At 44.4% G+C, this 72089-nt stretch overlaps 1 protein-coding gene across 1 annotated transcript; it reads left to right on the top strand.

Annotated features, from left to right (window-relative positions):
• The first annotated feature begins 13349 nt into the window (after window positions 1-13349).
• On the top strand, window positions 13350-43487 carry LOC123774868 (galactose-specific lectin nattectin). The gene is made up of 3 exons (XM_069316481.1): window positions 13350-14765; window positions 15884-15973; window positions 43185-43487. The coding sequence occupies exons 1-3, from the start codon at window positions 14561-14563 to the stop codon at window positions 43337-43339; spliced, it is 450 nt and encodes a 149-aa protein (XP_069172582.1). The 5' UTR covers window positions 13350-14560; the 3' UTR covers window positions 43340-43487.
• The last annotated feature ends 28602 nt before the right edge of the window (window positions 43488-72089 follow it).

Below are 72089 nucleotides of genomic sequence, written 5' to 3'. Positions count from 1 at the left end.
GGAGCCGAATTTGCTCCCGTGTGAGCCTCTGGTCTCAATATAAACAACAATGGCTGCCCCTTCCTCCTCACTCTGACGCCTGGCTTACATTGTCCACATTTCAGAAAGTGATAGAAGGGTCACATTTACTCTACTTTAATATTGATAATTAAGTTAATTTATATAAGATGTTTTTATGATGGTAAAGTCGAAAGACTAATGTATTTAAGAATAATTCCCACCATAATAGGTGGTGAATTATAATAGTGTGTGGTGATGATATCCCGTTTTCTTTAGACGGTAATTCCACTACAAGTTACGTTTTCTATGGTTAACTTGTTTATACAACACAGCTATTATCTGTATGATATATTAAATGGTGTCGGATTTTCCGACAACAGAAAATAATATGGTGTTTAACGAAGATAAGTTCCAGCTCATGCGCTATGGAAAAAATGAAAATATAAAAACGGAAACCATGTACAAAACTCAGGCAAATCATAATATAGAACGAAAAGGCAATGTAAAGGATCTGGGTGTACTCATGTCGGAAGACCTTACCTTTAAAGAACACAATAAAGTAGCCAACACAACTGCAATCAAAATGACAGGTTGGATATCAAGAACTTTTCACACTAGAGATGCTATACCGATGATGATACTTTTCAAAACGCTTGTGCTCTCTAGAGTGGAGTACTGCTGCACAATGACAGCCCCTTTCAAAGCTGGAGAAATTGCTGACCTGGAGAGCGTGCAGAGATCCTTTACTGCTAGAATCCACTCAGTAAAACATCTAAATTACTGGGACCGACTAAAGAGCCTAAAACTGTACTCCCTTGAGCGCAGGCGGGAGAGGTACATAATAATTTACACGTGGAAAATATTAGAGGGGCTGGTCCCAAACCTGCACACAGAAATAACAGCACATGAGACCAGAAGACATGGCAGGATGTGCAGAATACCCCCGTTGAAAAGCAGAGGTGCAACAGGTACTCTGAGAGAGAACTCTATCAACATCAGAGGCCCGAGACTGTTCAACACGCTTCCACTACACATAAGGGGCTTAACTGGTCGACCCCTCACAGTGTTCAAGACAGAACTGGATAAGCACCTCCAAAGGATACCTGATCAACCAGGCTGTGACTCATACGATAGGCTGCGAGCAGCCGCGTCCAACAGCCTGGTTGATCAGTCCGGCAATAAGGAGGCCTGGTCGACGACCGGGCCGCGGAGACGCTAAGCCCCGGAAGCACCTCAAGGTAACCTCAAGGTAACCTCAAGGTAACCTCCCTCCCCACACACACTCTTTCGTTCGTGCCACAATAAATAGTAATTCAATTGGGAGTTTGGCTGTTTAATTTGAATTATTTCAGTTTTTGAATTAAATATATTAAGTTGTATAATATATGGTATGTTGAATTTCATCTCCGCACTTTAATTCATTAACAAGGCTTAAGAAAAGTCGTTTAGTTACTCAATCTTCGCGGTGAGGCGGACCTGGTTGACGTCACAAAATATTGAGCCTGCCCAATAATAATATTATTATAATTTCATATTTAATAACAGGAATAACCCTCAAAATAACTCAATTTAAGTATTTGTAATTAAAGACAAATCTTATTAACGTAACAGAGGACGAAATCTCACAGATGTGTATTACTTTTTATAAATTCTATCTAATAAATAGAAATTTATTAGGCAGTTTTTTTATATTTATTGGTGGGAAATATTTCCCATATACGCCTCAAACATAAGCTTCCGGTGCTTTGGAATCGCCAGTACACCACAACAGATCACCAAAAAACACTGTTATCGGCTTCGGCAATGCTACAAACTTTCAACGTGCAAGCCGCCAACTTCCCGGAGCTTCCGAGTGGGGAAGGATCTTCTGCACTGCCTTTTGAACTTCTGAACCAATTATCGACTCAGCCTCAACCTCTCTCTGGCCAATTGTTACGAACCCGACATCCTCATTGGAACAGGGAGTACTGACTTCAGCGCCATCTGTGAGTCTGCTCGCTAATCCCCACTGGACGTCATATGGACGACGCCTTCTAGTGGTGACAGCCTGATTACTGCAAAATGGCTCAAGATTCCTTGTCTTAGTCAACCAGTGAGGTCGTAGTGAGTGATCTCTGGTGAGGTGGCTATTCAAGACCAGCGCCATCTGTTGTTACTACGAGCAGAATGTCAATGTCCGAGTTAGTTAGTGTTGCTTCTTACCCTATAACTGATGACTTACCCACAGAGGTGATGTTGGGCAGCAGTGGTACTGAGGAAAGCAGTCTACCTTGGGCAGCCTAAACTCTTCCCACTTAGTCCTGCCTGATGACTAAATGAGCTGCCGCTGTTCAGGAGAAGTGTTGTTTCTGCTAGTGGAGTAGCAGTGGAAGAATTCGGCGTATCCCGGGACTGGCGAAGGGCAGAGAAGACCGACAGTAAAGTGCCTGTTAATGAGCGTTTCTAGCCCGTCGCTAGAGGCTCCTGCCAGGGGTGCGACACCTCTGTACTTGTCCGTATAGTGGCCCAAATCAGCGCATGGCTGAGGTTCTCTGCTAGCACTTTGCTGGAGAGTGGTTGTGGGTCAGAGAGGCACTTCGTGATACTGTCGGTAGGCTGGCCCACGGCAGAAGTAGACTCGTGGGTATTTCCTGGTGCTGTGGCCAGTAAGGTCGGGAGCGGTACTGTGTGGTGGGAAACCCGAACATTGAGGAAGGCTACATTATATTAGCGTCATGGAGTGTTCGGTGTCCTAGGTGAGAGCGACACATGTAAATATCCACATGTAGTAATAAAATTTCATTTTATATTTTATGATGATGGGAATATATTGAGAAAATAATAAATGTTTTGTTCAGCCCCCCACCCCCTTTTTATTTATTGCACTACCTAGTCAACTCCTTGAAAGCCACTACCGACTTGGGGTCATCGATCAAGAACCAGGTTGCGACCCATAGTGGCCGTAACACACTCAGGCCAGCCTTCACCACACCAGCTGCTGGCCCCAACACCAGTCACAGTACCATCTTTGGACTAATATGCCTGGCTGAATTGATAGCAGGCACTAAATAAAAGGAATACGTGTGACGCTTCTAAAACATACTATACACTGCCAATGGTCTACCAACATTTAATGTTCCTGCAGAATTTTTCACGACTATAACTTCAGCCACTGCCGGTACTACAACTTCAGCTACTAATACTACTTAAACCTCCGACACCATCATCTCTCCAGTTGCACTTGCAGATCTGTCTGTTGATACCCACCCTCTGCAACCTGCTACAGTTTCTGCTACAGCTCCTGCATCACCTCTGCACACTGCCACTCCACTCCACATACTACTCCAGTTCTACCTGCGACTACATCACTTGCATTGGCACCAATATCAGTTGCTCCTGCAGACCTCCACCTGTCACCCAGCAATCACAATAGCGTGATGCATCAAATGATGAAATCCACAAGGGCCGTGACGAGGATTCGAACCTACGTCCGGGAGCATCCCAGACACCGCCTTAATCGACTGAGCTACAACATGGTCAAAAGAGTTGAAAACGAAGTTCTACTGAACTTACTGGGTCCTGCAGCCTCTCAGAGACACAAACCAGGGTTTTACACAACTCCACCATGCACTCGACCTATGTCATTAGGCCGTTCTCCCTCTTCGCTCTTTCTTCATTACACTCGGCTCGGTCGATTAAGGCAGCGTGTGGGATACTCCTGGATGTAGGTTCGAATCCTCGTCACGGCCCTTGTGGATTTGTTCCTCCACCTGTCTTCCGATGACTCTACTGCCTCTGACATTGAAGCATACTCACCTCCCCCAAGCTTGGTGTATACTACGACGGATGACTCTCCAGCAGTCATTGAATTATATCGACACTGTCACAATGCAACAATTGGATCTCCTGAGTTCAGACGGCTCAACAGCCGTATATATAACACTAGCTATGAAAAACACTTGCAGAGTGATCCAGGAGCTAACAAGGTGTACATAGTTGATTCCAAAGTCATCCTCTCGGAATGCGACGAATCCACACTGGACCCCCAAACTTTTCCCCAAGGACTAGGCTGAATACAAGAACAATTGTCAAATGATTACAAGAAGAAGTAGAAGAAACAAGAATGAACAAAGAAGACTCGAGAAGATATAAGAAATAACAAAGAAGACTTGAGTAAGAAGATACAAGAAAGACACCACCAGAAGAAAGACTGTCACCACCTAGAATGAAGAAGCACAGCCATGCCGCCCTGTCCCGACTCGACTCATAGCCTAGCCAGTTATGGGGGTTGTTCCAGCATGCCCTGGCTCTTGGCTGCAACCCATCCTCCGAATTGACATTACATTTCAATATTAAATAAATTTCCTGACTGCCATACATAGTACATAATTACACTTATGGGGCAGTAACATTTACCTCCCCATTTATTCTCTTTGTTTTCTGTTAAGACACGCAGAATTTAGGGATGGAGTTTTATAGTTTAATTACTATACACAAGTTTTAAATATGAGGAATATCTTTCAGTTTTATTAAACAATAGAGATTTTATACAAAACTTGAAAATATCCAGAGTTATTTTACTATTTAGTAAAAAATTTAAGAAGCAATAAAATGCTTGTCTTCAAAAACTAAAACCGGTTAGGTTAGGTCATGGTTTTCTATTCGGCTTTTCAGGTAAACTCAAATATTCTCAATATATTGACAGTACGGTTTAATACTTAGTGAAAGAAAGTAAAATTTTTGACCGCCATACATAGTACATAATTGCACTTATGGGGGCTGTTATATTTACCTCACCATATTTGGAGGACGGGCTGCTTTCTCTACAACTTTAGCAGTTCCTCTCACTGACTTCTCTTCAGCTGTCCCTACTTCAAGTCTCGCCCTAATGGGTATCTTATCCTGTATATATTCGTATTCATAAACATAAGAAGCGAGCATGATTTCTGATTGGTCAGAAAGATATTGTAGTGGTCTTACACCAGGAAGCGTAACCTGCTTCTCAGTGTAGGTCGTTCTGATAGTTCACTTTTGTCCTGAACTATGTTCATGATGGAAGTACTCTTGATGGTTCATCAATAAGCTGTTGTGGTGGCTTTAATAGCTCTGACAGGTCTTAAGACGAACATCAATCGAACGAAAAGTTAGAACATAATCACCCCCTCCCCGCTCAGCTCGTTGACGCCGTGTGGGGGCTTCGTGGGCGGCTGCCGGAGTGTGATGCTCCTTCGGACAGTCCTCTGTCCTTTTCTAGCCTTGTGCTCCTGCTGCCGTCCTCTCCAATTCTGCTGGGCACCTTTTCCTTTTCCTTCTGTTTCGTTTTTCTCCCCCCTCTTCTCCTATCTGCTTGCCGTTTCCTGCCGACCTTTTGCTCGTTCTGGTTCTTCCATGGACTTCTTCTATTTTGACGCCCGGGTGCTTGAGGAGGCATACTCATGCACCCGTAGAACTGCAGTACCCGACGTCGAGAGCGAGGGGAACCTTTTATTGTCAATCCCCACTTCGTCACTGAACCCGATCTCGACGGACTGTCGGTTTCTTAAGGTGGCGTTTGTGGGGCGTATACTCACGACGCACCCCTAGGAGGCCCCGACAAGATCGGCGATAGCTTCTTGTTGGGTGTCCTGCCTCTAATTGTGGCTCCATGGTGGGTGTGGGGGCACATTCGTGAGTGAATTTTTCTTTTCGTCACGATGAAAACCCCTGTTTCGGCTGCTTCTGGCTTCCCTTCTTAGGCTCGTGGGGTGGGCGACCAAGCCCCCGAGTCGGTCCGTATTGGAAGACCGGGCTCTGTAGCCTCCGCTGCATTGGGCCCCGACCTTGCTCCTCCTTTGGCCTCTCTGACTCCTTCCCCTGGCTCCCTTCCCTCCTCTGTGGTTGGGTCGAGCCCCAAGCCCCCAGTGGTGACTACCTCGTCCCCTGGCGCGGCTCCTTCTCTAGTTGTAACTACTGCGCCTTTTAACCCCTCTCTCTCTGGGGGTTCTCACCGCCGTCCTCGTCACGGCCGCCCTCGCTCGATTCCTTCCAGTTCTGCTACCTATCAAGCCTTGTTTGGTCCTGCTTCGTGGGCCAAATATTTTGATCTCCTCCCTCTTGATTCTGCGCCTCCTGACGATTTCTCCCTTCATCGACATCTCATTGATTCCGTGGATGCCTCCATTACTTTCAACCCCACTCGTCTCGGTACACGTGTCGTTGCTGCTCCTTCTCAGGATGCTGCTTCCCGCTTGGCTGCCTTGTCCTGCCTTGGCGAGACCCCCGTTCGGGTCTCGAAAAACGCTCAGTTGAATGCCAGTGTTGGCACTATTTTGCTCCCGCCCCATGTTGCAACCGGTGTTCGGGACCTGCGCGACTGCCACGACGATATTCGACATATCCTCGCTGCCCAGGGCCATTCTATTCTCCAGGTGGACACGTTTACTCGTCCCCCTCGTGGTAGTCGCCGTCAACCCCTCCGGGTTGTGAAGATTACCTTTGATGGTAGGACCCTTCCACCCTCTGTCATTCTTGCTGGTGCCAGGTGCTCTGTCCAGGAGTACATTCCTTCTCCTCGGCTCTGCAACAAGTGCTGGAGGTTTGGGCATGGTGCCCTCCGCTGCTCCGGGACTGTCTCTCTCTGTCCTTTGTGTGGTGGCGAAGGTCACTCTAAGTCGGAGTGCACTTCTCCCCAGGCTCGTTGCCTCAACTGCGGTGAGGCCCATCCTACCTTCTCCCGTGCGTGTGTCCATTACAAGCTTGAGGCAGCCGTCCTCAACCTGAAGCACCGGGAGCGTTTATCTTTTCCTGAGGCGAGGCGCCAGGTTCGCCGGCTCCCGCCTTATGCTAATATCTCTTATGCTCGCGTGTTGCGCTCTTCCTCTACTCGTCCTTCCCGCCTTCCTCAGACTCACAACCGTTTCCGGGCCTTGGACCCTGATGCGCCCACTGCCCCCTCCTCTGTTCCTTCGGGTTCTCTCCCGAAGGATCCTCCTCCTGGTCCTCTGTCTGGGGTTCCCCTTCCTTCTACCCGGTCTGTCGTGTCTTCTGTGTCTTCTTCCTCGTCCCCCTCCGGTCCTCCTTCCCATCCTCTTCCTCCATCTATCAGCTCTCCCCACCGCCTGTCGGTGCGGGCGGATGTCCATCGCTCTCCTACCGGCCGTCGTGTGTGCTCTCGTTCGGCTTCTCCGGTTGAGACACTGGAATCCGTTGCCCGGTACGTAGTTGCTGGGACACCGGTCTCTTTAAGTCAAAAGCGTAAGCCTGGCTCCTCTCCTTCCTCTTCCCCGGCGGGTAAGAAAGCTTCGCTTTCTTCCTCAGCTCCTCCTTCTGGCTCTGTTGCTCCTTCCCCTCCCGTTTCAGTGCTTGCGCCCCCTGTTCCTGCTATGGAGGTTTCTTTGGACCCTGCTTCCCTTTCGGTTGCTGCTCTTGCTGGGGTGCGCTCCCCTCTTTCTACTCCCCCTCCTCCTGCTGCTGTCCTTGACGGATCCTCTCCGTTGTCTCCTCCTCTTCCTCCTCCTCCTCCTCCTCCTCCTCCTCCTCCGGACCCTGCCCGCCCACCTCTGATCTGTTCTCCCGTTTCCTTCCCTCCGTCTTTGCTCAGTTTACCCATGCCCCCTAACCCTGACTTTGCTGACCCTGATCCCGACCCTGATATTCTTTAACGTGCTCTGTTGCTCTTTCGCCTTTGTTTCTTCCTTGTTCTCTGTTTTTGTCCTTTCTCTTCTCGTCGTTGTCCATTCTTCAATGGAACGTTCGAGGTTATTACGCCAATTTCCTCGAACTCCAACTTCTGGTTTCGCGGTTTTCGCCCCTTTGTGTCTGTCTCCAGGAGCCGATGCTTGGTGCTCGTACTGGTCGTTTTCGTGGCTATTCCTTTCTCTCCCCCCCCCCCCCCAGCCATTGCTGGGGCTTTTAATTCTTCTGCTCTCTTGATTCGGGCTGATGTTCCCTTCGTTCCTTTACTTTTTCCTTCGCCTCTCCATTGTTCTGCTGCTCGTATCTTTGTGGGGAAATGGTACACAGTTTGTTCCATTTATCTCCCCCCGAGTGTCCCGCTCTCTCTTCCTGATTTGAAACACCTCCTAGACTCCTTGCCGGAGCCTGTGCTCCTGCTGGGTGACTTCAATTGTCGTCATTCTCTTTGGGGTGACGTTCTGACGAATACCCGGGGTCGCCTCCTTGAGCCGTTTCTCCTCTCTTCTTCCCTGTCTCTTCTGAATTCTGGTGAGCCCACTCATTTGGACTCTCGAACTCGCACCCTTTCTTGTCTTGATCTTTCTCTCTGCTCTTCTTCTCTTTACTTAGATTTCACGTGGCAGGTTCTTGATGACCTCCATGGAAATGATCATTTCCCCATCCTTGTTTCCTTTTTCTCTTTTCGCCCTTCCCTCTCTTTCCCTAGGTGGCAGTTTGCTAAGGCGGACTGGACCCTATTTTCCCTCAGTGCTACTCTCTCTGACCTCTCCCTTCTGCCCCTCTCTCGCGCTCTCCTCCTTTTTCATGACACTGTCTTCGACGCTGCCCTCCGCTCTATTCCTCGCTCTTCCTCTCGGGGTCCACGGAAGTGCGTTCCCTGGTGGAATGCGGACTGTGCTCGGGCTGTCCGCTGTAAGCGTGCAGCCTGGAAGAAGCACCGCCGTAGGCAGACGACCGATTCTTTTCTTTTCTTTCGGAAAGCGAGTGCGGTGGCCCGTAGGGCCATCCGTACGGCTAAACGTGAATGTTGGGCATCTTATGTCTCGACAATTACGTCCGAAACCCCTCTGGCCCAGATCTGGAAGCGTATCCGCAAGATAGCGGGTAAGTTCGTTCCCGATGTTTCACCGGTCCTTCGCCTCCATGATACTCTTGTGGCGGACCCGTTGCAGGTCGCTTCCGAACTGGGTTCCCACTTTTCTTCTGTTAGCTCTGGTCTTCATCTTCCCCAATCTTTCCTTCTTCGTAAACCTGTCCTTGAGTCTCGTCCTTTAGATTTCTGCACTCATCTTCAGCTTCCCTATAATGATCCCTTCTCTCTCTCTGAACTTCGTTCTGCCCTGGCCCTCTGCGGTTCTACGGCGGCGGGCTCCGATGGTATTCATTATGAGATGCTTCGCCATCTCCCTCCGAGCACGTCTCAGTATTTACTGAGTCTGTATAATCGGATCTGGGAGTCGTCGTCAGTCCCTGAGGACTGGCTCGATGCCGTTGTCCTCCCTGTTCGCAAACCGGGGTCTCTGGGTACTTCCCCTAAGGACTTTCGCCCTATTGCTCTCACAAGTTGTGTCTGCAAACTCTTTGAACGTATGGTTAACGTTCGTCTGATGTGGTTCCTGGAACACCATCACCTCCTCTCCTCTTCTCAATTTGGTTTCCGCAAGTGCCGCAGCACGACAGATGTCCTGGTGAACTTGGAGGTCTATATTCGTACTGCTTTTGCTGCGAAGACCTCCGTTGTTGCCGTCCTTTTTGACCTAGAAAAGGCTTACGACACCACTTGGCGTTATCATATCCTATCTCAACTTCATTCTTTTGGCCTTCGTGGTCATCTCCCTCTCTTTCTCCGCAGCTTCCTCTCTCGTCGTTCCTTTCGGGTGCGCCTTGGTACCGCTCAGTCTCCCTCTTTTCAGCAATACGAAGGTGTGCCCCAGGGTAGTGTTCTGAGCACTACTCTTTTTCTGGTTGCCCTCAATGGTCTTCTTTCCTCTCTTCCTTCTGGTGTCTTCTCCGCTCTCTATGTCGATGATCTTACCCTTTGTTGTCAGGGTGATGATTCGCCTCTCCTTCAACGCCGGCTTCAACTTGCAATTGATGCCGTGTCGTCTTGGGCCACAGGTCATGGCTTCAAGTTCTCTACTTCTAAGACTTGTGCCATGACTTTTACGCGGAAACGGGTTGTTCTTCGTCCCTCTTTGTCACTTTATGGTCATCCCCTTGAATACAAAGATTCCGCGAAGCTTTTGGGGTTATTCCTTGACACTCGTTTGTCTTGGTCTCCCCATATCTCTTACCTCCGTGTTGAGTGCTCTAAGGCCCTTACCCTCCTTCGGGTCTTGTCCCATACTTCTTGGGGGGCAGATAGGCGCGCTCTCCTTGCTTTACATTCCTCTCTCGTCCTGTCTAAGCTCGATTATGGTTGCCCTGCTTACTCGTCTGCTTCTCCTTCTACTCTTCGCCGTCTTGATGCTTTGCACCATACTGGGTTGCGCCTCAGTTCTGGTGCCTTTCGTTCGACTCCCGTCCTTAGCTTGTATGTTGACACTGGCTTCCTGTCTCTCCAGGACCGCCGTGATCGCTACTGTCTTCGCTATCTTGCGCGGTCCTTGCAACATCCTTCCTCTCGCCTCTGTCGTGCTTTAACTTTTACCCCTCCTGCGGTTCCTGTTCCTCTTCACCACCTCCCTCTTTCTGTCCGGTTATCTCGCCTACAGGATTCTCTTTCCGTTCGTATTTCTGGTGTTTCTCCTCGTGTTGTTCCTTCTTTGCCCCCGTGGAGGGTCCCTCTTCCGCGGTTTTGTACATCCTTGACTCGTGTCACTAAAGCTTTTACCCCTCCTACGGTTCTAAAACGCCTTTTCCTTGAGCACTTTTCTTCTCACTCCCGCTCCGTTTCTGTCTTCACCGATGGGTCTAAGTCAGCGGACGGTGTTGGCTACTCTGTTGTTTTTCCTGATCGCACTTATATGTGTCGCTTGCCTCCGGAGACTAGCATCTTTACAGCGGAACTTTATGCTATTCTCTATGCTCTTCGTCTCCTGCTTTCTCGTTGTCAGTCTTCCTTTGTGGTTGTTGTTGACTCTCGTAGTGCCCTCATGGCTCTCGGGTGCTTTAATCCAGTTCATCCAGTAGTTGTCGAGATCCAGCATTGGCTGTTTCTCGTTCACAGTAAATTTAAGTCGATTGAGTTTTGTTGGGTTCCCAGCCATATTGGCGTGTCTTTAAATGAGCGTGCGGATGCTGCCGCTAAGGAAGCTGTCCGCTCTTGTCCCATCTCTCGTAAAGGCATTCCGTATTCCGACTTTTACCCGGTTATCCATTCCTCAGTCCTTACCCGTTGGCAGGCTTCTTGGTTGTCTGTTACTGGTAACAAGCTACGTACTCTTAAATGTTGTGTTTCCTCGTGGCCGTCCTCCTTCCACCGTAACCGGCGGTGGGAAACAGCTCTGGCGAAGTTGCGTATTGGCCATACTCGCTTAACCCATGGTCACTTGATGGAGCGCCGCCCTGCTCCTTATTGTCCTAGTTGCATTGTCCCTCTTACGGTCGTGCATGTCCTTCTTGAATGTCCTGACTTCCAGGACGAGCGTGTGTCTTGCTTTCCGACCGCCCCTCGCGGTCACCTGTCCCTCGATAGAATTCTTGGTGACTCGGATACTTTTGATATCGTTCGCCTTATGCGTTTTTGTTCTCGTATTGGCATCCTTGGTGATATTTAGCGCCCTCTGATTATTTTGCGTATTTGATGGTGCTACATAGCCTTCCCGGTTTGGTGCCTTCTTTTGATAATTACTTACTTACTAGAACATAATCAGTTCTAAGTCAAGCATTGGTGAGAAAATATAACCTGACGGAGGTTACTATGCATACTTGTGAAGTGGGAGAATTTACACCTAATGATATGAAAAAAGCACATTTCCAGCATCACAATATTTTTAGGTTTTAATCTGGTTGAAGTTGAAACGCACTCGAGCAGCAGTGATGAGCGCGCTGACTGTTCCTACCTGCAGTTGGGAGACCAGTGTCTGCTGTTCGTTAACTTCCAGAATGACACCCGTGATGTTGCCCAGGCACTATGTCAAGGTTTTGGGGGGAACTTGGCCATTATCAAGACTGCCACGTAACTGAAAGCCATCATGGACTATCTATATACTGATGGTAGGTGAACTGTTTTAATCCTTCCTTCGTGGCCTCTACCTCTTGTAAGAAGTTTTCTTGACAAAATTTTCGTTTCTATTGAATGATAAAGAAAATACTGTAGAGTTCCAGAAATGTAAACCAGGAATTATAGGGGGTATATAGTTTATAGGTTTGTATAATTTATAGTTTGGTAGAGCCCTTAAATAGTAGATAATTTCTTTAGAATATCAGAATATAGACAACAATAATATTACGTTCAAACGATTCTGTGGTCATATTGTGAGTGTAGGTGCCTCTATATAGAGTTTTACCCCATAGATCCCGACGAAATAATAATAATTCCAATGGAAAGCAAACAAAGCTATAAGAAACCATATAGAAAATACGTGGTAACATACAAATACAATTTTTTTCTAACTTTAGATTTATCAATTCTGTGTGGGGCCCATGGGGGAATTTATCAATTCCCCCAATCCCAATCTAACCAAGAAGAAATTACATAATTATATCTGTATTATTCATATGAGGCTATAGTATGCAGAATATTCGATAATTACCAGTAATAATCTTACTTTATCTAATGTTCGGCAAAGAGTGCCGACCTCACAGCGGAGGTCGGGTCAGACCAGGACACTCCACACGAGTGTAGTCCGCATCACAATGGTCACTAAGCGACACCTTCAAATATCAGACCAAAAACCGTGATTTAATTTGTTTTGAAATTTGATTAGCTAAATTAGATAAAGTATATGGAATTTACCTCTCATGGTGTTCATGAGAGAACTCGACAAACACCTCCAAAGGATACTTGATCAGCCATGCTGGTATTCATATGTCAGGCTGCGAGCAGCTGTGTCCATCAGCCTGGTTGACAAACGACCAACCAGGAGGCCTAGTCAGAAACCGGGCCGCAGGGACATATATCCTCGGAATCACCACAATTAAGATACATGACAAATGTTTTGTTAGAAATTAGAAACGATTTTTGCTTCTTGATTTTTAAATTAACCTAATTTGCTGCAGTTAAATACCCATAAAGTATTGAAAATGAATATCAAAATATAAAATAAGTAAATATTTACAGATAAATTATCACAACAATAGTTAAATAAAGACTTAACAGAAACCCAAAATACTTTTCTAATATTCCTCAACGCTCAGAGTTCTATCATCTAATATTTTCACATTTTAATATAACACTTTCTAATATTACATTTATATGTTAATACTTCGATTCAGGATTTTTCAATTTATTAGAAGGCAGATAATATGAACGAGATCTTGGATGAAGTTATACCATGTAATGAGAATATTGTTGAACAACCATAGTTGGCAGACAGGTTTAACACCTATAGTGGGCGCCAACAAGTGTGTTGATGTCATGGCCTGTAAGCATGATCTCACATTAAGAGTCTTTCAAATAATTAATCCCAGAACCTACTCTCACCACATATTGCTACTCAATGTTTCCTTTTACATATTGGAGGAATGTGCGAGAAATTAGTAAGGAGTTTGATATGCTTTACTTATGTCCTATAAATAACAATATGATCTTCTGCAGGAGACATCTCAAACTCCTACTGGATTGATGGCATGTTGGACAACAACCTGGGCAGCTTCACCTATTCATCAGGGGAGTTAGTGCCCATGGGCACGCCGTTCTGGCGGGCATTGACCACCTCTTTCGAACCTACTGGTGACGGCCCTTGCATTGTTCTATACTATTTTGGGCATAACTACCTGAATGACATATCTTGTGATCGCCTCTTTTTCCCTCTATGTGACTTTCCTTTCTCGTCAGCAAATGAAGGTATGTGATGTCTCAAACAGTGTCCTCAGTATAATGTTACATATCTTGTCACTCAGCAGCATAGATTAAATGTTCTTACTCGTGATATTTTTACCAAATTTTAAGATTGTCAGTAAAAATATATAATTTTACTTTAGTAAGCGAAAAAATGTTGCTACTTTCTAATCATTACGAGAGCAAAAATAATGTTGAAAAACGTGTTTGAAACTATAGCACCTTAGACATAACTGGAATCAAACGTAATTAAAGAAATACAACAATAAGTTAAGCAAATTCCTAAAATATTTTTTTTTAAGACAATTTACAACTACAGCGTAAGCGACAAAATTAAAAATGTTCAAGCATTACATAATTCATGAAAGTGAGTGGTGAGGGAGCAAGGCGCTTCACTTAAGCCCCATTCCAGATTACCACACAGCCTGGTACGGCTGTGTGGTGCATGCATGCCGCTACAGCACTCGGTATGCTTTAGCGGCTTGCATGCACCACCATACAGCCGTGCGCCAGGCCTTGGGAACCTGGAATGGGGCTTAAGTGAAGTACTGGACTAAATGAGCCAATAGGACTTCATTAACTAAATTTAGTTCTTATAGTTCTAGTGTAATTGTCATTTCTTTAAATTTTTGAAGACTTTAAACAGATTCAGGTCTTGTAGTTCCAAGATTTTTGTTGGAATCTATAACGTGCCTACTTCTATAACCTATAGCATTCACTGATATTTACTTCAAAACAAGATTATACATATTTGAATAAAAATAGTCCCAGAAAAGATACCTTGTCACACCACAGTGACAGAAACGTTACCTCCTTAAAATTATGTTTCCTTTACATTTTTCAACGATGTCCAAATTCAGTTCAGTATTGCCACAAATAACAGGCTTCATTGCATCAGTTTCATTCATATTTTGTTAATAACACAAGCATAACTGGAATACTATATTGTAATAATTATCTTGCATGAAAGAGTCAGAGGAGGCGGTGCAGGAGGTGGCGTGCGAGGCACCGTTCACTGCCGTGGGAGACATGTGTCTCACCTTTCTCACCCAGGAACACATGTCCTGGGAGGAGGCTGTGGGCACCTGCCGCCTGCTGGGGGGACACTTGGCCATGTTTGATGATATTGAGATGCTCAGAAGCATTTACTTACATATACACGACCAAGGTAAGCATTCAACAGCGTAAACAGTAATCTCCCTCTCTTAGATTTAATTTGGATGTCTAGCTTCTTATTCGATCTTTTTTTCCAAAAAATATGAAATAATTAATTATAATAAATTCAAAGAAATGGTGAAATTAAAAAATACTATAAATACAAAATTTCAGGTGGTATAGGTTGCCATCCAACCTTAACAATTTTGTTATCATTCCCAAAAATATGGAGATTACATAAAAATAATGTTGCGAAATTAGATGAAATTTGTGCCTTCAAATTTATTGAGAAACGCAAGAGGTTTACCAGAAAATAGACAAAATTTATAGTGGCCAAGCTCAAGGTATGACAATCTAAAGAAAAATTGTAACTACATCTCACAGTTCCCAAATATATATTAACAAAAATTTAATAAATGTTTCATTAAAGTTGTTGATCAAACCGCACATTAGAAAGTGTAGGGACGTTGACGTTTCGGTCCGTCCTGGACCATTCTCGTGTCAATTTCATTAAAGTTCGTAAATTAAAAACATGTGATATGATAAGAAAATATTACACAAACTTGAGTTGCCATACTCTTGGTCCAAAAAGTTGCCATACTTTTGGTCTAAAAGATGATGAACTATTATCACGATGGACGTGATGAGCCCCAGCTGTGTTGATATATGGACTCCCTCCCTCCCTCCCCCCCACCCTCTCTTACACCAGTATGACCCTGTGCCACACTCCCTCCCTCCCTCACACCAGTTAGACCCCGTGCCACACTCCCTCCCTCCCTCACACCAGTATGACCCTGTGCCACACTCCCTCCCTCCCTCACACCAGTATGACCCTGTGCCACACTCCCTCCCTCCCTCACACCAGTATGACCCTGTGCCACACTCCCTCCCTCCCTCACACCAGTTAGACCCCGTGCCACACTCTCCTCCCTCCCTCCCTTACCACAATATTACTTTGCGCCACACTTCGTGTCACTAATATGACCTTGCTCCTTCTCTCCTCCGCCATCTCCAATTGTTCTGTCCACGTTGCTAATTGTTTAATCAATACAGTTATCCCATTTCCAGTTTAGTGAATAAGGGTTAAGCAGACATCTGTATTGATGCTCATAAACTGTTTCTTTATTCCAGCAATAGAGAGCAAATCATTCTGGCTGGCGGGCTCGGATATGATTACGGAAGGAACCTGGCTCTGGACCAATGGAAACCCCGTTCCTATGGGTATGTTGTCTCTGACATACTTAGGAAGGTTCTGCGCGGGGACACTTCACACTCTTATTTTTGTGATATACAAGATATACTCAAGCCGTGTCACAGTGAAAAGTTGTAACAAATGAGTAAATTAGAGGCAAACGGAAAGAAACAAAATAAATAATGCGCAATGTAGGATATAAATATTTGATAAAGTGGGTTAAAGAGGCAAATGGGGTAATGTGGCAGAAATAGAGGAGGGAGAAGGAGATGAAGACTAGAGGGATTTATATCAAAGACAGTAACTCCTTGTGGCAATTATTAAAATGAAAAAGAGGGTGTGAAAAAATATTTCAGAGAAAGAAATGGCCATAGTCAGCACAACTTACCTGAGTAAATGGCCATAGTCAGCATGAAAACATACCTTCCTGAGGTCATCTTGAGATGACGTCGGGGCTTAGTGTCCCCGTGGCCCGATCCTCGACCAGGCCTCCTTTTTGTTACTCAAGGAAGCAGCCCGTACCAGCTGTCTAACTCCCAGGTACTTATTTACTGCTAGGTAACAGGGGCATCAAAGTGAAAGAAACTTTTTGACCATTTGTCTCCGCCTCCACCGGGGATTGAACCCGTAACCTCAGGACTACGAATACAGAGCGCTATCCACTCAGCTGTCAGGGGCCCTCAGCTTACCGGAGTAAAAATAAAAAACTCCAAGCAGACATCAAGGCTAACGTAGCAGAAACAAATAAAAATTACTCATTGTAAGGAGGTTTGTAAACTAGAAGTAGTAAAGGAACAAGCTGCAAAGGATGCAAGAAAATGAACAGAACAAAAATGAGATTTAAAATATGACAGAAAAATTAGGTCAAGAACAAGAAAAAACATTTTCAGGAGTAGCCAGAGGGTATGAGGCAGAGGTAGAAGTCAAAGGTAACAGTGATAGAGTTTTAACAAAGTAGGCAGTTGGCTGCAGCAAGCAAGAAATGGAAAGTAAATAATCAGGGATTATAAACAGCCTGATAGACCCCAAAGGAAGCAACGTGGGAGGAAGAGTCGGAGACGGAGAGGAGTTGAAAGGCATCCTTTCAGATGAACGGCGGGCTTGTGGTTAAGCCCACGTATCAAAATTTTGTTAGACGTCAAAAACTTCTAAAGAAGTTATCCCAGTGACGTATATACTGGCACAGTAAAGAAGGTTGGGAGATGGGTAGATGTACCTGAAGGGGGCATGGTAACCGAAAATCCGATGAAAAATGGAATATTTACGAAAAATTACGAAAAATACTACAACGTTCTGGCAACACTGTGGTCCAAACCGTTTAATGATATCTTGAAAAATAACGTAATTAGAGTCAAATTTCCCGCTGCAACTTTCGTGAATCTGGTCCTTGCGCCGTGAGTACGCCGCGGGGTATTGTATCTTACGTTGTAGATGTCTTATTTTTCGTAATAGTGTTGAAAATAACATGTTATGCATAAAATGAATATAAACTAACACATATGGCAACACTAATTGTCTGACACGAGGGTGGTGCAGTCAGTGACTGCGTGTCTCTCATGGAGAGAGGACGTATGCTGACGCGCTCACACAATATCTCCCAGAACATGCTATTTTTGCTATTTTTAGCTATTTGTACTGCAATATGACTTACCAAACGAACAAGAGAAAAGCATTGACAGCTAGATGCATGCGAGCTCTCCATACGAGCTGGCCGCAATGCGTAAATCACCAGTCACAAGTGACCGCAGGTTGAGTAAACTTTGAGAGCGCGCTACGCAACTCCAACTTTTACAACTAGATCTCGTTTCACAGCCTTTATTTATTATTCAATTTACATGAAACTTGCACATTATATGTAGAGTTTACGCCTCTATAAACGCATGTCATTATTCTTATCTACGTAGATTTATTGATTTTATAAATAATGATACACTTCATTTTGTTGCATACGTTTTTGGGAAACTTTTATATTGTATTATTATACTGTATTATTGCACTAAATACATCTGGGATAATGATGTGACATGCAAATCTTTATTATATAGTAAGGTCATAGCTGAGTGTCGTATAAATTATTTTGGTTCACAATTGTGGGCTGTGAAATCAATTGAACATGGTTGAAAAATTCGTCTTTTTTTTTTTTTTTTTTTTTCGTCTCTATTTAGGCTGAGATGCTGAAACTTGGCCTAGGTGCAGCACCTTTCACATGTATCAGGATAATAAATTATGAATACCCTACAACAATTTTTTAAATCCTGATACCATGCCCCCTGAATGTTTATTGACCAGAACATGAGTTAAGTGGAAGAAAACATTAAGAGGAACAAAACATAAAAGTCTAAAGAGGTATAAGAGACAGGAAGCAGCAAGTTGTGAGGCCAGGGCTGGAGGTGGAGGTGGAAGAGGACGAGAGAGGGAGGGAATTATCAGGAGAAAGCGCTAAGCCATTTTGATTATATAGCACTGGGAAGGGGTCAGGATAAGGATTTGGAATGGGATGGGGGTAAGGAATGATGTCCAACCACTTGGACGGTCGGGGATTGAACGCCGACCTGCATGAAGCGAGACTGTCGCTCCACCGTCCAGCCCAAGTGGTTGGAAAGGAGGTGGAAGAGGTGGTGGTATAAGTACAAAATAATATTGAGCTCAGTCAGGCGAGGAAAGAGACGAGAGAAATGAGATTGTGTAACTAAATCACAACTCATCCTTCCAAACATTACCTATTTTTACCTGAGGGCCACCAATACTAGTGGCCTCGACGAAGTCAGGAAGCCGGCGGCTTGTCAAAGGTCCTCCCATTTTTCCTGATGACCTTTCCAGCTGTATTTTAAAACCCCGCAGAGTTTTGGCGGGTAGGCGAAAATGATAGTACTTATATTATCTATGGTGCAGCTTACCAACATACACTGTTGGATCCCCAGAAAGTTAATTTTATACTATTAATTTTGGAGAGGGCCAAAAAAATATGAACTCCAAACTTAAACATTCCTAGGCCTAGCTTATATATATGTACAATAATATCTTCCCTGTGAGATAGCGAAGATTAGGCCTACGATTCCTTGGACACATTAGGTTAGATTTTTTGTTACATTATAATTTTTTTTAGAATGCCATTTGAGTTAATTCTGTATTACAAAACGTGTAGTTTTGCAATGCCCAACAGTACATATTAGTACATTAGACACAATGGTTGCTCTAATTACTGTCATTTTAGGATGGGCTGCTAGGTCAACACCCTCAAATACCACCGTCTGAAATGGGATTAGCCCAAAGGAAGAATCTGGCCCTCTAAAAGAAAATAAGTAGCCGAGAAGAAATGCAAAACTGCCTCCTCATATCACCACAGTTATGAAAGGAAATAAACGTTCATAAAAGAGGATGCGAAATTCCCAAGAACATATGAGGTAGTACGAATGGAAAGAATAAACAGGGAGGGGAAGGGGGGGGGAGAGAAGCCTTAATGATACATCATTGGAGCTTTGACGTAAAACCCCCCCTCCCGGTTCAGCTCGTTGATGCCGTGAGGGGGGGGGGGGGGTGCTTAGTGGGCGACTGCCGGAGTGTGACGCTCCTTGGGACTGTCCTCTGTCCTTTTGTAACCTTGTGCTCCTGCTGCTGTCCTCTCAAATTGTGCTGAACATCTTTAACTTTTCCTTCTTTTTCGTTTTTTTCTCCCCTCTTCTCCTATCTGCTTGTCGTTTCCTGCCGACCTTTTGCTTGTTTTGGTTATTCCTTCGGACTTCTTCTATTTTGACGCCCGGGTGCATTAGGAGGCATACTCTTGCACCCATAGAACTGTAGTACCCAATGTCGAGAGCGAGGGGAACTTTTTATTGTCAATCCCCCTTTCGTCACTGAACCCGATCTCGACGGACTGACGGTTCTTAAGATGGCGTTTGTGGGGCTATACTCACAACGCACCCCTAGGAGGCCCCGGCATGATCGGCAATAGCTTCTTGTTGGGTGTCCTGCCTCTAATTGTGGCTCCATGGTGGGTGTGGGGGCACATTCGTGAATGAATGTTTCTCTTTTGTACCTATGTTGTATTCTGTTCCTCCTTTACCTTCTCAGGCTCGTGGGGTGGGCAACCAAGCCCCCGAGTCAGTCCGTGTTGGAAGACCGGGCTCTGTAGCCTCCGCTGCATTGGGCCCCGACCTTGCTCCTCCTCCTTTGGCCTCTCTGACTACTCCCTTTGGCTCACCTCCCTCCTCTGTGGTTGGGTCGAGCCTCAAGCCCCCAGTGGTGACTGCCTCGTCCCCTGGCACGGTTCAATCTCTAGTTGTAACTACTGCGCCTTTTAACCCCTCTCTCTCTGGGGGTTCTCAACGCCGTCCTCGACACGGCCGCACTCGCTCGATTCCTTCCCATTCTGATGCCTATCAAGCCATGTTTGGTCCCGCTTCGTGGGCCAAATACTTTGATCTCCTCTCTCTTGATTCTGTGCCTCCTGTCGATTTCTCCCTCCATCGATATATTGTTGATTCCGTGGATGCCTCTGTTACCTTCAACCCCACTCGTCTTGGTACATGTGTTGTTGCTGCTCCTTCTCAGGATGCAGCTTCCCGCTTGGCTGCCTTATCCTTCCTTCGCGAGACCCCTGTTCGGGTTTCAAAGAATGCTCAGTTGAATGCCAGTGTTGGCACTATTCTCCTCCCGCCCCATGTTGCGACCGGTGTTCGTAATCTGCAGGACTGCCACGATGATATCCGGCATATCCTCGATGCCCAGGGCCATTCTGTCCTCCAGGTGGACACGTTTACTCGCCCCCCCCCCCCTCGTAGTCGTCGCCATCAACCCTTTCAGGTTGTGAAGATTACCTTTGATGGTAGGACCCATCCACCCTCTGTCATTCTTGCTGGTGCCAGGTGCTCTGTCCAGGAGTACGTTCCTTCTCCTAGGCTCTGTAACAAGTGCTGGAGGTTTGGGCATGGTGCCCTCCGCTGCTCTGGGTCTGTCTCTCTCTCTCTGTCCTTTGTGTGGGAGCGAAGGTCACTCTAAATCGGAGTGCACTTCTCCCCAGGCTCGCTGCCTCAACTGCGGTGAGGCCCATCCTACCTTTTCCCGTACATGTATCCATTACAAGCTTGAGGCAGCCGTCCTCAACTTGAAGCACCGGGATCGTTTATCTTTTCCTGAGGCGAGGCACCAGGTTCGCCGGCTCCTGCCTTATGCTAACGTCTGTTATGCACGCGTGTTGCGCTCTTCCTCTCCTCGTCCTTCCCGCCTTCCTCAGACTCACAACAGTTTCCGGGCCTTGGACCCTGATACGCCCACTGCCCCCTCCTCTGTTCCTTTGCGTTCTGTCCCGAAGGGTCCCCCTCCTGGTCCTCTGTCTGGGGTTCCCCTTCTTTCTACCCGGTCTGTCATGTCTCCTTTGTCTTCTTCCTCGTCTCCCTCCGATCCTCCTTCCCATCCTTCTCCTCTGTCTATTGACTCTCCCCGCCACCTGTTGGTGCGGGCGGTGTGTGTGGGCGGTGTGTGCTCTCGTTCAGCTTCTCCTGTTGAGATGCTGGAATTCGTTGCTGGGACACCGGTCTCTTTAAGTCAGAAGCGTAAGCCTGGCTCCTGTCCTTTATCCTTTCTGGCGGGTAAGAAGGCTTCGCTTTTTTCCTCGGCCCCTGCTACTGACTCTATTGCTCCTTCGTCTCCCGTTTCAATGGTTGCGCCCCCTGTTCCTGCTATGGAGGTTTCTTTCCTGCTGAACAGACCTCTGGTCTGTTCTCCCGCTTCCTTCCCTCCGTCTTTGCTCAGTTTACCCATGCCCCCTGACTTTGCTGACCCTGATCCCGACCCTGATCTTCTTTAACGTGCTTTATTGCTCTTTCGCCTTTGTTTCTTCCTGGTTCTCTGTTGTTCTTCTTTCTCTTCTCGCCGATGTCTATTCTTCAATGGAACGTTCGGGGTTATTACGCCAATTTCCTTGAACTCAAACTTTAGATTTTGCGGTTTTCGCCCCTTTGTGTCTGTCTCCAGGAGCTGATGCTTGGTGCTCGTCCTGGTCGCTTTCGTGGCTATTCCTTTCTCTCCACCCCCCCCCCTAGCTGTTGCTGGGGCTCCTAATTTTTCTGCTCTCTTGATTTGCTTTGATGTTCCCTTTATCCCCTTACTTTTTCCTTCACCTCTCCATTGTTCTGCTGCTCGTATCGTGTGGGGGAAATGGTACAGTTTGTTCCATTTATCTCCCCCTGAGTGTCCCGCTTTCTCTTCCTGATCTGAAACACCTACTGGACTCCTTGCCGGAGCCTGTGCTCCTGCTGGGTGATTTCAATTGTCGTCATTCCCTTTAGGGTGATGTTCTGACGAACACCCAAGGTCGCCTTCTTGAGCCGTTTATCCTCTCTTCTTCCCTGTCTCTTCTGAATTCTGTTGAACCCACGCATTTGGACTATCAGACTCGCACCCTTTCCTGTTTTGATCTTTCTCTTTGTTCATCTTCTCTTTACTTAGATTTCACGTGGGAGGGTCTTGATGACCTCCATGGCAGTGACCCTTTCCCCATCCTTGTTACCTCTTTCTCTTTTCGCCCTCCCCTCTCCTTCCCTAGGTGGCAGTTTGCTAAAGCGGACTGGAACCGATTTACCCTCAGTGCTGCTCTCTCTCACCTCTCCCTTCTGCCTCTCTCTCGCTCTTTCCTCCTTTTTCATGACACTGTTTTCGACGCTGCCCTCCGCTCTATTCCTCGTTCTTCCTCTCGAGGTCCACGGAAGTGCTTCCCTGGTGGAAGGCAGACTGTGCTCGTGCTGTCCGCTGTAAGCATGCAGCCTGGAAGAGACATCGCCGTCGGCAGACGGCCGATTCTTTTCTTTTCTTTCGGAAAGCGAGTGCAGTGGCCCGTAGGGCCATCCATATGGCAAAATGTGAATTTTGGGCATCTTATGTCTCCGCCATTACGTCCGAAACTCCTTTGCCACAGATCTGAAGCATATCAGCAAGATAGCAGGTAAGTTCGTTCCCTATGTTTCGCCAGTCCTTTGCCTCCGTGGTACTCTTGTGGCGGACCCGTTGCAGGTCGCTACCGAACTGGGTTCCCACTTTTCTTCTGTTAGCTCTGATCTTCATCTTCCCTGTTATGGTTTTGGTCAGACAAACAATCTTCGTCCACATGGTTTTTATTCTCCGCCAGTAACAACAACAAAACAATTATCAGGTACATGAAATATTATTAACAAGATCATAAACAAAAGAGCATCTGCTCCAAACATGCTACCTCCAACATCTGTAGTACTCAATCCCAACATTCCTCCCCTTTTAAATAAACTATATCCCTACAGGTTAAGTCTATCAGGCGGTCGTATGACTCTTCCTGATTTTCTCAACTGGGAGTCCTGACCTGTTACTTCTGGGAAACATTCTTCTGAATTACTCCTTGTAGAGTCCATAGGGTTAACTGTATCCCCATTACCCTCTACTGCCCCTTGCTCTGCCTCCCGGTCTCCTGCAGGTGCTGCTATGCCTTCATTATAAGGATGGATATCACTAGTTGCCCCACCCTCACCTGAAGGGTCTTCAAAATTCCCTGTGAACCTTGGCATGAGCTGATCGGCATGCCTTTTCCAATTAATATTCCCAAAACTCTGCACTTGCGCAGTGAAGTTCCTGCGGCCCAGGACCTCCCTAATTTTTCCTTCCACCCAGGGCTTTCCACTTCCAAAATTCCTTGCATTTACTGCATCCCCCCTCATTAAACAACAATTCCTCTCCCTGAGCCAACTGACTGGCCAAGCTAGTTACCGATTTCTCTTTATTGGGATCTGTCTCTACTGCGTCCATGTGCACTTTAAAGTGTCTATTAAACAGTAATTCAGAAGGAGATTTACCAGTAGTAGAATGAACAGTTTTCCTTTGATTATATAAAAATCTACAAAGCCTTGTATTAATAGTACCTTCCGTAAACCGCTTTAACCCTTCTTTCAAGGATCTCACTGCTCTCTCTGCTAGACCATTTGAAGAAGGATTATAGGGGGGCAGGTGTTACATGTTTAATACCATTTTTCCGAAAAAAATCCTCCATTTCCACAGAAACAAAATAAGGAGCATTGTCTGAGACAATTATGTCTGGCAATCCAAAATTACAAAATGTTTTCCTTAGTAATTCACAAGTTATAGATGATGTGGTAGAATTACACACATGCACATCCAGAAATTTGGTGTATGAATCCACCACCACTAGGTAATATTTATTATCCATAGGTCCCGCATAATCTACATGAAGTCTAGACCAGGGTTTTCCAGTGCATGGCCAAGAAAGTACTGGGGCCTGGGGTTTCTGATAATTCTTAAAGCAAATATGACAATTTTTTGTTACCTCAGCAATATCCTGGTCTATTTTTGGCCACCAAACCCAACTTCTAGCTTCTGCTTTCATAGCATTTATGCCATTATGGCCTACATGCAGCTGTTCCAAAATCTTATATCTCAGTTCCCCAGGCACCACCACTCTATTCCTATACAAGAGTACATCCTGGTGAATACTAAGGTCAGCCTTCACTGCAGCATACTCTGACAATAACAAATTATGATTCCAATCATATTTGACATTTTTCAACAACAGACTTAATTTAGGATCTCTACCAGTTGCCTTCCTAATAGTCTGGAACGAAATATCCTCAAAAGACATAGATTCCACCAGGTTAACATACTCTACTGGAATACTGGAATTTAATTCTTCTGTCACAGGAAATCTACTTAATGCATCAGCTACTACATTATTCTTGACTGGCTTAAACTCTAAATCATACTCAAACTGAGAGAGTACTAATGCCCATCTTTGAATTCTAGCATTGGCATTAACTGGAATCTGCTTACCTCTGCCAACCCCCTCCCCATCCGGCCCGTTGGCATCATGAGGGGGCTTGGTGGACGGCTGCCGGAGTGTGATGCTCCGTGGGGCAGTCCTCTGTCCTTTTCTGGCCTTGCACTCCTGCTGCTGTCTTCTCTAATTGTGCCGGATGGCTTTTCCTTTTTCTTATGTTTCATTTTTCTCCCCCCTCTTCTCCTATCTGCTTGTCGTTTCCTGCCGACCTTTTGCTTGTTTTAGATTATTTCTTTGGACTTCTTCTATTTTGACGCCCGGGTGCTTGAGGAGGCATACTCTTGCACCCGTAGAACTGTAGTACCCAACGTCTCGAGTGAGGGGAACCTTTTATTGTCAATCCCCCTTTCGTCGCTGAACCCGATCTCGATGGACTGACGGTTCTTAAGATGGCGTTTGTGGGGCGTATACTCACGACGCACCCCTTGGGGGCCCCGGCATGATCGGCGATAGCTTCCTGTTGGGTGTCCTGCCTCTAATTGTGGCTCCATGGTGGGTATGGGGGCACATTCGTGGATGAATTTCTTTCTCTTCGTCTCTATGTCGTTGAATGTTTCCGTTGTACCCTCTCAGGCTCGTGGGGTGGGCGACCAAGTCCCCGAAACGGCCTGTATTGGAAGACCAGGCTCTGTAGCTCCCGCTGCGTTGGGCCCCGACCTTGCTTCTCCTTTGACCGTCCTGACTTCTTCCCCCAGCTTCCCTCCCTCCTCTGTGGTTGGGTCGAGCCTCCAGCCCCGGTGGTGACTACTTCGTCCCCTGGTGCGGCTGTCTCTCGTTGTGACTACTGCGCCCTTTGACCCCTCTCTCTCTAGGGGTTCTCAACGCCGTTCGCGCCCCAGCCGCACTCGCTCGATTCCTTCCCGTGCTGATGCGTATCAGGCCTTGTTTGGTCCTGCTTCATGGGCCAAATACTTTGATCTCCTCCCTCTTGATTCTGCGCCTCCTGACGATTTCTCCCTCCATCGGCATCTTGTAGATTCCGTGGATGCGTCTGTTACTTTCAACCCCACTCGTCTCGGTACACGTGTCGTTGCTGCTCCTTCTCAGGATGCTGCTTCCTGCTTGGCTGCCTTATCTTGCCTTGGCGAGATCCTTGTTCGGGTCTCCAAGAACGTTCAGATGAATGCCAGTGTTGGCACTATTCTTCTCCCACCCCATGTTGCAACCGGTGTTCGGAATCTGCAGGATTGCCATGATGATATTCGGCATATCCTTGATGCCCAAGGCCATTCTGTCCTCCAGGTTGATTCGTTTATTCGTCCCCCTCGTGGTCGTCGCCGTCAACCCCTTCGCGTTGTGAAGATCACCTTTGATGGTAGGACCCTTCCATCCTCTGTCATTCTTGCTGGTGCTAGGTGCTCTGTCCAGGAGTATATTCCTTCTCCTCGGCTTTGTAACAAGTGCTGGAGATTTGGGCATGGTGCCCTCCGCTGCTCTGGGACTGTCTCTCTCTGTCCTTTGTGTGGGGGTGAAGGTCACTCTAAGTCGGAGTGCACTTCTCCCCACGCTCGCTGCCTCAACTGCGGTGAGGCCCATCCTACCTTCTCCCGTGCCTGTGTCCATTACAAGCTTGAGGCAGCCGTCCTCAACCTGAAGCACCGGGAGCGTTTATCTTTTCCTGAGGCGAGGCGGCTGGTTCGCCGGCTCCCGCCTTGTACTAACATCTCTTGTGCTCGCGTGTTGCGCTATTCTTCTCCTCGTCCTTCCCCCCTTCCTCAGACTCACAACCGTTTCCGGGCCTTGGACCCTGATACGCCCACTGCCCCCTCCTCTTTCCCTTTGTGTTCTGTCCCGAGGGTCCCCCCTCCTGGTCCTCTGTCTGGGGTTCCCCTTCTTTCTACCCAGTCTGTCATGTCTCCTGTGTCTTCTTCCTCGTCCCCCTCCGATCCTCCTTCCCATCCTCTTCCTCCATCTATCGGCTCACCCCGCCGCCTGTCGATGCAGGCGGATTTCCATCGCTCTCCTAACTGCCGTCGTGTGTGCTCTCGTTCAGCTTCTCCTGTTGAGACACTGGAATCTGGTTGATACCTGGTTGAAGGGGTTCTGGGAGTTCTTCTACTCCCCAAGCCCGGCCCGAGGCCAGGCTCGACTTGTGAGAGTTTGGTCCACCAGGCTGTTGCTTGGAGCGGCCCGCAGGGCCACGTACCCACCACAGCCCGGCTGATCCGGAACTTCTCTTAGAAAACCGTCCAGTTTTCTCTTCAAGATGTCCACGGTTGTTCCGGCAATATTTCTTATGCTCGCTGGGAGGACGTTGAACAACCGTGGACCCCTGATGTTTATACAGTGCTCTCTGATTGTGCCTATGGCACCTCTGCTCTTCACAGGTTCAATCTTGCATTTTTTTCCATATCGTTCACTCCAGTACGTTGTTATTTTACTGTGTAGATTTGGGACCTGACCCTCCAGTATTTTCCATGTGTATATTATTTGGTATCTCTCTCGTCTCCTTTCTAGAGAGTACATTTGGAGAGCTTTGAGACGATCCCAATAATTTAGGTGTTTTATCTCGTCTATGCGTGCCGTATATGTTCTCTGTATTCCCTCTATTTCAGCAATCTCTCCTGCTCTGAAGGGGGAAGTGAGTACTGAGCAGTACTCGAGACGGGACAGCACAAGTGACTTGAAGAGTACAACCATTGTGATGGGATCCCTGGATTTGAAAGTTCTCGTAATCCATCCGATCATTTTTCTGGCTGACGCGATATTTGCTTGGTTATGCTCCCTAAACGTTAGATCGTCGGACATCATTATTCCCAAATCCTTGACATGCTGTTTTTCTACTATGGGAAGATTCAATTGTGTTTTGTACCCTGTAATATGTTTCAGATCCTCATTTTTGCCGTACCTGAGTACCTGAAATTTATCACTGTTAAACATCATGTTATTTTCTGCTGCCCAATCAAAAACTTTGTAGACATCTGCTTGTTGTTTTTCAATGTCTTCAGCAGAGGTAATTTTCATGCTGATTTTTGTGTCATCTGCAAAGGACGACACGAAGCTGTGACGTGTATTTTTGTCTATATCAGATATGAGAATAAGGAACAGTAACGGTGCAAGGACTGTACCTTGAGGTACAGAGCTTTTAACATCGCTTGGACTCGATTTTATCTGATTGACTGTTACTCTTTGTGTTCTGTTCGACAGGAAATTGAGTATCCAGCGTCCTACTTTTCCAGTTATTCCCATTGACCTCATTTCTGGCACAAACACTGGCTTTGACACTGGAATCCGTTGCCCGGTACGTAGTTGCTGGGACACCAGTCTCTTTAAGTCAGAAGCGTAAGCCTGGCTCCTCTCCTTCCTCCTCCCCGGCAGGTAAGAAGGCTTCGCTTTCTTCCTCAGCTCCTACTTCTTGCTCTGTTGCTCCTTCCCCTCCCGTTTCAGTGATTGCGCCCCCTGTTCCTGCTATGGAGGTTTCTTTGGCCCCTGCTTCCCTTTCGGTTGCTGCTCTTGCTGGGGTGCGCTCCCCTCTTTCTACTCCCTCTTCCTGCTGCTGTCCTTGACTGCTCCTCTCCGTTGTCTCCTCTTCCTCCTCCTCCGGACCCCGCCCGCCCACCTCTGATCTGTTCTCCCGTTTCCTTCCCTCCATCTTTGCTCAGTTTACCCATGCCCCCTAACCCTGACTTTGCTGACCCTGATCCCGACCCTGATATTCTTTAACGTACTCTGTTGCTCTTTCGCCTTTGTTTCTTCCTTGTTCTCTGTTTTTGTTCTTTCTCTTCTCGTCGTTGTCCATTCTTCAATGGAACGTTCGAGGTTATTACGTCAATTTCCTCGAACTCCAACTTCTGATTTCGCGGTTTTCGCCCCTTTGTGTCTGTCTCCAGGAGCCGATGCTTGGTGCTCGTCCTGGTCGTTTTCGTGGCTATTCCTTTCTTCCCCTCCCCCAGCCGTTGCTGGGGCTTCTAATTCTTCTGCTCTCTTGATTCGTGCTGATGTTCCCTTTGTTCCTTTACTTTTTCCTTCGCCTCTCCATTGTTCTGCTGCTCGTATCTTTGTGGGGAAATGGTACACAGTTTGTTCCATTTATCTCCCCCCGAGTGTCCCGCTCTCTCTTCCTGATTTGAAACACCTCCTAGACTCCTTGCCGGAGCCTGTGCTCCTGCTGGGTGACTTCAATTGTCATCATTCTCTTTGGGGTGACGTTCTGACGAATACCCGGGGTCCCCTTCTTGAGCCGTTTCTCCTCTCTTCTTCCCTGTCTCTTCTGAATTCTGGTGAGCCCACTCATTTGGACTCTCGGACTCGCACCCTTCCTTGTCTTGATCTTTCTCTCTGCTCTTCTTCTCTTTACTTAGATTTCACGTGGCAGGTTCTTGATGACCTCCATGGAAGTGACCATTTCCCCATCCTTGTTTCCTTTTTCTCTTTTCGCCCTTCCCTCTCTTTCCCTAGGTGGCAGTTTGCTAAGGCGGACTGGACCCTATTTACCCTCAGTGCTGCTCTCTCTGACCTCTCCCTTCTGCCTCTCTCTCGCGCTCTCCTCCTTTTTCATGACACTGTCTTCAACGCTGCCCTCCGCTCTATTCCTCGCTCTTCCTCTCGGGGTCCACGGAAGTGCGTTCCCTGGTGGAATGCGGACTGTGCTAGGGCTGTTCGCTGTAAGCGTGCAGCCTGGAAGAGGCACCCCCGTAGGCAGACGACCGATTCTTTTCTTTTCTTTCAGAAAGCGAGTGCGGTGGCCCGTAGGGCCATCCGTATGGCTAAACGTGAATGTTGGGCATCTTATGTCTCAACAATTATGTCCGAAACCCCTCTGACCCAGATCTGGAAGCGTATCCGCAAGATAGCGGGTAAGTTCGTTCCCGATGTTTCACCAGTCCTTCACCTCCATGATACTCTTGTGGCGGACCCGTTGCAGGTCGCTTCCGAACTGGGTTCCCACTTTTCTTCTGTTAGCTCTGGTCTTCATCTTCTCCAATCTTTCCTTCTTCATAAACCTGTCCTTGAGTCTTGTCCTTTAGATTTTGGCACTCATCTTCAGCTTCTCTATAATGATCCCTTCTCTCTCTCTAAACTTCATTCTGCCCTGGCTCTCTGCGGTTCTACGGCGGAGGGCTCCGATGGTATTCATTGAGATGCTTCGCCATCTCCCTCCGTGCACGTCTCAGTATTTACTGAGTCTGTATAATCGGATCTGGGAGTCGTCGTCAGTCCCTGAGGACTGGCTCGATGCCGTTGTCCTCCCTATTCGCAAACCGGGGTCTCTGGGTACTTCCTCTAAGGACTTTCGCCCTATTGCTCTCACAAGTTGTGTCTGCAAACTCATTGAACGTATTGTTAACGTTCGTCTGATGTGGTTCCTGGAACACCATCACCTCCTCTCCCTTCTCAATTTGGTTTCCGCAAGTGCCGCAGCACGACAGATGTCCTGGTGAACTTGGAGGTCAATATTCGCACTGCTTTTGCTGCGAAGACCTCCGTTGTTGCCGTCCTTTTTGACCTGGAAAAGGCTTACGACACCACTTGGCGATATCATATTCTATCTCAACTTCATTCTTTTGGCCTTGATGGTCATCTCCCTCTCTTTCTCCGCAGCTTCCTCTCTCGTCGTTCCTTTCGGGTGCGCCTTGGTACTGCTCTCTCTGCCTCTTTTCAGCAATACGAAGGTGTGCCCCAGGGTAGTGTTCTGAGCACTACTCTTTTTCTGGTTGCCCTCAATGGTCTTCTCCGCCCTCTATGTCGATGATCTTACCCTTTGCTGTCAGGGTGATGATTCGCCTCTCCTTCAGCGCCGGCTTCAACTTGCAATTGATGCCGTGTCGTCTTGGGCCACCGATTATGACTTCAAGTTCTCTACTTGTAACACTTGTGCCATGACTTTTACGCGGAAACGGGTCGTTCTTCGTCCCTCTTTGTCATTTTTTGGTCATCCCCTTGAATACAAAGATTCCGTGAAGCTTTTGGGGTAATTCCTTGACACTCGTTTGTCTTGGTCTCCCTATATCTCTTACCTCCGTGTTGAATGCTCTAAGGCCCTTACCCTCCTTCGGGTCTTGTCCCATACTTCTTGGGGGGCAGATAGGCGCACTCTCCTTGCTTTACATTCCTCTCTCGTCCTATCGAAGCTCGATTATGGTTGCCCTGCTTACTCGTCTGCTTTTCCTTCTACTCTTCGCCGTCTTGATGCTTTGCACCATACTGGGTTGCGCCTCAGTTCTGGTGCCTTTCGTTCGACTCCCATCCTTAGCTTGTATGTTGACACTGGCTTCCTGTCTCTCCAGGACCGCCGTGATCGCTATTGTCTTCGCTATCTTGCGTGGTCCTTGCAACATCCTTCCTCTCGCCTCTGTCGTGCTTTAACTTTTACCCCTCCTGCGGTTCCTGTTCCTCTTCACCACCTCCCTCTTTCTGCCCGGTTATCTCGCCTACAGGATTCTCTTTCCGTTCGTATTTCTGATGTTTCTCCTCGTGTTGTTCCTTCTTTGCCCCCGTGCAGAGTCCCTCTTCCGCGGTTTTGTACATCCTTGACCCGTATCACTAAAGCTTTTACCCCTCATACGGTTCTAAAACGCCTTTTCCTTGAGCACTTTTCTTCTCACTCCCGCTCCGTTTCTGTCTTCACCGATGGGTCTAAGTCTGCGGATGGTGTTGGCTACTCTGTTGTTTTTCCTGATCGCACAAATATGTGTCGCTTGCCTCCGGAGACTAGCATCTTTACAGCGGAGCTTTATGCTATTCTCTATGCTCTTCGTCTCCTGCTTTCTCGTTGTCAGTCTTCCTTTGTAGTTGTTGTTGACTCTCGTAGTGCCCTCATGGCTCTCGGGTCCTTTAATCCGGTTCATCCAGTAGTTGTCGAGATCCAGCATTGGCTGTTTCTTGTTCACAGTAAATTTAAGTCGGTTGAGTTTTGTTGGGTTCCCAGCCATATTGGTGTGTCTTTAAATGAGCATGTGGATTCTGCCGCCAAGGAAGCTGTCCGCTCTTGTCCCATCTCTCGTAAAGGTATTCCATATTCTGACTTTTACCCGGTTATCCATTGCTCCGTCCTTACCCGTTGGCAGGCTTCTTGGTCGTCTGTTACTGATAACAAACTACGTACTCTTAAATGTTGTGTTTCCTCGTGGCCGTCGTGTACCACCGTAACCAACATTGGGAAACGGCTCTGGCGAGGTTGCATATTGGCCATACTCGCTTAACCCATGGTCACTTGATGGAGCGCCGCCCTGCTCCTTATTTTCCTAGTTGCATTGTCCCTCTTACGGTCGTGCATGTCCTTCTTGAATGTCCTGACTTCCAGGACGAGCGTGTGTCTTGCTTTCCGACCGCCCCTCGCGGTCACCTGTCCCTCAATAGAATTCTTGGTGACTCGGATACTTTTGATATCATTCGCCTTATGCGTTTTTGTTCCCGTATTGGCATCCTTGGTGATATTTAGCACCCTCTGATTATTCTGCACATTTGATGGTGCTACATAGCCTTCCCTGTTTGGTGCCTTCTTTTGATAATTACTTACTTACTTACCTCTGCCAAACAATCCTAGCAGGGGTTTATGATCTGTTCTAGCAAGAAATTTCCTCCCCAGCAGAAAATATCTCAGTTTTTTTACAGCATATACCAAAGCTAAGGCTTCTTTATCTAACTGAGAATAATTCTGTTCCGCAGGAGGTAATTTCTTGCTAGCAAAATATACTACTTTATCCTGGCCATCTACTTCCTGTAATAATACACAACCCACTCCTACTGGGGAAGCATCTACCTCCAGTTTTAACGGGAGTCTACCTGTAAAATTAGTGAGCACTGGAGAATTGATCAATTCCTGCTTAATATTCCTGAATACATTTTCCTATCTTGCTGCCCACTTAAATCTAGCCCCTTTTTTCAACAATTCATACAAGGGTGCTAATTTTGTTGAAAAGTTCTTCACGAACTTACAAAAATATGTAACCATCCCAACAAAAGACTGTACTTCCCCAACTGATGTTGGGGCTGGGGCCCCAACATCAGTTGGGGCCCCAGCATTATAGCAGCTACATTTTTGTGAGAAGGAGTAAAGCCCTTACCTGAAATATGGTACCCCAGATATTCAATGGCCTTGGTCTTCAACGTTGTTTTTCCCTTATTAATCTTCACATTGTGCTTTTGCAAAAGATTCAAAACTTGTTCTAATCTAGCATCATGCACTTCCTCATTCTCCCCACATACAATAATGTCATCTAAAAAACTAGCCACACCTTCAATGTTAACTAACAACTGGGACATGAATCTGTGAAAAATTGCTGGAGACGAGGAGAGTCCAAAAGGAAGTCTTTTATACTCTAATACCCACAAGGGGTTATTTATCACTAACAATTTCTGGCTCTCCTCCTCTACAGGAATTTGCAAGTAAGCATCTTTCAGGTCAATCTTAGAAAAAATTGCTCCCTTGCAGACCACTGACAACAACTCATCTATCTTAGGTAAAGGGAACTTCTCACAGTGTATGCGGTTGTTCAGTTCTTTGAAGTCTGCACAGATTCTCAAGGATTTCCGATCTGCCTTCAACACTGGTACAATTGGGGCTGCCCACTCACTATGTGTAATTGGCTCTAAGATGCCTTCTGTCACATGCTTTTCCAGGGCTGATTCTACCAATTGCTTGTAATGAAACGGCACTGTTCTTGCCTTGAAAAATTTAGGTAAAGCCCCACTTTTCAGGTGAATTTTTGCCACCATGCTATTAATTGGCTTATCTGCCTCCACTGAATATTTGTCTAACATTTGTTCGGCACTTTTAATTGTTTTAACTATCGACAATTCATCTAGGCCCGCCAAGAAAATTCCCACTTTTTCCATGAGATCCTTACCACATAGGCTAGGATTATGTGAATCCACTACATAAAAATCCTGGACAATTTCTTTTCCATTATAACCTACTTTTGCCGACACTTTGCCATAGACCTTAATCGGTACATTATCATAAGCACTTAAAGATTTTTTACCTGGTTTTACATTCAGTTGCAAGGTATCTGCCCAATCTCTAGACAATGTTGACACTGCAGCACCAGTGTCCAGTTCCAAGGGAACTAACTTCCCATTAATTACAAAATTCACCACTTGCGACTTCACTGAACATACCTTTTCTTTCACCGAATATAGTCGGTTTTCCTCACCTGCAGCTTCTTCAGACTGGCTACCTTCCTCTACTGCCTTGACCACAGTACCACTACCTCTTCTTCCTGCATTCCCTGGTCGTCTCGTCTCCCAGGCCTTGTTGTTCCTGTTCAGATATTCCCTACACACTCTCTGCAAGTGTCCCTCCTTGTTACAAAAGTTGCATATATATACACGAAACTTGCACTTGCTACTTATGTGCTTGTATCCACAGTGTGTACATCTGGTCTGGCCCTGTACGACCATAATTTCCTGAGTAGAAGTCTTACTTCCAAAAGCCCTTTCCAGGTTCAATATCTTCTCGAGCATTGTCCATGAAGTCATCGATTGTAGATACAAATTTCCTGTCACCAGGTTAGGGAAATAATTCTCCTTTTCCACTGCCATGAACAACTGGTCCCTAACCCTGCCGTCCAACTGTGCTCCGAAGTTGCAGTGGTTAGCCAAAGCCTTCAATTCCGCAAATAAATCCTGTACGGATTCCTGCTGCTTTTTCGTCCTCTTCTGGAAATCCATCAAACTCCTGTGATATGATGGTTTCACCACATACTGATGTTTAAGCAAAACAATCAAGTCTACATAGGTCTTCGTGTGCGGTAGCTCAGGTGCATACAAATTTCCGAGAACACTATATGCTTCAGAACCCAGTGAAACTAAGAGTACCGCTTTCTTGTTGGCGTCCTCCTTAATCTCCCGGTACTGAAAGTTTGCCTCCAGCAGGCTGAGCCACAGGTCCAACAAGATCTTGGCAGTGTTTAACGGCTCGATTGACATGGTAGTCATGGCCACGGTATAGCACACTCCACTGTTATATGCGAAGCGTCCACTCGTCCACACGACGTACCCTGCACTGTCTTGATCCTCACACCACGTCTCGTACCCAGGCTCTCTGCCAGCGATGTTTAATTCTTGTCGCCACTGTTATGGTTTTGGTCAGACAAACAATCTTCGTCCACATGGTTTTTATTCTCCGCCAGTAACAACAACAAAACAATTATCAGGTACATGAAATATTATTAACAAGATCATAAACAAAAGAGCATCTGCTCCAAACATGCTACTTCCAACATCTGTAGTACTCAATCCCAACATTCCCCAATCTTTCCTTCTTCGTAAACCTGTCCTTGAATCACGTCTTTAAGAATTCTACACTTGTCTTCGACTTCCCTATAACGATCCCTTCTCTCTCTCTGAACCTCGTTCCTGGCCCTCTGCGGTTCTACGGCGGCGGGCTCCGATGGTATTCATTATGAGATGCTTTGCCATCTCCCTCCGTGCACGTCTCAGTATTTACTGAGTCTGTATAATCGGATCTGGGAGTCGTCGTCAGTCCCTGAGGACTGGCTCGATGCCGTTGTCCTCCCTGTTCGCAAACCAGGGTCTCTGGGAACATCCCCTAAGGACTTTCGCCCTATTGCCCTCACAAGTTGTGTCTGCAAACTCTTTGAACGTATGGTTAACATTCGTCTGATGTGGTTCCTGGAACACCATCACCTCCTCTCCCCTTCTAAATTTGGTTTCCGCAAGTGCCGCTGCACAACAGATGTCCTGGTGAATTTGGAGGTCTATATTCGTACTGCTTTTGCTACGAAGACCTCCGTTGTAGCCGTCCTTTTTGACCTGGAAAAGGCTTACAACACCACATGGCGTTATCATATTCTATCCCAGCTTCATTCTTTTGGCCTTTGTGGTCATCTCCCTCTCTTTCTCCGCAGCTTCCTCTCTCGTCGTTCCTTTCAGGTGAGGCTTGGTACCACTCTCTCTGCCTCTTTTCAGCAATACGAAGGTGTGCCCCAAGGTAGTGTTCTGAGCACTGCTCTATTTCCGGTTGCCCTCAATGGTCTTCTTTCCTCTCTTCCTTCAGGCGTCTTCTCCACTCTCTGTCGATGATCTTACCCTTTGCTGTCAGGGTGATGATTCGCCTCTCCTTCAACGCTGGCTTCAACTTGCGTTTGGTGCCGTGTCGTCTTGGGCCGCCGATCATGGCTTCAAGTTCTCTTTTACTAAGACTTGTGCCATGACTTTTACTCGGAAACGGGTCGTTCTTCGTCCCTCTTTGTCACTTTATAGTCATCCCCTTGAGTACAAAGATTCCGCGAAGCTTTTAGGGTTTTCTTTGACACTCGTTTGTCTTGGCCTCCTCATATCTCTTACCTCCGTGTTGAGTACTCTAAGGCCCTTGCCCTTCTTCGGGTATTGTCCCATACTTCTTGAGGAGCGGATAGGCTCACTCTCCTTGCTTTACATTCCTCTGTCGTCCTGACTAAGCTCGAATATGGTTGCCCTGCTTACTCGTCTGCTTCTCCTTCTACTCTGCCGTCTTGATGCTTTGCACCATACTGGGTTGCGCCTCAGTTCTGGTGCCTTTCGTTCGACTCCTATCCTCAGCATGTATGTTGACACTGGCTTCCTGTCTCTCTAGGACCGCCTTGATTGCTACTGTCTTCGCTATCTTGCACGATCCTTGCAACATCTTTCCTCTCGCCTCTGTCGTGCTTTAACTTTTACCCCTCCTGCGGTTCCTGTTCCTCTTCACCGCCTCCCTCTTTCTGTCCGGTTATCTCTCTTACAGGATTCCCTTTCCGTTCGTATTTCTAATATTTCTCCTTGTGTTGTTCCTTCTTTGCCCCATGGAGAGTTCCCCTTCCGCAGTTTTGTACATCCTTGGCCCACATCACTAAAGCTTTTACCCCTCCTACGGTTCTAAAACGCCTTTTCCTTGAGCACTTTTCTTCTCACTCGCACTCCGTTTCCGTCATCACTGATGGGTCTAAGTCTGCGGACGGTGTTGGCTACTCTGTTGTTTTTCCTGATCACATTTATATGTGTCGCTTATCTCCGGAGACTAGCATTTTCACAGCGGAGCTTCATGCTATTCTCTATGCTCTTCGTCTCCTGCTCTCTCGTTGTCAATCTTCTTTTGTAGTTGTTGTTGACTCTCGTAGTGCCCTCATGGCTCTCGGATCCTTTAATCTGGTTCATCCAGTGGTTGTTGAGATCCAGCATTGGCTGTTTCTTGTTCACAGTAAATTTAAGTCAGTTGAGTTTTGTTGGGTTCCCAGCCATATTGGTGTCTCTTTAAATGAGCGTGCGGATGCTGCCGCCAGGGAAGCTGTTCACTCTTGTCCCATCTCTCGTAAAGGCATTCCTTATTCCGACTTTTACCCGGGTTATCCATTCCTCCATCCTTACTCGTTTGCAGGCTTATTGGTAGTCAGTTACTGGTAACAAACTACGTTCTCTTAAAGGTTGTGTGTCCTCTTGGCCGTCCTCCTCCCACCGTAACCGGCGAAGGGAAACGGCTCTGGCAAAGTTGCGTATTGGTCATACTCGCTTAACTCGTGGTCACTTGATGGAGCGCCGCCCTCCTCCTTATTGTCCTAATTGCATTGTCCCTCTTGGGGTCGTGCATATCCTTGTTGAGTGTCCTGACTTCCCGGACGAGTGTGTGTCTTGTTTTCCGACCGTCCTCTGCAGTCGCTTGTCTCTCGATAGTATTCTCGGCCACTCGGATACTTTTGATATCGTTCGCCTTAGGCGGTTTTGTTCTCGTATTGGCGTCCTTGGTGATATTTAGCGCCCTCTGATTATCCCGCACATTTGATGGTGCTACATAACCTTCCCGGTTTGGTTAACCTTCCCGGCTTTTTCATAATTACTTACTTACTTTGATGTAAAAGACATGATCTTTTAAGTCAAAGCTCTCCATGTCTTATATTTCCCAATATCCCCAAAGTAACCTCATGTCTTATATCCCACCAGATCCCAAATTAACCCCATATCTTACATCCCACCAGATCCCAAAATAACCCCATGTCTTCATCTTGAGTAGATGATTAGTGTCATTAATAGAGTAGAGGGGCTTAGTGTCCCCATGGCCCGGTCCTCGATCAGGCCTCCGCCCCCAGGAAGCAGCCCGTGACAGCAGACTAACTCCCAGGTACCTATTTACTGCTAGGTAACAAGAGCATCACGGTGAAAGAAACACTGCCCATTATTTCTCGCCGGCGCCCGGGATCAAACCCGGATTACAGGATCACTCCTCCAGTGTTCTGTCCCATAGCCACCGGCTCCCTCTCAAAAAACAGTAAATATGAAGACGGGTTATTTATAACCATTCTTTCTTACAGTTTCTTACAACCAACCACATCCCGGTTTGGTGCCTTCTTTTGATGATTACTTACTTACTTACAACCAACAAAAATTTAAAAAAAAATTGTATAATAAAAAAAAAATTGGTTGTAAAAAATTGTGTTTGAAATAATGACACTTACAACGAGCCACGAGAGTGATACCTGTCGGCCAGTATGTTGCAGCACAGTGGACTGAAGATAAGGGGAAGTGGACCTATGTTGCAGCACAGTGAACTGAAGATAAGGGGAAGTTGACCTATGTTGCAGCTCAGTGTGGTGTGTGGGGGGGGGGGGGGGGGGTGTAGCACAGTCCAGGTGGTCTGGTAGCTGACTAGACAGTGCGCAGGTCTCGTAACCCTGTGAACCGGGTTCGATTCCTGGACCAGGCAGAAACAAATGGGCAAAGTTTCTTTCACCCTGATGCACCTGTTTACGATTACGATTACGATTATAAAGCCCTAGAGCAGGCAAGCAGAGGGTTGAAGACAGGGGCGAGGATGCAGAAATCTTGAGTAAGGAACTGGAGACGAGTTGTAGAGGGGAGATGAAAGATCAGTGGCCCAACCACCGTGGGTAAGAATTGCAGCTGATGCTGCGGTTTGGTGGTAGAGTGGAGTTCTCATGGGTGCTCGCTGATGTGTCTTGTAGGAGGCAGGGCTTCTCGTCTCGGTGTTCTTTTCAGCTTTGCGTTGGTATTCTACTGATTCCTTGATGTACTCGGGCGCAGATCGTCGGTGTTTTTCTTCTTCCCAGGCCTCCTGGCCTGTTTGTTGGTCTTGCTTCGTGTTGATACGGTGAGGCTATCGTTAGAGGTAGCTTCCAGCCGGAAATCTTCTGTTGTGTAGGGCTGCTTCAGTGGAGGAGATGGTATTCCCACCGAGACGTCCTCATCTGATGAGTCAGCTGAGTCAGAAGTAGATGCAGTGAATCTTGGAGGTCGAGTTCTTTCCTGTTGAGGCTTAATGGGAGTTGCAGCTGATTTAGGACGTTGAGAGGGTTCGCACACGAGATGTGGAACTGTATCAGTAGTCGATAGAGGAGGCGTCGGCGTCTGGATGGCTTGTGATGAAGTTGCTGGAGGAGCAGGCTTAGCTGTTGATAGTAGATCCGTGAGCACGGTGGCGTTCACGGTGATGTCAGGGACCAAGACTGTATCTTGAGAACTTGAAGTGGTGTTGGTGAAGACTTCTTCTGGAACTATGAAAGCTGAGCTTCCCGGAGCTTCCGGGAGGACGTCCCACTGCTACTACCAGCCAATGGGGAGCCAGCTCCCAAACGCCAACCAGCGATTCGTCGAGCCAGCCATCACCCCCGGCCCACACCAACCGACCACTGAACAGCACAGTTCAAGCATTAACATCGGCGGCCAGCATGATAGCTTGCAATAATCCCCGGGAATACGTAAGAATATTAAATATTCTATACAAAGAAATGCACCTGTTACCTAGCAGTAAATAAGTACCTGGGAGCTAGAGCTGTTACGAGCTGCTTCCTGGGGTGTATGTGTTGGGGGGGGGGATTAGTTAGTAACAGTTGATTGAAAGTTGAGAGGCGGACCGAAAGAGCCGAGCTCAACCCCCACTAGCACAACTAGGTGAATACAGTGGACCGAGCATAAGGGGTAATAAACCTATTTTCTCAAACTTCCTCAAACTCGCTTAAATATTTTCTGCATAATCTACATAGTAAATGTTCCAACTTTTTGTAATGGATCAATATCGTAACATGAGCACAAAAATAATTAAAATAAATAATTTTAATAAACTGAAAATTTCAATTTTTCAAAAGAACTTTAAAACTGTAACATTCAATTTACTTTTTGTTTTTTTCATTATAGTCTAAGAATAGTATATGATCTTTATTTACATTGTTTTAGAATATAATTTTGGAGTATATTTTATTGTAAAATTGTTTTTTCAATGTGGCCTTCCAAATATGCGCCAATTTAGATGCAACAAATTTATAACTCTCAAAGCGTTTATGAAAAAATGAAAACAATAACTCTTTTGAGCATAAACGTTTGCACATAATGTGTAAAAACGGTGAGAATCGATCAGAAGCTGAAATTTTAAAGGTGTATTAAAGTTGAAAATCTTGTTCTTAGAGGAAACAGAAGTTGAACTTCTCGACAATGAATATGGTCGTTCTACTTAATGGATTTTCTTATAAATTTTAATAAATATTGCTGGGCATTGGTACTCATAAATTTTAAAGTTGTAGGTCAATATCTTTTGAAATGAAGTCAAGAAAAATTAATAAAAAAAAAAATGATTTCACATTCTTACTATATATAGACATATAATTATTAAATATATTTAAAACATTTCACAGGTATAATTTGATGTTCATTGATTTTATTAGCACTTGTATTGTGTGATGGGTTGTGGTATCGCAGCTATACTGAACCAAGATGGTATGGGCTCTCCAGCACATAATAAAACAAAAATGCTGCTATTGCCCAGCAGTGTTTAAGTTGCAGGTGGAAACAAATAAAAATCATCAAATAAATAAACAATTTACTGAAATATTAATGAACATAAATGCCCCTGAAAATACTTGACTCTCATGTAATACAAAAGTGAACAAGTTAGTATAATCTTAAATGTAAAAATAAACTACAGTATAAGCAATGAAGAAAAGCATAAAGATATACTGGTGTACTGAAGACAGCTACCATACCACCATGGCATCAGTCACACGACGTTGGCTGAAGGTGGACGACGGGTGAGGGACACAAAGGTGATCCTAGAGCACTAAGGGAGAGACTGGCTCTCCAGGGTGGCGGCGCCCTTTATATAGTCCTGCGGTGATGACTCCTCCAGTGACTCCTCCACAAGGTGGACCTCTGGTCAACTAGCAAACTGCTCCTTGTGGCTGGCGGTGCCTTTGTGTTGAGCTGCACCACTGTCAGTTGAAGGCGGCTAACTGCTTGTTTGTGGGGGCAAACTACCGGTTAGCAGTGGCGCCCGGCTTGCCTCTGAATCGTACCAGGTCGTGCCAGTCCCTGGGGGGTATGGAGAGGTGGCAGGACTGATGACTCATCTGGGCTGGTGTAGATGTAGACTTCCAGTGCAGAGGCATTGAAGGTGAAGGGAAAAAGCAGTTTCACTGCTATGCAGGAGATTCACGTGACAACCTGTATTGTTATGTATGGCACAATAAGTGAACAAAAATTGCAGTAAATTGTTAGATAAAACAAAAATATCTTTCAGTAACTTTATTGCCTATGAATAGATGATAATAGATGGCATTTTGGGGTACTGAGGTGGTGTGAGGGAGTGTGGTACTGAGGCGGTGTGAGGGAGTGTGGTACTGAGGCGGTGTGAGGGAGTGTGGTACTGAGGCGGTGTGAGGGAGTGTGGTACTGAGGCGGTGTGAGGGAGTGTGGTACTGAGGTGGTGTGAGGGAGTGTGGTACTGAGGCGGTGTGAGGGAGTGTGGTACTGAGGCGGTGTGAGGGAGTGTGGTACTGAGGAGTTGTGAGGGAGTGTGGTACTAAGGCGGTGTGAGGGAGTGTGGTACTGAGGCGGTGTGAGGGAGTGTGGTATTGAGGCGGTGTGAGGGAGTGTGGTACTGAGGCGGTGTGAGGGAGTGTGGTACTGAGGTGGTGTGAGGGAGTGTGGTACTGAGGCGGTGTGAGGGAGTGTGGTACTGAGGTGGTGTGAGGGAGTGTGGTACTGAGGCGGTGTGAGGGAGTGTGGTACTGAGGCGGTGTGAGGGAGTGTGGTACTGAGGCGGTGTGAGGGAGTGTGGTACTGAGGCGGTGTGAGGGAGTGTGACACTGAGTTTTTTTTCACCACAGACGTTGCCAGACATTTACAATGCTAGCCAGCATATATACATTTTCTTCTGTCCTCCATGGACAGGGTGAGAGATGTGTTAAACATATAGTTCAGTGATTTATTGAACAATCTGTGATTGATTGTAGTGTTACAGCAATTTATGTTCACTTGTTCTGTCATACATAACAACACAGGTAAATACACAATAAGGGGAGTAGAAATAGCCTTAGCTACTCTATCCCTTTGAGATGTGTTTCTTTCTTGACTCAATAAACATCCATGAGCAATACAAGTGCTAATAAAGTCAATGGACATTAAATTACACCTGTGAAATATTTTAAATATATATAATAATTATATGTATATATTTAGTAAATATGTGAAAATAATTGTTGATTTATGAATTTTTCTCGATTTCATTTCACAAGATATTGACCTACTACTTTAACATTTTTGAGTACAAATGCTCAGTGATGACTTTTTGAAGTTATGTCTTTTCACTGATACCGTCAAACCGTGACCAGTTTTTAATGTTTTACAATACTGTACGAGTGAAATGGGATTTGAAATTTATTAAATTGGTTTTTGAAATTAAAGTATTAAGCCAGACGGTAGATGATGGTCGTTGCCAAAATCTTAGAGGTCAGTATGTGGCCATGGCACTCTGTTCTCTCTTGAATTGTTGTGACCCTAACTCGGCCATGTCGGTCAAGTACCCCACAGCAATCACAGTGCAAAATTGGTGAGGTTAGCCTGAGGAATGTTGCCTCAAGCTTAGAGGCAACGTGCTTGAGACCGACATTCTCAACTATAGATAGATAAATATAATTCCCATTGTTAGGGATATACAGCTTATAATTAGGCTTACTAAAGTTCCTAGAAGGTAATTTGTTGGCCTTCTCCTGGATGTAACTCAGTCATTGCCTAACTCCCTAGTACGTATTTACCACTAGGTGAACAGGGTGTTCGTCTTACTGGAAATATGTTCAACTAGCAGAGGTAAAACAGTCGCTTGGCGCTTCGTGAGATATTTGGGCTGGGTTCGTATCCTGACTGGGGAGGATGGATTAGGCGTTAATCTTTAGCTGTATGCCTCTGTTCATCCAGCAGCGAATGGGTACATGGTTGTTAAACGATTTGGGGGTCGTATTCCATAGAAAATTTAGATTAAGGACCTGCTCACAACGCTATACGTGCTAGTGGCTGTACAAGAATGTAAGAACTCTTGTATATATAGATAAAATATAAAAATATAATTTAAATATTTCTGTCCCACCAGGGGATCGAACCTAGAAGCAGATTACAAAATATCTACTGTTGATCTGCATGAAATAGTAGACTAATAATCGCATGAGGTCTTATGTTCAAGTAATATGTAAATTATTTTTGCTCTTATTTTTTTTTTTATTCTTCTTCAGGTTCACCTTTCTGGGGGGCCTCGACTGCGGCTCCCTTGATAGAACCCCATATGAACACTTCCCTAAACTGCCTTGGTCTACAGACCCCCGGAAGGCATTACTTTAGGGCTGTGGACTGCCAAACCTTACAGTACCCACTGTGCATGGCTTCCTAGCCCAATGGGTTAAGTAGTCACTTGCAGGGAGAAATGAGGTCATGTCGTCTACCTGGGGCCTTGACTACAGCATGTTACATCTATCTGGAAGCCTCACCTCTGCTGGCCTCGACAACAGTATCTCCATTGCAGAAAATGCTGAAGCTTGTTCAGCTTTTACATGGCATAAATATATTGATTATAATTCAAAATTGATTTAATTCCCTGTGATTAAATTACACGAGTATTAACTTTTTGTAACATTTCAATAATAATTATTAACTGCAGAAAATTTCATGATAAATTTTATTGTAGTTTAGTATGATTTAAAGAATAAATATTGATATATACTTAAAACAACCCTCATTCCAAAATTTATTTGTGATTAAAATGCTGATTCAATTATCACCAATAGGCTCAACTCTGAGAAGCTGACATATATAGATTTGAGTGCAACTGTTAAGATGTACTCATGTTTATTATAATGCACATTCACTGTTCAGGTGGCATGTACGCATGATAATTTGCACACCTAAAGTTGCTAACTTTTATATCTTGTGTGAGCAGTTCGACATCCCCAGCTGGTCCATGGGTAGTCCCATAATGTGAGTCCCATTAAACAAAGAAACCTTAATACTTCTTTGAGCACCGCTCTGGTGATGCAGCTGTGTGGTCTTGATCTGGCGAGTCTTAGGAACGTCAGTGATGTTAGCGAGTCTAAGGAACGACAGTGATGTTGGCGAGTCTTAGGAATGACAGTGATGTTGGCGAGTCTTAGGAACGTCAGTGATGTTGGCGAGTCTTAGGAACGACAGTGATGTTGGCGAGTCTTAGGAACGACAGTGATGTTGGTGAGTCTTAGGAACGACAGTGATGTTTGCGAGTCTTAGGAACGACAGTGATGTTGGCGAGTCTTAGGAACGACAGTGATGTTGGCGAGTCTTAGGAATGACAGTGACGTTTGCGAGTCTTAGGAACGACAGTGATGTTGGCGAGTCTTAGGAACGACAGTGATTTTGGCGAGTTTTAGGACCGACAGTGATGTCGGTGAGTCTTAGGAACGTCAGTGATGTTGGCGAGTCTTAGGAACGACAGTGATGTTGGTGAGTCTAAGGAACGACAGTGATGTTGGTGAGTCTTAGGAACGACAGTGATGTTGGCGAGTCTTAGGAACTACAGTGATGTTGGCGAGTCTTAGGAACTACAGTGATGTTGGCGAGTCTTAGGAACTACAGTGATGTTGGCGAGTCTTAGGAACTACAGTGATGTTGGCGAGTCTTAGGAACTACAGTGATGTTGGCGAGTCTTAGGAACTACAGTGATGTTGGCGAGTCTTAGGAACTACAGTGATGTTGGCGAGTCTTAGGAACTACAGTGATGTTGGCGAGTCTTAGGAACTACAGTGATGTTGGCGAGTCTTAGGAACTACAGTGATGTTGGCGAGTCTTAGGAACTACAGTGATGTTGGCGAGTCTTAGGAACTACAGTGATGTTGGCGAGTCTTAGGAACTACAGTGATGTTGGCGAGTCTTAGGAACTACAGTGATGTTGGCGAGTCTTAGGAACTACAGTGATGTTGGCGAGTCTTAGGAACTACAGTGATGTTGGCGAGTCTTAGGAACTACAGTGATGTTGGCGAGTCTTAGGAACTACAGTGATGTTGGCGAGTCTTAGGAACTACAGTGATGTTGGCGAGTCTTAGGAACTACAGTGATGTTGGCGAGTCTTAGGAACTACAGTGATGTTGGCGAGTCTTAGGAACTACAGTGATGTTGGCGAGTCTTCAGGTCTGCAATTATTAGCGGATGATGCGAGACTTTTAAACGTCCACACATTTGGGTCTCAACCCTAGAAGTTCAACTTTTGTTATAATGCAAATGTAAAACTTAAAGACAAACAAGTGCCAAGGGCCAACCAAAATAATTTCCATCGTGTTTAAAAGAATGTAAATAAGAAGTTATTGAACCCTTGCAACTTTTATAAATCATTAGAGTCAGCACTGTATCGGAGTTAAAGAGGGTTACAAGTGTGGTGCCGATTTTTAGGAAAAGAGTTAGATCATTTGTGTTTAACTGTGGTCCAATTACTTTATAGTCTATTGTAAGATAATGGTTTGAATCAATAAACGCAAAAAGACTCATCGTTTGCATGCAGATGATGAGTCACAATAACGTAGCTGAATATAAGTAGGGGTTTGAGAGCCATATAATGCCACCTATATACAGCGATCAGATAAGGAATCAGAGGCGGAGTGCCAGATAGAGCCACTCCATATTAGGTCATCTGAGGTGGGTGTGGCAGCAGTCAAAAAAACAGTGTAGATAGGTATCCATTACGTACTGCTATGTCCATGTTCTTTATACACCAAAAGTATGTAGATATGCCTAAGTATAAATGAATATATATAAATATATAATATACACAGGTGGGTGCCAGTTACACCCCCTCCCTCGAAAAAAAGTCCCCAGGTAGGATGTCTCTATGGGCAGGTGTAAAACAGGTTCCTCTCAGTAAGGTGGTCCCTACTACCCCCTCCCCCCCTCACGACCTTGTCTGTAGCGTAAAAGAGGACCCCCACCCCTCTCCCAAGTGGCCTTAAAGGTGCTTATACTCAAGGATATATATATATATATATATATATATATATATATATATATATATATATATATATATATATATATATATATATATATATATATATATATGTCGTACCTAGTAGCCAGAACGCACTTCTCAGCCTACTATGCAAGGCCCGATTTGCCTAATAAGCCAAGTTTTCCTGAATAATTATATTTTCTCTAATTTTTTTCTTATGAAATGATAAAGCTACCCATTTCATTATGTATGAGGTCAATTTTTTTTATTGGAGTTAAAATTAACGTAGATATATGACCGAACCTAACCAATCCTACCTAACCTAACCTAACCTCTCTCTATAGGCTAGGTTAGGTTAGGTAGCCGAAAAAGTTAGGTTAGGTTAGGTTAGGTAGTCGAAAAACAATTAATTCATGAAAACTTGGCTTATTAGGCAAATTGGGCCTTGAATAATAGGCTGAGAAGTGCGTTCTGGCTACTAGGTACGACATATATATATATATATATATATATATATATATATATATATATATATATATATATATATATATATATATATATATATATATATATTTATATATATATAATATATATATATATATATATATATATATATATATATATATATATATATATATATATATATATTTATATATTTATATATAGAGAGAGGGAGATCTGAGATCTATCAGCCAGGAAGCAGCCACCTTGCTGAAACCTCATCAGCTCGGGTTTGGGATTCCCCTAGGTTGTGAAGCTGCAGCACATGCAGCGCGGGCTTACATTGTTGATCTCCCGGACCAGAAGGCACTAGTAAAGCTTGACTTCAAAAATGCCTTCAATCAAGTCAGACGAGACGCTGTCCTCAGGGCTGTACACAACCATTTCCGTCCCCTTTACCCATTCATCCGATCGTGCTACAGTGGGGACTCTAAGCTTCTTTTTGGGGAGCATGAAATAAACTCCTGTGAAGGTGTCCAACAAGGTGACCCCTTAGCCCCCCTCCTTTTCTGCCTAGCTATCAAAGAGGTCACTGATAGTCTGACAAGCGAGCTAAACATCTGGTACCTGGATGATGGCAATCTAGCTGGAACTCCGGAAACCATTTTGGGGGATATAAGGAAAATCCAGGAGCAGGGAGCAGCCTTAGGCCTCATTCTCAATGCATCCAAATGTGAAATAATCTCCCGCAACCCAGACATCACTGGGCAAATACAAAATGCTCTTCCAGACATTCTCGTTGTCGAGCCACCGGACTGCACTCTCCTGGGTGCCCCCATTGGCCCACGAGCAATCGAGGAGGTCCTGGCTGCAAAAATCACTGACCTAAAGAGAATGCAGGACAAGATTGACAAGATTGATGCCCATGATGCTCTCTTTCTCCTTACAAGATGCCTGTCTCTCCCTAAGTTGACCTACTTTCTGAGATGTTCTCCATCCTACAGCAGCCCTAAGTTAAATGTGTATGACACCCTTCTGAGGTCCATGCTGGTGAAAGTCCTGAACCTGCCATTGGACGACTCTCAGTGGGAGCAAGCAACCCTTCCTGTAAGACTCGGCGGCCTTGGTGTCCGCACAGCCTCCCAAATTGCTCTACCAGCCTTCCTTTCCTCCTCTCATGCATCGCACGACCTCGTCAGAGATATTTTACCTGCAACCCTGAGAGATTCAGCAGGAATACACGATCCTGCTTTCACTGAATGTTCAAATCAGTGGAATGTTCTTGCAGCCCCAGCAACCATTATAGAGCCAACAAAACAACACAAACAGTCCGGCTGGGACCACCCTCTAGTGGAAAAAGTAGCTGATGCCATGCTAAGCATCGCAACATCAGACAAGGAGAAAGCCCGCCTCAGAGCAGTGCGTGCCCCCCATGCAGGAGAATTCCTCCTGGCAGTACCCATGTCTGCAATGGGCACGCGCCTAGATCCAGAATCCCTTCGTGTAGCAGTGGCCCTCCGCCTTGGTGCCCCAATTCACACTGAATACAAGTGTATTTGCAACAGGGTGGAAGCAGACCAATACGGACTGCATGGGTTGCATTGCGGAAGCACAAAGGGCTGGCATGCAAGACACAACGAGGTCAATGACATCATCAAGAGAAGCCTCGTCTCAGCTGGGTGCCCAGCGGAGAGAGAACCTCGCATCCTAGGGGTCCAAAACCCGGATTTCCCAGCACTTCGCCCTGATGGCATCACCATATACTCATGGAAGGAGGGTAGACAGTTGGTGTGGGACTACACATGTGTATCCACCCTGGCTGACACCTATGTACACTTCGGAGCTGATCAAGCAGGTGGGGCGGCCAACCACAGGGAAACAGCAAAATCACTCAAGTACAGGAAGGTCAATACCTCTTTGTTCCCATAGCGTCTGAGACGCATGGCCCCTGGGGCAAGAGTGCCTTGGGATTTCTCAAGGAATTGGGGTCCAAGCTCATTGACGTCACCAGAGACCCAAGGGCTTCCAGTTTTTTATTTCAGCGTCTCAGTGTGGCGATCCAGAGGGGAAATGCTTGCTGCGTCCTCGGTTCCTGTCCAGAAGCGGAGGAGCTTCAAGAGATCCATAACCTTTAGGCATTTGTCTTGTATGTTTTGTAACCTTTAAATACACAATAAAGGAAAAAAAAAGGGAAGGGGGTGGTAGGAGAAACGCACACAGAAACTGTATTGGAGGGGACCCACATTCCCTCCAATGCGTTATGTGTGGTTTCCTCCGAGGCTATGGGTCCCCCTTCTTCCAGCCAGTGGTGGTACTCTATTTAAGCTAAAAGAAAAAAAAAAAAATATATATATATATATATATATATATATATATATATATATATATATATATATATATATATATATATATATATATATATATATATATATATATATATATATATATATATATATATATATATATATATATATATATATATATATATATATATATTATTAAATATGACCGAAAAAGTAAGATTAATAATTCTAACACGAATTTTCTCAATCTTTCGTACATTTCGCTTCACTGTTGGAGGTAAATCAAAAATCAATTCTCCAAAATTCATTTTTATTTCTAGTCTGACGCGACACGAGCGCGTTTCGTAAAACTTATTACATTTTCAAAGACTTTAGTTCACACATACACAACTGAATAGAACTTACGCATCTCCGATTTTATATCTACATTTGAGTGAGGTGGAAGGGGTGATGTGGCATTAACACAAGACAGAACAAAATGTGGTATTAATAGGGTATTAATTTCATCAACACAAGACAAAACAAGAGTATTAATAGGGTATTAATTTCATCAACACAAGACAGAACACGAAACAATGGATATTGAATAGAAGTGTTTGTAGAAAGCCTATTGGTCCATATTTCTTGATGCTTCTATATTGGAGCGGAGTCTTGAGGTGGGTAGAATATAGTTGTGCAACAATTGGCTGTTGATTGCTGGTGTTGACTTCTTGATGTGTAGTGCCTCGCAAACGTCAAGCCGCCTGGTATCGCTGTATCTATCGATGATTTCTGTGTTGTTTACTAGGATTTCTCTGGCGATGGTTTGGTTGTGGGAAGAGATTATATGTTCCTTAATGGAGCCCTGTTGCTTATGCATCGTTAAACGCCTAGAAAGAGATGTTGTTGTCTTGCCTATATACTGGGTTTTTTGGAGCTTACAGTCCCCAAGAGGGCATTTGAAGGCATAGACGACGTTAGTCTCTTTTAAAGCGTTCTGTTTTGTGTCTGGAGAGTTTCTCATGAGTAGGCTGGCCGTTTTTCTGGTTTTATAGTAAATCGTCAGTTGTATCCTCTGATTTTTGTCTGTAGGGATAACGTTTCTATTAACAATATCTTTCAGGACCCTTTCCTCCGTTTTATGAGCTGTGGAAAAGAAGTTCCTGTAAAATAGTCTAATAGGGGGTATAGGTGTTGTGTTAGTTGTCTCTTCAGAGGTTGCATGGCTTTTCACTTTCCTTCTTATGATGTCTTCGACGAAACCATTGAAGAAGCCGTTATTGACTAGGACCTGCCTTACCCTATAGAGTTCTTCGTCGACTTGCTTCCATTCTGAGCTGTGGCTGAGAGCACGGTCGACATATGCGTTAACAACACTCCTCTTGTACCTGTCTGGGCAGTCGCTGTTGGCATTTAGGCACATTCCTATGTTTGTTTCCTTAGTGTAGACTGCAGTGTGAAAACCTCCGCCCTTTTCCATGACTGTTACATCTAGAAAGGGCAGCTTCCCATCCTTTTCCATCTCGTAAGTGAAACGCAGCACGGAACTCTGCTCAAATGCCTCCTTCAGCTCCTGCAGATGTCTGACATCAGGTACCTGTGTAAAAATGTCGTCAACATACCTGCAGTATATGGCCGGTCTCAAGTTCATGTCGACTAAGACTTTTTGCTCGATGGTACCCATGTAGAAGTTTGCAAACAGGACACCTAGGGGAGAACCCATGGCGACCCCATCTACTTGCTTATACATGTGCCCATCCGGGCTCAAGAAGGGTGCCTCTTTAGTACAAGATTGGAGTAGTTTCCTCAGAATATTTTCTGGTATGTCAAAAGGAGTACAGGCTGGATCACGATACACTCTGTCGGCTATCATTCCGATTGTCTCGTCCACAGGTACGTTGGTAAACAGCGATTCTACGTCCAACGAGGCTCTTATCCCTGTGGCCCGTGTGCCCCGCAGTAAGTCAACAAATTGATTCTACGTTGGACGTAGAATCGCTGTTTCTATATATATATATATATATATATATATATATATATATATATATATATATATATATATATATATATATATATATATATATATATGTATATATATATATGTCGTACCTAGTAGCCAGAACGCACTTGACGGCCTACTATGCAACGCCTGATTTGCCTAATAGGCCGAGTGATTTTCTTTATTTTCAATAAATTGTTTCTAATCAGTTTATTTGAATAGTTATTATTATATTATATTAAGAATATAAATTAGTGATTTAGTTGTGTTAGTTTAGGTTAAATTTAGATAGGTTAGGTTAGGTAGGGTTGGTTAGGTTCGGTCATATATCTACATTAGTTTTAACTCAAATTTGAAAAAATTAACTCATACACAATAAAATGGATAGCTTTATAATTTCATAAGAAAACAATTTGAAAAACATATAAATTCAGGAAAACTTGGATTATTAGGCAAATCAAGCCTTGGATGGTAGGCTAAGAAGTGCGTTCTGGCTACTAGGTACGACATATATATATATATATATATATATATATATATATATATATATATATATATATATATATATATATATATATATATATATATATATATATATATATATATATATATATATATATATATATATATATATACATATATATATATATATATATATATATATATATATATATATGCGAACAAGCCTGAATGGTCCCCAGGACTATATGCGAATGAAAACTCACACCCCAGAAGTGACTCGAACCCATACTCCCAGAAGCAACGCAACTGGTAACTACAGGGCGCCTTAATCCGCTTGACCATCACGGCCGTCAAAAGGAAGTGATAGCCGAGGCTATTTGAGCCACTTCCCCGACGGCAACTCGGATGGTAATCTTGGGCATAGCATTTCACCAAATCACCTCATTCTTTGGGGCACACGTGAGGAACACAAATGCGAACAAGCCTGAATGGTCCCCAGGACTATATGCGAATGAAAACTCACACCCCAGAAGTGACTCGAACCCATACTCCCAGAAGCAACGCAACTGGTAACTACAGGGCGCCTTAATCCGCTTGACCATCACGGCCGTCAAAAGGAAGTGATAGCCGAGGCTATTTGAGCCACTTCCCCGACGGCAACTCGGATGGTAATCTTGGGCATAGCATTTCACCAAATCACCTCATTCTTTGGGGCACACGTGAGGAACACAAATGCGAACAAGCCTGAATGGTCCCCAGGACTATATGCGAATGAAAACTCACACCCCAGAAGTGACTCGAACCCATACTCCCAGAAGCAACGCAAACTAATACAGGGCGGATTAAGGCGCCCTGTAGTTACCAGTTGCGTTGCTTCTGGGAGTATGGGTTCGAGTCACTTCTGGGGTGTGAGTTTTCATTCGCATATAGTCCTGGGGACCATTCAGGCTTGTTCGCATTTGTGTTCCTCACGTGTGCCCCAAAGAATGAGGTGATTTGGTGAAATGCTATGCCCAAGATTACCATCCGAGTTGCCGTCGGGGAAGTGGCTCAAATAGCCTCGGCTATCACTTCCTTTTGACGGCCGTGATGGTCAAGCGGATTAAGGCGCCCTGTAGTTACCAGTTGCGTTGCTTCTGGGAGTATGGGTTCGAGTCACTTCTGGGGTGTGAGTTTTCATTCATATATATATATATATATATATATATATATATATATATATATATATATATATATATATATATATATATATATATATATATATATGTCGTACCTAGTAGCCAGAATGCACTTCTCAGCCTACTATGCAAGGCTCTATTTGTCTAATAAGCCAAGTTTTCCTGAATTAATATATTTTCTCTAATTTTTTTCTTATAAAATGATAAAGCTACCAATTTCATTATGTATGAGGTCAATTTTTTTTATTGGAGTTAAAATTAACGTAGATATATGACCGAACCAAACCAACCCTACCTAACCTAACCTAACCTATCTTTATAGGTTAGGTTAGGTTAGGTAGCCGAAAAAGTTAGGTTAGGTTAGGTTAGGTAGGTTAGGTAGTCAAAAAACAATTAATTCAAGAAAATTTGGCTTATTAGGCAAATCGGGCCTTGCATAGTAGGCTGAGAAGGGTAGCTTTATCATTTCACAAGAAAAAAAATAGAGAAAATATGTTAATTCATGAAAACTTGGCTTATTAGGCAAATCGGGCCTTGCATAGTAGGCTGAGAAGTGCGTTCTGGCTACTAGGTACGACATATATATATATATATATATATATATATATATATATATATATATATATATATATATATATATATATATATATATATATATATATATATATATATATATATATACATATGTCGTACCTAGTAGCCAGAACGCACTTCTCAGCCTACTATGCATGGCCCGATTTGCCTAATAAGCCAAGTTTTCATGAATTAATTGTTATATTTTGTAACTGTGTAAGTAAATATTCTCTCACTGTAAGAGTGAATAGTTTAAACATTATATATTTCACCTATGTGAACAGGCGTGGTTGCTATAAATGAATTGTGGAATAAGAATATTACTCACGGTTATCCCAAAATATCTTCTGACATCTCTTACACTTAATGTCGTAATGACCAATGGCTGGTTTTAATGTCGTAATGACTAATGGCTGGTTTTGCTCATCTCTCACATTCTAGACGGCATCGTTGGTTTGGTGTTGGTATATACAGAATATTGCACTTCATGCAAGCTGTTAAAGTTCGTCTTTCCATAATTTCGTGTGCGGTTTTGTGTGGTGCGCAGGGAAGGAATGCTCTCTTTAAACTATCCTCGAGTTCATAGTTGGGGGAAATGGGCCCGGGGAATTGAGAAGTGATTGATTACTGACAGGTATAGGGGAGGGTAGAGGTCCTCTCCTGGTAGTAACACCGCTCCTCCTTAAATGTAAACAGCAGTGGCGGGTCAACCCTGGTGGGATGACCATCTCCCAGACTCCCCCTGCCAACTTAAAAAATATGATTAAGGTTGATGGGGCGACATCTGCACTGGAGTGTTTTACTTCTACCGCGGTAATAGGATATACGGCTGGGACATAATGTTTAAGTTCTGCATGCTGTGTTGTTGACGCCCCCACCCCTCCTACAGGTGAGATAGGACAGGCTAGCTTTTCAAACACAAGACCTGGCTTTCCTTAGACTCTTCCCGAGTGCGGAGAGCAGAGATGCAGTGGATATGTGCTACAGCTCCTTAGCACTCTGGTAGCAAGGTAGGGGAGAGGAGTGAGGTAAGAGACCCACCTCCACTTTTTACAAAAACTATTACGGGTCATTCTCACCCTTCATTTGATGCTGAGACCTCCTACCTTGAACACCCCTCGAATCTGCCATGAAAACTAATCACCTGTGGGAGGAGACATCGGAGACCCTCACCACAGGCAGAGAATTGTTAAAATATATACACTTCACTACATAAAACAGACATTTTGTTAAAAAAAAAAAAATGAGAATGAAAAACCCACACTATCAGTCAAAGCTACTGACTAGCTCCCCTCTCTACTCCCCTCCCCCTTATTCTATTTCACATGCCCTACCCTAACCACCAATCTTTAAATCACGATCTCCTAGGCTGGTCCATCCATGGGATGGGGGTCCCCTCTCTATGCCCTCAACATACCCTTCTTGATCCTCATATAATTATTATTATTATTAACTATATATATATATATATATATATATATATATATATATATATATATATATATATATATATATATATATATATATATATATATATATATATATTTATATATATATATATATATATATATATATATATATATATATATTTATATATATATATATATATATATATATATATATATATATATATATATATATATATATATATATATATATATATAACTACTTACACTGCTTAACTGTACTCTACACATATATTTTCATATTACACACCTGCACAGATGCTAAACACATCTATTGACTCTCACAAGTCAAGTCTGGCCTCAGGCTGGGCTTGGGAAGTAAAAGAACTCCCAGAACCCCATCAACCAGGTATCAACCAGGTACTGGCACTTACCCCCTCTATCCTCTCTATCCTCTATACCCACATCCTCCCCATACACGGAGTCAGTCCAACACACGATTCTACCTGAGGACTAGTGCCGCACGCACGCCCAAGGAACCCCCAGAACCCTTGAGGACTAAAGCCAGTTGCAAAACCTGATCAGGGGGGCCTAATTGGCTCACCTCCTCAGGTGTTGCGCACGGTTCTAGTCCTCATTTGCACTACTCTTGTGATCCTGACCGCGTGGGCCAGAATCACGAAGCAGTTACGCAAGCCCTCACGAACCTGTATATCTTTTCTCAATCTCTGGTGGCTTTGTTTACAATTATTAAACAGTTAATGAACTCTGAAGCACCAGGAGGCTGGTTATAATAATAACAACTGTTGATTGAGAAGTTCCATGCTTGTAAACTGTTTATTAAATGTAACCAAAGCTGTCAAAGGTTGAGGAAAGATGTACACGTTCGTAAGTACTTGCATAACTGCTTCGTAAATTTGGCCCCTCAGCTTCCTCCCAGTTGTGCCTTGGTCCAGCAACCACAAACCTTGTCAATCATGCAGTATTAATTCTCAACAATTCCACCAGAATCTTCCTCTAGAAGAACTATAAAATCAGAGAAAAAAAACTTAATTAATAAATGGTAATACTTTTATAATTAGGAAAGTTGACTTTAAAAGTACAGTACATTTATTACATAAGAGAACCACAATAACAGCCTAGCATGTAGACCCTATTATTATCAGACTGAAACTTAATTGGTAACAACTGATACAAGTCATTACAATACTGGCTTGACTAAACAGGTGTATATCAATGTAAATCAGCAACTACATTTTAGACATAACATGAGTGACAGTTAGATTTAGATTTATTTTTATATACAAGAAGGTACATTGGGTCTGTGAGAGTGCATAGCATGATGTGTTTACATTCTTGTAAAGCCACCAGTTTGCACAGCGTTCTTAATCGAACAGAAAATATTAAATAGGAAAATTCTAGCAAAATTTGTAAAATGTTAACAGGTACCTTGTAAGATATTTTTATAAAGATTAGTAGGAATATTAAAGCTCTGAATCCCCTCGAATTTGATTGATAGCTTGATTGATAATTTGACAAAGATTAGTAGGCACATAAAGCCATATTGGTAGCACTTACGATTCCGATTCCAATAGCACTAATTCAGATAAGAATTAGAAAGATGGTATATTGTAAAGAGACAGTATGTTTCACAAAATAAAGAAGATGAGACAATTAGGAGTAGAACCAATGTAAAATAATCATATCGTGATGTTGTATATATTTGCACACCCACAGTATTCTCTATCAACAGATTCTGGGACTATCCCAGCTCAAAATCACTCCAAGCACATGTTGTATAACATTGATTTCACTTCAGTTGCCTTCCCGGTTTGGTGCCTTCTTTTGATAATTACTTACTTACTTACTTGACTTCAGTTGGACTCAAAATTGCTTCCAGTAATCCATCTTCCTGTGACATTAGTTAATCAGTTTAAGTATCCAGCTGGTGGTCTCCCTGGTGACTAGTTGTGTTATCCTGTCCTGTAAACTCGCCACCCCACTATATATATCACTCATTCTTAAGTTGTATTTCCTAACAATTAAGTTTATATTTCTGGAAAAATAGGAGTGTCCAGTGACAAGTAAATGCCTGAAAAAAATTGTTGTTTGAGTTTACTAGATGGGTGATTCTTTTCAGACAGAATGATATCATTTGTTTGTGAATTATTTCCTCAAGTGGTGTGGACATGAAGCCAGGTAGGAGATTGTAATGAGCGTGAGGATAAATAGCCAAGATACGCCTGGAACATTTCCTCCAATCACAGTTAAGCTTACCAAAGTCACTAGAGGTGAGCCCTGCTAACATTGGCCTCCCTCACCCACTTCACTGGTCACAGAATCACTAGGAAAAAAGGAACTTCATTATTAGATTCGCTTATTACACCATCTCACTGTCCTATGCTCCATACGTTAGCCTGATACTGTGCATAACGATAAATCTCACCGAACTTGAGAGCCGACCGACACACGTCTGTCTCTCGCCACAACCCAAGCCACACTGGCACCTCACAGCTCTCTCTCATCTGTCATATGACCCTCTCAGTTCATACGTTGGTTGGGAGGTCCATGCTGGCTCTTCTCTCTGGCTGACAAAATTCTGCAGTTGATATTAACCAATGTAATGTTTAAAATGTGACGGGCTAGGCTTCCCCTTCAAACTGGAATAAAGCTAGAAAATGTAGAAATTAAGCATCCAGTAGACATTTAATTTATCAAAAAGATTCACTGGACTGTCTTTCATGTTTGAAAAGGTCAGAGCATAAGTCCTGACAGCAGGAAAAGGAACATTACATTGATGGCACTGTAACAACAGTCAGATGCTTTGAAAGAGATGTTTTTCTTGCATATATTGTGATCGTTGAGACTAACAGTCATCACGTGGACATGTGTAGCCATAGACGACATTTGTCTCTTTCAAGGTATTTCACTTGGTGTGCGGAGACTTCTTAATGAGTAAGTTGGCGGTCTTTTTCCTCTTGTTGTATATGGTGAACTGTATCTTGTGGTTAGTGTCAATAGCGGGTAACGTTACTCTCAATGATGTGTTTCAGGAACCTTTCCTCCATTTTATGAGCCACTGAAAAGAATTTCGCGTAGGAGAGTTTAATACCCGGGACAGATACCGTAGCATTGGCTGCATCATCACAGATGCCCTTCTTCATGATCTCTTCCATGAATTCATTAGTTTTCATTGTTGATAAGAACCTGCTGTTGTCTACTGAGTTCCTCGTCAATCTGCTTCCATCTGGAGCTGTGTGTAAGAGCATGATTAACATAGACATTGGCAACACGTCGCCTGTACGTGTTGGGTCACTCACTACTATCATTAAGGCCCATTCCTATGGTAGTTTCCTTAGTATACACTGCAGCGTGAAAGCCAACATTCCTTTCTGAGATTGTTATATCATGGAAAGGCAGCTTATCGCACTCTCCATCTCGTAAGTGAAACTTAGCACGGAACTTTACTCTAAGGCTTCCTTGAGCTGTAGCAGGCGTTCCCTGTCAGGGATCAACAAGAACATGTCATCAATACAATTCCAGTAGACATTGGGCTTAAGGTCTATGTCAACAAAGCCAAACAGGACACCGAAGGGAGATCCCATTGCAACACCCTCTACTTGTTTGTACGTGGGACAATCAGGGCTTAGGAACCCTGATTCTCGAACTCTTTGATATTCGCTTCGAGCAGTTCACTAAGTGTGCTTTTTGGGATGCCAATGGGAGTGCATAATGGATTCCCATAAAGTTCGTCTATCATCATTCCATTCAAGACCACAAGGACGCTGGTGAACAGCGATTCAACATCCAGAGAAGATCCCCATCTGATGCCAGCGATCCTCGCAATATACCAATTTTTTTAAAGATTTAAGACTAAAAGCGCATGGTATGTATGGAATCAGCAGGGTGTTGAATAGTCCACCAGTTGTTTAGGGTGTAGGTATCTGGCAGATGGTCGGACGAACTTGCTTTCCAGGTATTGGGTCTTGACAGTCACAGAGGTATATCCTGGTTCATTCTCTTTAGTAGCTTTTTGGAAGCCTCTAGTCCAAACGAAAGAAAACGGGATACAGTACTAGCTATGTTTATTTGGCGTACTTATTGCACAATATGGTAGGAAGTACTTATTGGACAATCTGGTACGAAGTACTTGGACAATGGGGAAGGAAGTACTTCATGAACAATATGCTGAAAGGTGTACTCGAGGGCTAGGATAAGTAATATGTAATCCATAACTGGGCTGGTTGGGTATGATTCTGAGTCAGTATGGAGAGGTTTAAACTATCATTAGAGTTATAAGTAGGCATCCATCAGTCTCAAGAGACTATGGAGTTGCGCTCTAGTTATCGGTCTGGAGTGGCCTCTCTAAGGAGCAAAGCCAGGGTAGATAGATACGGTGAAGAAGCTGTCAGTCATGCAGTCATGCAGCAGATCCCTTTCTCCACGGCGCCGAAAGTCTCCAATGGAAAGGCAAACGCCAATACGATTGGTTCCAGTGTCGTTGCAGGAACTGTCAGAACGAGGTTGAAGGCAACAACGAACTGGGCTCCAGGTCCATAGTTTACCTCGTAGTTGGTAAAAAAAAAAGCACAAGGACTCCAAACCCAGAGACAGCCGTAGTCGGGGCCGGAGAAGAACCACGCCAGCTCACTAAAGTTACATTATGTATTACATAGGAATGACAGTAGGATGTAATTAATAGTAAGGATGCCATGGTTGCCTCCAGGACCAATATGTTGAAGTCCTCGGTCAGGATGGTTAAGTATGTTCCTTTATAAAGATAGCATGCCATACTCTAGGACCAGGATGGTTTAAGTATTGCCCATAGCCAAGATAACAGAGTGGACTACTGGGTGATTTGTAGACTATAGTCTTTGGCCAGGATAGTAGGGTGGATGTGAGTAGTAAATGTCAGAAAGTTAGGGTGTAGTCTGGATATTTATATAAGGTTTAGGATGGTTGAATGATGACCTGGGTCAGGATGGTAGAACGTAATCCTTGACCATCCTACAGGGAGGGATCCAGCCTCGTAGTCCTGGGACAGGATGGTAGGGTGTAGTCCTGGGCCAGGATGGTAGGGTGTAGTCCTGGGCCAGGATGGTAGGATGTAGTCCCAGGCCAGGATGGTAGGGTGTAGTCCCGGGCCAGCATGGTAGGGTGTAGTCTCGGGCTTGGATGGTAGGGTGTAGTCCTAGGCTAGGATGGTAGGGTGTAGTCCTGGGCTAGGATGGTAGTGTGTAGTCCGGGGCCAGGATGGTAGGGTGTAGTTCCGGGCCAGGAAGGTAGGGTCTAGTCCCGGGCCAGGATGGAAGGGAGTAGCCTCGGGCCAGGATGGTAGGGTGTAGTCCTTGGCTAGGATGTTAGGGTGTAGTCCCGGGCCAGGATGGTAGGGTGTAATCTCGTGCCAGGAGGGTAGGATGTAGTCCTGGGCTAGGATGGTAGGGGTGTAGTCCTGGGCAAGGATGGTAGGGTGTAGTCCTGGGTCAGGACGGTAGGGTGTAGTCCTGGGTATGGATGGTTGGGTGTAGTCCTGGGCCAGGATGGTAGGGTGTAGTCCTGGGCCAGGATGGTAGGGTGTAGTCCTGGGTCAGGATGGTAGGGTGTAGTCCTGGGTCAGGATGGTAGAGTGTAGTCTTGGGTCAGGATGGTAGGGTGTAGTCCTGGGCTAGGTTGGTAGGGTGTAGTCCTGGGCCAGGATGGTAGGGTGTAGTCCTGGGTCAGGATGGTAGGGTGTAGTCCTGGGCCAGGATGGTAGGGTGTAGTCCTGGGGTCAAGATGGTAGGGTGTGGTTCTGGGCCAGGATGGTAGGGTGTAGTCTTAGGCCAGGATGGTAGGGTGTAGTCCTGGGTCAGGATGGTAGGGTGTAGTCCTGGGTCAGGATGGTAGAGTGTAGTCTTGGGTCAGGATGGTAGGGTGTAGTCCTGGGCTAGGTTGGTAGGGTGTAGTCCTGGGCCAGGATGGTAGGGTGTAGTCCTGGGTCAGGATGGTAGGGTGTAGTCCTGGGCCAGGATGGTAGGGTGTAGTCCTGGGGTCAGGATGGTAGGGTGTGGTTCTGGGCCAGGATGGTAGGGTGTAGTCTTAGGCCAGGATGGTAGGGTGTTGTCCTGGGCCAGGATGGTAGGGTGTAGTCCTGGGTCAGGATGGTAGGGTGTACTCCTGGGTCAGGATGGTAGGGTGTAGTCCTGGGCCAGGATGGTAGGGTGTAGTTCTGGGCCTGGATGGTAGGATGTAGTCCTGGGTCAGGATGGTAGGGTGTAGTCCTGGGCCAGGATGGTAGGGTGTAGTCCCGGGCCAGGATGGTAGGGTGTAGTCCTGGGTCAGGATGGTAGGGCGTAGTCCTGGGTCAGGACGGTAGGGTGTAGTCCCGGGCCAGGATGGTAGGGTGTAGTCCTGGGACAGGATGGTAGGGTGTAGTCCTGGGTCAGGATGGTAGGGTGTAGTCCTGGGCCAGGATTGGTGGGAGTAGTCCTGGGTCAGGATGGTAGGGTGTATTCCTGGGTCAGGATGGTAGGGTGTATTCCTGGGTCAGGATGGTAGGGTGTAGTCCTGGGTCAGGATGGTAGGGTGTAGTCCCGGGGCAGGATGGTAGGGTGTAGTCCTGGGTCAGGATGGTAGGGTTTAGTCCCGGGGCAGGATGGTAGGCGTGTACTCATAACTAGGGATTGTAGAGTGTAATACGCGATCAGTAATTATGGATTATTACATAAATTTATCTACAGTTCTACAATAATTCGGACTATTTTGAGAATTTACAGAATAATTAGGTCCATTTAGCACGCAGTTTAAAATTTCATTATTCACTGTGAACACAATTAAGAACATAATATTATTATCGCTGATTTCGGATTTGATGCTGGCTTAAGAGTGGTCAAAAATTAAATCTCTTAGACTCTTCTGGTGAGCAGACCTAAGACCATGTGAGCAGATCTAAGACCACACGAGCAGACCTAAGACCATGTGAGCATACCTAAGATCATGTGAGTAGATCTAAGACCATGTGAGCAGATCTAAGACGATGTGAGCAGACTTAAGACGATGTGAGCAGACCTAAGACCATGTGAGTAGATCTAAGACCATGTGAGCAGATCTAAGACCATGTGAGCAGATCTAAGACCTCGTGAGCAGACATAAGACCATGTGAGCAGACCTAAGACCACGCGAGCAGACCTAAGACCATGTGAGCAGGAATAAGACCATATGAGCAGACCTAAGACCATGTGAGCAGACCTAAGACCACACGAGCAGACCTAAGACCATGTGAGCAGACCTAAGACCACGTGAACAGACCAAAGACTATGTGAGCAGACCTAAGACCATGTGAGCAGACCTAAACCGTGTGAGCAGACCAAAGACCATGTGAGCAGACCTATGACCATGTGAGCAGACCTAAGACCATATGAGCAGACCTAAGACCATGTGAACAGACCTAAGACCATGTGAGCAGACCAAAGACCATGTGAAAAGACCTAAGACCACGTAAGCAGACCTAGGACCACATGAGCAGATCTGAGACATGTGAGCAGGCCTAAGACCATATGAGCAGACCTAAGACCATGTGAGTAGACCTAAGACCATGTGAGCAGATCTAAGACCATGTGAGCAGACCTAAGACCATGTGAGCAGATCTAAGACCATTTGAGCAGATGTAAGACCATGTGAGCAGACCTAAGACCATGTGAGCAGATCTAAGACCATTTGAGCAGATGTAAGACCATGTGAGCAGACCTAAGACCATGTGAGCAGACCTAAGACCATGTGAGCAGATCTAAGACCATGTGAGCAGATCTAAGACCATTTGAGCAGATGTAAGACCATGTGAGCAGACCTAAGACCATGTGAGCAGACCTAAGACCATGTGAGCAGATCTAAGACCATGTGAGCAGATCTAAGACCATTTGAGCAGATGTAAGACCATGTGAGCAGATACACAAGAGCAAAACAGAGGCTCCTGTGGACACATTATGGTATAAAGGTAAGTGCTTGAATACTTAATGACATGCAAGACGCAGTGTAAGGTGAGAGATTGAATTCTTCTTTTGTTGAGGAATACTTATGTAGATGTTACATTTATTTTAGCCCCAATCATATACTTTTGTCATATACTTTTATGTTTGAAGATACATTATTGTTATGCTAAGTATTTCAGCCCCAAGCAGTGAGGAGATATACAGTGGTGAGCCAAGAGTTATGCAGCTGCCAGATATGGATAGTTGGTGAAGCGAGGATATGATATTGTAGTGCTACTGGGTTGTAGCAGCTTTGAGTGTTGTACGGTATTATTGTATATTGTTTATCTTCTATTATGTATGTTTCTATGTATTAAAGGTTTTATATGTTAGCTGGTTTTTGCTCTTGTCCTGGTGAGGTTTGCCAGAAAGCGAGAGAAAGAGAGAGGGGTGACGGCTAGTATGGGGATGGAGACAGTAGAGTGACAGTAGACACTAATTCACGAAAAGGGGATTTAGAAGATCAATGAGAACAGAAGAAGTATTAGATGAAGACAGTCACTAATATTATGCTAAAGCCATTCTTACAGAGAAAAACTGTTCAGAATTGAGATATATGTTATTCAACATTCATTATGTGCTGTACAGATGTGTTTTTTATGTAGCCACATATGTTCCTTTTGTACAAATGACGACCAAAAAGAATGACTAAAAAACATATGTACAGTTTTGCATTTATTTGTCCCTATACTCAGCCCATACATGATGCAATTTTGGTAGAAATCAAAATGTTTTGATGTTTTCTTTAAAATCCCCAGTTAAAAAATGTCAAAGTTATTGGTCCTCTTCAGAACACCATTCTCTAAAACACCAAAACAATAATTTAATTGTATTTCGTGCTCACGGAATTACATAATGATACACACTACTAGCTTTCTAACCTAGTACATAATGTAGCTGTGAATTTCCCAACCAATTCGTGTTTTAGATGTGTATTTTGTACCATACTTATTGAAGCTATGTATTCCTCCGTCCGAATACATATCATAGTTAAGTATGAAATGTCCCATGCATTCCACCGATGTGTATGTCCTGTCTGCATACATACTCCATACATTTATTATGCTTCCCAATACTTTTTGTTGCTGTTTATTCTCCATTCCAGTACATTCTTCCGTTATGTATTCCTCGTCCCTGAATATACTAAAGCTATGTAATTCCTGTCCTATTACATACTGTAACTGTGTATTCCCCATCCCAATTCATTCTCTGGGTGAGAATTTTCCTGTCTCATACGTATTGTTGTCTGTCTGTTATCTGAGTTTTCCTTGTTCCTCAAACATAGTGCAACAGTGCAGTCTTACTCCATCTCCATACCTAAACAGTTTTGATGTGAATTAACCGACCCTGTTTATCATATTCATCTGCCGTCATGATGCATTGGTCAACCGAAAAGCTGGAGAACAGGTAAACGGCAGTCGCTAATGTAAAACTTAGTATCTGGGGTAAAATATATGAAGGTCCGAGAGATTGGAATTATTAAGGGTTGGCACGGGAGAAGACTGTCTGGTGCTTATAGTGGACAGACGTGACCCACAGGTCAGGAGGAGGGTGACTGCCGGGAAAGTTGGAGATGGAGGTCAGGAATGCAGACGAGACCAGGAAACATTTAGCTGTTATCTAGCAAGCCTTAGCTGGTGGTGATGAGTCAGAGACATGAGGGCCATCATGGGACACTAATTGTCAGTGATGAAACAGGGACATGAGGCCATCATGGGTGTCGGAAAATCCGACACCATTTTATATCATACAGATAATAGCTGTATTGTATAAACAAGTTACCCATAGAAAACGTAACTTGTAGTGGAATTACCGTCTATAGAAAACGGGAGATCATCACCACATACTATTATAATTCACCACCTATTATGGTGGGAATTATTCTTAAATACATTAGTCTTTGGACTTTACCATCATAAAAACATCTTATATAAATTAACTTAATTATCAATATTAAAGTAGAGTAAATGTGACCCTTCTATCACTTTCTGAAATCTGGACAATGTAAGCCAGGCGTCAGTGAGGAGGAGGGCAGCCATTGTTGTGTCACATCCGAGACGCGTGGAGCAAATTCGGCCCCTATCATATCTGGACAATGTCGGCCAGGCGTCAATAGTATGGAGTGTTGACGCAGCCATTGTTGAGACTAGACCAGAGGCTCACACGGGAGCAAATTCGGCTCCTGTTAATTTACTTGGAAGTAGTGTTATGGAAACCAGAAGTGTACCATTATCAACACGCTGTCTACAAATCAAGTTAAGTGTTCTTTCCGAAACCCATTATCTATCATTAGTGGCCATTAATGTCATTGGGTAGGGTGAACCAGTTAGATCACGAAATCGCCTCAAACTAAAGGTAATTAAGCCAGGTCTTTATGTTCCATGTATAGTGTTTTCTCTTATATAGCTTGTCATATATAGGATTCTGGCTTCACAGCTAGCGCACTTTTGACAGGTCAAGACGAGGAAGCAAGATTTTGTGCACCAGTTACTGGGTGATGGAAGCTACCTCAAAGAGGATAATTTGGTGTCTACACCCTAGTTATACCTGGTGGACTAACCTGCTGTACTATAAGATAAGGAACCTTTTCAATGTATGTAGTCTAATTCTGTAGTTTGATTGGCTGCATATATATAAATTTAATAAACCCCCCTAATGTGCAGAGGATCGATTTGTGAGATTAAGAGATTATTGCAGAAATACAGTCCACTTATCATTATACAAATTGCTATCGAAGTATATAAATTAATGTAAATATAAATTCATATAAATTAAATAAATATAAATCTCACAGGTCGGTACCCACATTATTTGGTCATCTTCGAACCGGATGACGGATTATTTGATCCTATGAACCCACATTTGGTCATCTTAGTACCGGATGAACCAGTTAACCAGTGGATTCATTAAATATACTAGTGCAGTGTGATTTAAACAAAGGCCAGCCAGTCAAAGATAGCGGCGGTGCCTCGTGGGAGCTCAGGAGCCCCCCTCTCAACTGAGTTCAGCTTCGTCAGCGGTTTCATGTACACCCACAGATTTGGTGGCGTGTTATTCTGTGAAATGACAGCGCTAATATAGAAGCCAGCCAAATTAGTGACTGTGTCTTCGCGATATTGTTCACGGATTTCGTGGTGTTACATTTCGCGAGAGATTATCTACGAATTTTGTGGACTTTATTTCGCGAGGTCACTAATAATATTTAATACTTCTTGATAATATTAGAAGTTTCATAGAGGCTAATTAAGAGGCTATTATCAATAATTGTGTATATTATTTCTCCAAAATAGAGAATTATTTAATATATATTGCACTAGTGATCACAGTATAATATTTACTAATTGCCAACCCACAACAGGGTAGTAAATTACCATTGACTAGTTGAACTATTATTGCTCATCCTAGTCCCATTATTACCATAGTCAGTTGTACTATATTGATCAACCTAACACCATTAATGAATGGTGCAGACCCTATTTTGGGTGTAATTTTTATCAACTCGAATTGAGTTGTATATATAATAATTTACTTATGATCATTACACCTTTGAGTGATTAATTAGTGTCTCTACCATCCTAGGGTGATATAGAAGAGCTAACCTAAAGGTACTTCCAGTGACACTGGTTTATCACTCAAATCATTAGTGTGGATGATTGTATATATATAATGTGTATTAATTTTAAGTGCTAACCTCTAGTAGAGGTAGGATTGCCTAGTGAGTGCAGAATTTAACCCTAGGCTACCATTAGTACTTGCTCACAATTTATGAGCCAGTGGTGCCCAATTAACAAGTCACCATGACTAATCCACAGAAAGCAAAGCGTGCTTTAATAGCAAGCAAACACCAACTAACAAGGGATCTCAACCAATATGAACAGTTGTTATATGAGCCTGTAATTAATTATCATCGGTTGAAAATACCACTGCTACAGATTCAAACCCAATTGCATATATTGAAAGCAAATAGGAAATCTTACCAAAATCAAGTCCACGACGACGTAGTAGTTGAAGATGTGGAACCATTCCTGTCTGACCTAGCACAATATGAAGAAGAAACTCAAGGCAGGTTGGAACATTTACACAGGATAATTGAATCAGAACAAATAGCAAGTACATCAAATAAAGTAGATAATGTTATGGATGATCTGGATCTTTTTGAGAATAAATGTAAAGCCAGATTAGATCCTTTAATCAACAAGGATAAAGCTTCACCCACTGCAGCTTCACCCAATAATATACCACCAGAAATTAAGCAGTTTTCAGACAATTTATCCACAGTCTCTGTGGTTTCTGAAAACCCAATACCTGAAGCTACTAAGTTAACATGCCTCCAAACTAGAGGTGAAGCTGAACCAGTAGTAGAAAATGTAAATGAAAATAGCGACAGCACTAATTTCCCAGTCCAGCCTCCTAGGAATAATGCTGGCAATGAGAAAACTGTCATACATCTAGTACTACAATTGCTGGATTTACCTCAACCTGATCAGACTGCTGACTCATTACAATCCTTCAGCATGGAGTTTGAGTCACTACTAAGAATATTCAGTCTTAAGGTTGATATAACTACTAGTGAATGGATGACCAAAGTAGTCCTTCAACGAAAATTGTCCAGCGATATACTAGATGAATTATATGCACATCAACATAACACCATCCTGACAGTACAGGACATCACTGAAGGTTTACATTCCATCATAAACAAACGACGAGCAAATGAGGAAGTTAAAGCCTCATGCAAGCCTTCAGAAATAGAAAATAAGAGTCAATTAAAGGGTAAAACAACTACCCCAAATAAACATCAGTCAATTACTCTAACATCAAGTTGCAGAAAATCTGACAATGCAGCAGCATCCTCCAAGCCTACTGTTACTAGTTCACCCAAACCGGTAACTTCCAAACGTGCAGTAGGTTGGGGGACATGTATGTTCTGCAAAAAGAAACATTCAACATACCGTTGTGCTAATTATCCAACCAGAGACACTCGTATTGAGCGACTCCAGGAATTAGGGAGATGTGCAAGGTGTCTCAAGTCACACAACATAGACTATTGTGATACCCAATTCAACACCTGCAACAGGTGTAGAAGGGGTAGGCACCATGCAGCACTGTGCAAATATACGAAATTAACGTATTCAAGACCCAAGGTGGAAGATAGCATTCCCACCACAGTACAGTACTGCAAGGTGCAACAAACAAAGAGTGTCCAATCGGCAAAGTCTAAAGGTAATACGACTTTGCCTACTGCCCAAATTACCATCCTGAATAAGAGGGCCAAGGTCCATACCCGTGGGTTGTTTGACCAAGGATCCCAGAGAACATATATCACTAAAAGGCTGGCAGATGAATTACAATTAAGGCCTGTAGCCCAGATGTCATTCAATATCTCAGGGTTTGTAACAGATGCAGGACCTCAAGTCTACCAGGTGGTACAACCATCAGTACGTTTAGGCAGGTACGTCTGTAGAGTACAAGCCATTGTGGTGGACAAAATACCAGTAGACCTACAAGTTCAAGGTCTGAGAGCAACAGCCAAATTCCTGAGAAATAGAGGAATAAAATTGGCAGATAATATTAAGTCTGATCACCTCACTGACTTCGGTCTCCTTGTAGGGACAGACTATTGTCATCGATTCATCGGTAGCCCTACTAAATATCAGGGCATAACCATGTTAAACTCTGCAGGAGGTAAATTACTCTCAGGCCCAGTATCAAGCCTGAGGAGACCTATGCCTGCAGATAAACAATACCAATAGAAACTAAATTTGTCAGCTGATTATATTTCTCCAGTAGCATTATACTAAGGAGATTACAGCTGACTATACCAACAGAGGTTGATGTTAGTATCATCATATAAAGCTGAAGATGAGTTCATGAGGCCTCAGTGGCAAATCAGTGAACAGTAGCCTAAAACAGCTACAAGTCACTGCGACCAATGTCACTGAACCCATTGCAGTCTCAGAACCATACTTTACTTTAATGATGAGCTATTCGATCTTCTGAATCAATTAACTAAATTAAACCCCAATAAATCTGATGACTGATTTGATACATTTATTATTTAATCAAGATGTATTCCATGGGCCTCAGTGTTTATATATCAGTGACCAGTTACCTGAACAAACTTCAAGTTATATCTATGTCACTGATCTCACTGCAGTCCCTGAATCATACTTGACTGTAGTACTTGATCACATCCAGTCTTCTGGGTTAAATAATATGTAATAAGGCTTGAATATTAGCCTTTCAAGAGTTGACAGGGAAATGAAATCGCATTAGACTTCTAACCCTTGCAACTCTAGTACGGGACATCCGTCCTGTACGAACAGACACACAAATGTGTGATTACTAACTACTAACATCAAATTAATCTAATAATTCGAAGGAGGAGTATCGATGTTCGTCTGTTCTAAAGAGGACTTCGACCCGTGAGCAGCCCCCGGGGAATTATGTCGGAAAATCCGACACCATTTTATATCATACAGATAATAGCTGTATTGTATAAACAAGTTACCCATAGAAAACGTAACTTGTAGTGGAATTACCGTCTATAGAAAACGGGATATCATCACCACATACTATTATAATTCACCACCTATTATGGTGGGAATTATTCTTAAATACATTAGTCTTTGGACTTTACCATCATAAAAACATCTTATATAAATTAACTTAATTATCAATATTAAAGTAGAGTAAATGTGACCCTTCTATCACTTTCTGAAATCTGGACAATGTAAGCCAGGCGTCAGTGAGGAGGAGGGCAGCCATTGTTGTGTCACATCCGAGACGCGTGGAGCAAATTCGGCTCCTATCATATCTGGACAATGTCGGCCAGGCGTCAATAGTATGGAGTGTTGACGCAGCCATTGTTGAGACTAGACCAGAGGCTCACACGGGAGCAAATTCGGCTCCTGTTAATTTACTTGGAAGTAGTGTTATGGAAACCAGAAGTGTACCATTATCAACACGCTGTCTACAAATCAAGTTAAGTGTTCTTTCCGAAACCCATTATCTATCATTAGTGGCCATTAATGTCATTGGGTAGGGTGAACCGGTTAGATCACGAAATCGCCTCAAACTAAAGGTAATTAAGCCAGGTCTTTATGTTCCATGTATAGTGTTTTCTCTTATATAGCTTGTCATATATAGGATTCTGGCTTCACAGCTAGCGCACTTTTGACAGGTCAAGACGAGGAAGCAAGATTTTGTGCACCAGTTACTGGGTGATGGAAGCTACCTCAAAGAGGATAATTTGGTGTCTACACCCTAGTTATACCTGGTGGACTAACCTGCTGTACTATAAGATAAGGAACCTTTTCAATGTATGTAGTCTAATTCTGTAGTTTGATTGGCTGCATATATATAAATTTAATAAACCCCCCTAATGTGTAGAGGATCGATTTGTGAGATTAAGAGATTATTGCAGAAATACAGTCCACTTATCATTATACAAATTGCTATCAAAGTATATAAATTAATGTAAATATAAATTCATATAAATTAAATAAATATAAATCTCACAGGTTGGTTCCCACAATGGGAGGCCACATGAGACACTAACTGACAGTGATGAAACAGGGACATCCTAGCAAACACAAAACGTTGTTGCAACTTTCACTAACGTTTCAACAGGGTTCTGGGAAAGACAAGTTGCATGTGTGGTTCAACAGGCAAATGAGCAACCTTTAACCCAAGAAGGGTAAAAGTATTTCTTTATGTAATTTGGCAAATGACTAAAATAGGTGAGATACAACTAAATACAAATTTTAGGTGAGATATAACTAGGTGAATGCAACAAAGATCTCACAACTAGGTGAATACAAGGTTCGTATAACTAGGTGAGTACAACAAGGTTCGTACAACTAAGTGAATACAACATGGTTCGTACAACTAGGTTAGTACTGTGGTTATAGTCGTTCACCCACCTGTGAACACAGGTAGGTGAGTACTCTCAGGTTATCTCGAGGTGATTTCGGGGCTTAGCGTCCCCACGGCCCGGTCCTCCACCAGGCCTCCTGTTTGTTACACACCCCCTAGAAAGCAGCCCGTAGCAGCTGTCTAACTCCCAGGCACCTATTTACTGCTATGTAAACAGGAGCATCAGAGGGAAAGACACTCAGCCCATTTATCTCCACCTCCTCCGGAGATCGAACCCGTGGTACTCAGGACTACGAATCCTGAGCGCTGTCCACTCAGCTGTCAGACTCCTTGTGAGTACAACTAGTTGAGTACAGCTAGATGAGTATGGCTAGATGAGAACAAGTAGTGTGGCCAGGTTGTACAGCCATGTGGTGTTTTCGGGAGAGGCGTCCCGCGAGCGCTTTGTCATGGGTTCGTATCCTGGCCAGGGAGGATTTACTGGGCGCAAATCCTTAACAGTAGCCTCTGTTGAACTCAACAGTAAAATGAGTACTTGGTTGTAAAAACGATTCTTCGCGGCGGGGATCGTATTCCAGGGACCTGCCCGAAAGGCTACTCGTACTAGTGACTGTACAAGAATGTAACAACTCTTGTATATATCTCAAAAAAAAAATCTCAAAAGAATGTGGCCAGGTGAGGTGGCCAAGGGGCAAGCGGTGTGGCCGGAGGTGAGGAAGCATCGGTCAGTCACCGCAGTATAGATAATTGAGTGGAGCTCATGCAGTGTTTATAGTAATTATTGCATTAATGATTTAAAAACAAGTTTTTGACGATTCAAGTAAAGTATTTTGGACAAATATTTCATACAGTGGTGCTGATTTCCTGAGCTCGAATGTAGTACTGATATGCTGAGGATATTTATGTTATTGTTGTTGCGGGGGTGTGGAAGTTAGTGGAGATGCGTCCGTGTGGACACATGTGTGGCGTTAAGCAGGTGGAGTGGTGCACCTGGGACCCGGAGGTGGAGTGACATTGGTAGCTAGTGTTTAGTGACGCTGAGGCGTTGGGTAGTGGTCGGTACACAGTGACCATCTGGTACATGGTAGTGGCCATCCACAGTGTAGTACACTGTGGATGGGCGTTGGTCTTGTGGTGCATGGGCATCAGGCGTGGTGTGATGCCGTGAATTGCGTGGGATTGTGGTACACTGTGTACTGGCGTTGGTAGTCAGGTGTAGTGGCATGTGCAGTGACGTTTAGGCGTCTGGTGTAGAGTGGTGCATGGACATAGGCATGGTAACATTGTGTAGTGTAGTGGCGTTTGGACAACTGGTGTAGAGTGTGGTGTTGTGGAGAATATGTTGGCGCATGGGCGCCGGGAGTGGCGTAGTGCATTGTGTAGTGGTCGGTACGATAATTATCGGCTTAGCAAGGTTGGTGTGTTATGACGCAGGGCTGGAAGGTGTGAGTGCAGCTGGACACACTTTGGGCAGACGGTCCTTGAGTGGTGTACTACAGCCAGGGTGAGCACAGCAAGGAAGCGAGACCGTGAAGCTGTAATGTATCTACAGCGTCCTGGGGTTGGTGCCCTGGGACGAGACGGCAGCATGGACCCGAGAGGGACATGATCCTGAGGTAGGAATCTTCGTTAATCTGGATACCAGGATCACGTTAGCTTAGAGCAACGATGGGACATTGGCAACATTCACCAGGCTGGACAGCTTGGGTTTGTCTGGGTCGGGAAGGAACTCTGACCTAGCAACCACAGGAGACGAAGACAGAAGAGATGTGATGCTGAAATAAACTTCTGATTAATTTTGTGGGTTGCATGTGCCATGAGTATATCATGTATTGTATGGAGACAATGTAATGTGTTAAAGATTAGGGATTTTTTGTGTTATATTTATACAATTAGGCAATATTATCTTTTATGGGATACTGCATTTATTTGTATTTTGTGAGGTGTTATG

The sequence above is a fragment of the Procambarus clarkii genome, chromosome 84 (assembly GCF_040958095.1).
Source record: "Procambarus clarkii isolate CNS0578487 chromosome 84, FALCON_Pclarkii_2.0, whole genome shotgun sequence".
NCBI lineage: Eukaryota > Metazoa > Arthropoda > Malacostraca > Decapoda > Cambaridae > Procambarus > Procambarus clarkii.
The sequence above is the reverse complement of the archived record's forward strand: the minus strand, read 5'-3'. Positions and strand labels throughout refer to the sequence as shown.

Coding starts and splice junctions, on each gene's coding strand:
- LOC123774868 (XM_069316481.1), top strand. CDS start 14,561: ATGAAAGAGTCAGAGGAGGCGGTGCAGGAGGTGGCGTGCGAGGCACCG. Junction 14,766..15,883: donor CTTACATATACACGACCAAG/GTAAGCATTCAA, acceptor TCTTTATTCCAG/CAATAGAGAGCAAATCATTC. Junction 15,974..43,184: donor TGGAAACCCCGTTCCTATGG/GTATGTTGTCTC, acceptor ATTCTTCTTCAG/GTTCACCTTTCTGGGGGGCC.